A 72,089-nucleotide genomic window follows, 5' to 3' on the forward strand; every position below is an offset into this window, starting at 1 on the left:
TTAAGTCTGCAATATGCTCCACACCTGTCCTACGGTGTCCAAACTTCCAGAAACATTTTGTGTTACAGACAGATGCCTCAGGAGTCGGCCTAGGGGCGGTTCTTCAACAACCTGATCAGAATGGCGAACTGATACCTGTGTTATTCATTAGCAGGAAACTGTTTCCTAGAGAAGTACATTACTCCACAGTTGAAAAAGAGTGTCTGGCTATAAAGTGGGTGGTGGAGGCCCTGCAGTACTATCTTTTGGGTCGTTCATTCACTTTACTAACTGATCATGCACCCCAAACTTGGCTGGCTCGAAACAAAGACACCAACCAACGTATACTTCGGTGGTTCCTGTCATTGCAACCTTTTTCGTTTCAGACCCTGCATGTTCCTGGTTCCAAACAGGTCTGTGCAGACTACCTATCTCGTCATCCTTACCCCAAGTGGCCACCCCGTCCGTTCTTGAGTGGGAGGATGTGTGGGGAGGAGGAGCGGCTGGAGCACTCCGACGCTGACGAGGAGGACGAACTATACCCCACTTCCTGGTTGCCAAGAATCCAGAACCAGGAAGACTACAGCCGCGGTCTAGTGGTTGAGCGGCGGAAGGGGGAGGAGTCCCGTCAGCTAGCGGAAGCAGGAAGGATAAAAAGAGAAGGTATTGAACGGACGGTGTGCAAGGACGGAGAGGAGGTAGCTGAGCACCTGGCGGCAGCGGAGGAGAACCGAAGAGAGGAGAGCGTAAGAGCGGAGGCGGCTGCGGAGCACCTGGCAGCGGAGGAGAACCGAAGAGAGGAGAGCGTAAGAGCGGAGGCGGCTTCGGGGCACCTGGCAGCGGAGGAGAACTGAAGAGAGGAGAGCGTGACAGCAGAGGTGAACCGAAGAGCGGAGAGCGTACTGAGAGTAACAGAGACCGACGCTCCAGACACTGCTTCTATACCCGGTGGGCTGAGGGGAGAATAAGCCACGGGTCCTGCTGCTGTGGTCCGAGAGGCGGGCCACAGCCCAAGGCAAGTGTTGCTAAAAGGGGCATTCTGGTGGGGTGTGTGGGGAGGAGGGAGGTAGCACGATCGGGGAGGCGGGAGGTAGGCAAGTCCTGCGGTGACCCTTGCACCAAGACACCCCCCTTTCTTTTGGTGACGGTAGCACGAACAGTTAGAGCTGTGAACAAAACAGTAATACCCGGTTGTTTTCTTTTCCCTGAGGCCACAAGAACTGGGACAGCTGACCAAACCCTGAAGCTCCCTGAACTACTAACACCCCAGAGAAGGAAAAACGTACAGATTCATCCTTAACTATAGTGTGAACCCTTAATAAAAGTGAACAGTAGACTAACATTACTCTGGTCTCATACTCTGTACACCACTAGCCCCTGACAAGGTGGCAGAGTAGTCCCATAAAAGTTTTTTGTTTGTGCAGGCTGGAGAGCCTCCCCCTCCTCGTCTTACCGCCGATTTTCTTCTTTTCTGCGTGTTTATGTCCTTAGAACCACTACTTCCCTCTGGGTCTGAGCTAATGTCTGTAGTATCTTTGTCTTCCCCCTCGCTTGAAGGGGTGGAGTCCGAACCCTCATTGACCGAGAAAAATCTATCACCTTCTGGCGAGCCCCCTCTAGCCCATTTGTGTTCCTTCTGTGAGTCCAAGCTTGCCAAGCTCCCCCACTTCGCACCCTGATTCCGCCTGATATCATTGCTCAGCTCTGCCTCCACTTGTAGTAGCGCATCCATCATCTGGGCATTATTCAGGCTTTCTGCGCCCCCCCCCCCCCCCAGTAACACCCCTTGCGCCCTTCAGAGACCCCCTGCTCACCGGTTGCTTGCTACTCATGTCCTGTATCTTCCGATCAGTTTCGGCCGTTTCAGTGGGAAGTGTGCACTCCGTGGCTGTTCTCTCTGGTTGCACGGTAACTATGACGCTCGCGTCCTCAAGGACGGCATTCTCAGTTCCAGCGTCTATACCAGCGTCTTCCGAAGGAGGGGGACTCACCAGGGGCCTGGCTGCTGTTTCTGTCGGTAATTTCGTAATGAAGGAATTTGTCAAGGTAGGCTGCCCGAGATTGGAGTCTTTAGCGTCTTTAAAATCTTAATTTATCGTCCGGCTGATATTTCGCGCCGAAGGGGTGATGTCTTTAAATAATCCTCGTATTTCATGCAGCGTTTCATTGCAGACCGCCGCAGCATGAGACGGCTTTGAGTCCAGCTTCTTTTCTTTCTCTGCCTTCCTCTGCTGTGCTTTCAGGGCCACACTTACTGCAGGGGTCGACCGCATGTTTGATGGTGGCATCTTTGATACGGTCCCGGTGCCCAGCGCCTTGGTCGCGCTAGCTGTAGGGGTTTTTCCTTGTCCCTTTCTTGCCTCCCACATTGAGACATTTCTCTGGATGTCCTAAGGCCGTACAGACTCCTCCAATACTCCTTCAAGATCCTCAATGCTGTCAGTACTCGCTGCTGTATGCAGAGCTCTGTACTACTGCTCGGCCTTTGTTGATTCTTTGTAAACCGATAGATCAGCCACATATCTGCCTCAGAACTCCTTCTGCATTTTCCTGGTCAGGAGAGGGAGTAGAGTGCGACTGTCCTCTACAACCCAGTAGCGGCCATCTTGCCTCGCTCCCTATTCCATTTATCCAATAGCTCCCTGCTCAGTTATTTTGTGTTGGAACAAGTGCATACTGGTCCGAGAGGTGGAAACAGAACCTTACTCTTGCGAAAACGAGAATCAAGATGGATATTAGAACTCAAAACCAAATTCCCCAAAGGTCATAATTTGGACGAGGAATTAAGTACACATTTACATAATGAATGATATATGTGTGTTTATATGCTTGCACAGTGTCCACTTTAACTGTACGAATTTTCATACCTGATGTTTGATTTTACCAATGTGGTTAAATATTATGAAGTAATAGGATTACCACCTTAAATTTTAACATCACTGTTCTTTTATTTTCTTTCTTTGCACAGGAGGAAAGAAAGGGTACCTTTTTGCGGACTGTCTCATCTGTTCCGGTCACCCTACCCTTTTCTTCCCCGGTCCATCTTCAGATAAGATATTGTCTATCTTTATTCTTTTTACTCTGTTCTTTTCACTTTTGGCACTTTTCAATCAGGAGAACTTTGGATGCATTTGATTTTATCTGTAATCTAGTCAATCGCCTAATTATGCTCCATGTGTTATCGCTCACATCACTATGATGCTGGTATCATATGACGTATGTACAATGATTGCCTTTGCAGTATACAGAAGGATATATCATGTGGGTTGGAAGCCAATGATATTATGTTGGCCTGGGGGCTACTGGCACTATGCCGTGTACATTTTCTGTGATGTATTCTCCTATAGCACCATGTCAGTTCATTGCCCCGATCCAGTATAGGATAACTATCTGATCTGTACTGGTATTGCAACTCATTACTCATACGCGTGCGCGTGCGCTGAGTAACTCACTGTCCCACCATTAGCGCAAGTGGAAACATTAGTTGGAATTGCCTTTTTGATCGCAACAACGTACTGGGCACTATGCCGCCTGAAAATAGAGTAGGTGTCTACCACCCACCAGTAATCTCAGACCTTCTGGTCACTGTCGTGTCGACATTTTGTCACACAGGGCATGCGCTTCTTCCGTTTTGGCTTCAATATGGTTTAACTTTATTGTTCATACTTGAAATGCACATCCTATCTTTAATCTGTCCTCTAAAAATATTGACCCTCCAACTGAATCATTGTTATCTAAAGGTTTGTCTTACGTCCCTCATTCTCAATTAAACATCTTTGAATTACAAAAAGATATTATCTCATTCTTTCGTAAAATTAGGTTAAAAAAATATTTTTCTTTGCACGTAGATGGCAACGATATATCTCAAGAGACTAGACATCTCTCCTTGCCATCCACTTTCAATCCTTCTTTAGACCAGGTAGGTCCAGAAGTTGCGACTTTCGAATTGGTTGTTCTGCAACAGCTTGAGAGAGCGCTCCGATATATACCCAAACCAATTTACAACCTTAGCAGAGAAGAGTCAGAATCTCTTAAAAATCTAAGACAAGACAATACCTTAGTTGTCAAGAGCTGTGACAAAGGGGGTGGCATTGTCTTGATTGATACAGAAAAATATGAACAAAAAATGATGTCCATGCTCTCTGACACAGCTACTTACTGTCCTATAAAAACTAACCCTATGAAAACTATTTCCAACAAAATCTACAATTTGACTGCTTCAGCACTCACGAATGGTGATATCACTCAGAAGGAATTTGAGTTCCTTAATCACCACCATTCCAAAACAGCATGCATATATGGTATGCCAAAAGTCCATAAAAATTTAATTGATCCACCTTACAGACCTATTGTATCCACGATAGGTACTAACACGGAGCCCCTATCTAAATTCATTGATTCTTTTCTACGTCCCCATATACTGAAGATAACGTCTTATGTAAAAGATACAGGCTCCATGATATCCAAAGTAGAAAATTTACCTTTCGATCCAAACAACGATCTTCTAGTTACTATGGATATCGAAGCGTTGTACAGTAACATCCCCCAAAAAGAGGCAATGCTTGCAACAAATTGGTTTATTGATACTTTCAACATTGACTGCCCGAAAGAACTTATATTAGATCTCCTACATATTGTTCTCACTGAGAACATTGTAGAATTTGGGAACAACCTCTATCGCCAAACTAAGGGCGCTAGTATGGGGGCTTCTGTTGCCCCATCTATCGCAAACATTTATATGGCAGCATTTGAAACAAAAGCCATCTACAATGAAATAGCACCATTCTTCGAGTCAATTTCCCATTGGTCCAGATATATTGACGACATCTTTTTTATCTGGACCAATGGGGAACAAACACTCTGTGAATTTTTAGAATGGATCAACTTGGTAGATAGGAACCTTAAGTTCACAGCCCAATACAACAATAACCAGCTTGAATTTCTTGCTATCATAATAAAACACAGTAATAATAAATTAGTCGTCGATCTTTTTGTCAAACCCACAGCGAGGAACACTCTCCTCCATTTTAAAAGTTTCCACCTGCGGTGTCAAAGAGAGAGTATACCTTTCTCACAGTTCCTTCGTGTCAGAAGGAACTGCTCCAGTTTAGCTGACTTTGACACACAAGCAGATATCATGCGGCAAAAATTTCTGAATAGAGGCTACCCTCATAGGTTAGTTAGAGATTCATATAAGCGAGCAAGATTCTACGACAGAGATTCACTACTCAGATCTAAGCCATCTATGATGAACAAACAATTAGTGTGTATTACAAAACACTCTACCCTTGACAATACGGTTCGACATATTATAAACTCAAATTGGCATATTTTGAATGCCAATCCAACGAATTGTAAATTGGATAAACCTATGTTTGCTCACAAAAGAAACAAGAATCTTAAAGATCTGATTGTGCATTCTCGTTTCACTACTAACAAGAGTTGTTCAGAATTTGTTCAAACATCCCTTTCAGATAATTTTCTAGTCAGAGGCACTGTTAGATGCTCATCCTGTAAATCCTGCAAAAATATCATTACAGGTGAGTCCTTTGAACATAATGGTTGCCATGTCAGTGCCAACGACATGTGGAACTGTAAAACGGCTAATTGCGTTTATTTCATCATGTGCCCATGCCTGTTGGGCTATGTAGGTGAAACTTCTAGACCCATACAGACTAGACTCACAGAACATCGGTCGGCGATCCGTACAAACAAGACCCTAGCGCCCTTAGTGAAGCATTTTTCAGAAAAACAACATGGCCCAGATGATTTTAAATGGCGGATACTTGAAAAGATTAGACTCCCAGACAACAAAGGGGGAGACAAAGTCAGAAGGAAAAGGGAAGTCTTCTGGATTTTTGCCCTTGGAACCTTTAAGAAAGGACTTAATGCGGAAATCCCGTGGGAAAACGCTCTAATCTAAATATATGTTTCACTGCCACTAATCTGAGTGTTTTATACTCGTACATCTTCAGTCGTAGCGATTTATTCAAAGTTCTCTTCAGCCTATGCCTGCTCTTCTCCCCATGGATTTAGCCTTAGAAATATAGTCACCTCTGTCTGAGCTATCTGCGTATCCTTCCTACTAAGGGCTTTTACCTTAAGCTGACTATAATACTAATAATCCTGTTGAACTGCACGTATATACCGACTTGATCATACAATATATTCTTTATATCTATGATTTCATAGATGCATAATTATTCTGGTGTATACATGTATTGGTATATATATATTTTTTTATCACTTTATGTATCCATTTTAAATAAATATTTTTCATATTCATCATTCCATCATTCATCAGGTTAATAATATACATACTTCATCTTTCTGAGTGATATCTCGTCTTGGGTATATATTGAACAGCATGATGTACTTTGGGGCATAATTTAGATACACCAAGTACTTCTGCATTTTGTAATATCCGGAGAAGCCATCTTTGAATGGACATATCTCCCCTATATCGTATGGAAATATCTGCCTTGATGTCCTCACACCATCTGTAAATAGCCACCTTTTAAGAATCATGCGGTATTTACACGCAATCTATCTTGATTATTAAGATAGCCTGTGAACAACAACAATCCTCGTAATATTCGCGCTGTTTGCAATATGTAGCGCCATCTTGGAACAGGTAGTCTCTATAATACGTGGCCCGTAGTCCGTTATTTGTCTCCATCATCTCGTTCGCCTAATCAGACAGCATTCTGTTATTTGTTTCCTTCATCTTGTTTGCCTAATTAGACAACCTTTTTGGCGCCATTACCGGGGCTTTAAATACCAGCCGGCAACAGTGGAACCTGATGTTTCCGACCGCAGATATCCGCGAGGCGCGTCATCCCTGGATACTTGGAGCAGCACCATCCTGCTGTCCGTATTACCGGTTACACACATCGGTAAGTCTCGTTTAGAACAATTTGAGCCCCGAGATAATAGCAGACCCACGCGTTCCGCTTTTTACGCTCCGCATTCCCCCTTTTTTTGCAACTGTTTTGCATTTGAACGATTTGCGCATCCATACATCCATTGTTCTGTTACTTTATATTTCCACAGTTTTATCAGATTCGACACCACTGTGGATTTCTTTCTTTAACTAAACACGGATTAAGACAGATTATCTACGGATTTCTAATGAACAGATGAGGTATGTGTCCACGTTGTAACATATGTAAAACGTGATGCCAGGAACTATTTATAAATGCTTAGTTCACATATCTAATCACCCCCCTTCTTTCAAGCTAGGGTTATCTATTAACATTTTTGTGTCTCTAAATTATAGCCACGAATTGGTTGGCCTCCTGTGGACATTTACATATCCTGCTCAAGATCCTATACGCCTTTCTGAGAACCTTTTAGGTATTTCCCATTTTTTTATCTGCAACATTCTATTTAGTTGTAACAAGCGTATTTTACTTAAGCAAGGTTATATGCCTAACATTATCCCCTAATGTCCGTCTTCTGTTTTTTATTATTCCTTTATCTCCAGCCATACGGTGTTTAGAATCGCCCTTCAGCCTTGGTCTTATCTTTCCTGGTGCTGTTCGTGACTACCGGTTTTTGCATATAAAAACGATGTGTTGCTATTCCAGGTATTCTCGCCTACCTCATATGGTGACTCTATATATATTACTTACCTCTACTGTGCAGTTAGGCGTCTTTTAGACACGAGTAGTATCTACACAGTAAAACATTAGTAATGTATGATAAAAGTTTTCGGCTGACTTATAAGACCACCTACTGATTCTATTTGGTCTTTATCTGACTATAGTATTGACAATGTGTCATCTATAGGAGCAGATCTTCCCAACAGGGGATTATACGAAGAAGGGTAGCATACCTCCACGTTCTCCCTACAATCAAATGTTTTTCTCTCTCTTGTTAGATATCATCACCACCTAGATAGAGAGATAGTAAAAACGGGTCAGACGTTGTATCTATATGGCGCTGAGTGTTCAAAGTGACCCATTCATGTTCCCTTTAATTACCCTAGCCATTTATCCCTCTCTCTCCCCTAAAGCTATTTTTTATCTTTTATCAGGTATTAGCCTCTATCAAGTGGCTCTGACTACCCACATGTATGAAGATGTTTTTTTCAGCTTCCATGAACTGTATCAATGTAAGTGTTCATCGATATCAAAGGGGATCTCACGGTCCACGTAGAAACTAGACCATGTGTCTCTACTTTCAATGTTTTACAGGTTATGTTACCCATATCATTACCTCTATACAGAAAAGTTTTTTGTATGACCAAGTACTGTACAATGGATTTATAAATATCTGTCAATCATATGACAAGAAATGACCAAAATTAATGTCCTTTGTTGGTAGTTTGTAAAGAATGACACTGTTTTTAGATATAAGATGAATTTTTTGTTTACAATGATACATATGCCATTTGAGAACTCACTGGTGCTATTTGAGAATGATGTAAACCTGTATGCTTCCAGGCGCCTCCACACTTCTTCTTTCCAACTTATGCGACTGGCTTTGGCCAGCTGGATGCTCTCCTTGATGGTTTTGTTAAAGCGTTCGACCATGCCATTGGTTTCTGGGTGGTATAGTGCGCATCGCTTGTGTCTGATGCCTCTTTCTTCTAGGAAGTCCTCCATTTCTTTTGAGCATAGTTGCACTCCGTTGTCAGTGAGGATGTTGCTAGGGAGTCCCTCTCGGATAAATACCTCCTGCAAGAACCCGATGACGGTCTTTGTCGTGACTTCACTGACGAGTTTTATCTCCGGCCACCGAGAATACAGATCCACAAGCACCAAAATGTAAGGTGTCCGCAGTTCCCCAGACATCGGGCCCACGATGTCTAAAGCCAACTCGTCCCATGGTCCTGACGGGGGCGGCCTACACACCATGGGTGGTTTCTGTTGCTTCAGGACCTTGTCGCTGTTGCTGCACGGGACGCACTCCCTGATTCTCCTTTCAGTTACCAGGTCCATGTTCGGCCACCAATAGCTCTCCCTGAGTCTTTGCTTGGTTTTGGTGATGCCCAAATGCCCTTCGTGAGCTATCTCGACCAGGTTATCTCTCACAGTAGCTGGTGGCACGAGCCTTGTTCCCCTGAACAGGCACCCGTCAACAATGGTTAACTCATCCTTTACAGCTTGGAAAGGCCGTAGGTCTTCATCACGCTTGTCACCGTGTTTCCAACCATCCCTCACTCTTCTGCAAACTTCTTCCATAGTCTTGTCCTCTTCCTGTGCCTTTCTCCACGTTTCTTCACCCAACGCCTTCTGAATGGTGCAGACATTCTCAACCATGAATCCTTCTTCATCTTCATCTGTTTTGTCTCGCATTTCACTTGCTTCTACATCACTGACAAGCCTGGACAGGCAGTCAGCTGCAAGGTTTTGTGTTCCTGGGACATACTCGACATTGAACGTGTACTCCTGGAGACTGACCACCCAACGCCTTATCCTACTGGAGATGGCATCCAAACCCTTCTTGCTGAACACTTCTACCAGCGGCTTGTGGTCGGTTCGGAGGGTGAACAGCGTACCCCACAGGAAGTCTCTGTATTTCCCTACTGCCCAGGATACCGCCAATGCCTCTTTTTCGATGACTGAGTAGTTGTTCTCAGATTTTTGGAGTGACCTTGAGGCAAAGGCTATAGTCTCTTCTCCTTCCACGCCTTTCTGGGTGAGGACAGCTCCCAACCCTTTTGCGCTTGCATCAGTGGTGAGGATCGTTGTCCGGCCAGGCATGTAAGACTTCAAACTAGGGGCTTCTGCAAGAGCTCTCCTTACATCCTCGAACTCGCTCTGGCATTCTTGGCTCCATTTGAACTCGCTTTCTTTTTTCTGCAACAGCCTGATGGCGTATGTCCTGCCTGCTAAGTTTCTAATGAACTTTCCATAGAACTCCAACATCCCCATGAACGATTTGATCTCGTCTTTGGTTTTGGGGGGTGACAGATTCACAATGGTGCTTTGCAGTTCGGCCTTGGGACGTATGCCTTCTGTTGTTATCTTGTGACCCAGAAAATCCAACTCTGCACAGCTAAAAACACATTTGTTCTTCTTTACGGTAAGACCCTGGGACAAAAACCTCCTCAGCACACATCTCAGCCTCTCATCATGCTCAACTTGGTTCCTAGCGAAAACCAGTACGTCATCCTGGTAACACATGACGCCAGGGATGCCTTTCAGAATGTTGCCCATGACTCTTTGAAATACGGCAGCCGCCGAGACTAGGCCGAAAGGCATTCTTTTGAACTTGTAAGCGCCCATGGGCGTCACAAAAGCAGTGAGTTCTTGAGACTCCTCGTGAAGTTTTATCTGAAAATAGGCCAAGGTGAGATCGAGGGTGGAAAACACCTTGGCACCCTCTAGCATGCTCATCATTTGGGTGATGTTAGGCAAGGGGTATCGGTCAACGACGACCTCTTTGTTGAGTGCCCTCAAATCAATGCAGAGCCGGACTGACCCATCCTTCTTCTTCGCTGCCACGATGGGCGCCAACCATTCGGTCGCCTCCACAGGTTCGATAACTCCAGCCTTGCACAGTTTCTCCAGTTCAGTTCTGACCTCCTCCTGAATGGCTATGGGGAGTCTTCTGACTTTTGCCACAACGGGCTTGGCGTCCTTCTTCAATTTGATTTTGTGGCAGTAGTTCTTCAAACACCCAAGCTCTTCCCTAAACACCTCTTCAAATTCTCTTGTGATGTCAGCCTCACCTTCTTGTATCTCCTGTATCAAGATCTGGGGATTGCTGTTGGGATTGAGGTACACTCCTAACCCCTTTTGAGCACGCCACCCCAAAATGTTGTCCCCTACAGTGGACACATATACTTTGGACACAGTAGACCTGTTTCTGTACTCAATTTTACTCAGGAAGTACCCTTTCATGGAGATGGGGCGCCCTGCATACCCTCCTGGTCTCAGGTCTAACCTCCTCAAGGTTATCCTGCCTTTGGACACACGTGAGAACTCCTTGGCATTAATGATAGTTATTCGAGAACAAGAGTCAAACAATGCATCTAGGTCAACATTCCCAACTTTTATGGTGTCTTTAGGACTATCAACTTGTTCCTCTTCAACCTGTGCTGTAACTTCCTTACATAAGGGGTTTCTGGGACCTGGCGCCTTCAACTCTTGTACTTGCACAACAAACTCGTCGCTCACCACATTTGTTCTGTCTCTACTCTGTCTACTGGCCCCCTGCCCACTCTTGCAAAATTGCTTGAAATGGCCCTTCTTACCGCACCTGTTACATGTGAACCTGAGGGCGGGACACTCCTTGTCGTTGGCTAGGTGCCCTTGTTTCCCACACCTGTAGCAGGTACCTTTGTATGACCCTCCCGGTCTGCTTTCCTTCTGCTCCTTGCCCACTGCCTTCTGACCCTTAACTACAGACACAGTCTCACTTTCGGTCACCACCTCGCTGACATTGGTCTTGTCATCGTTCTTCTTCTCCCCTGCATCTTGCTTAATCTCCTTGACACACTGCAACATGTGCTCTACCTGCTTGGCTATGATGAGGACTTCTCTCAATGGCGGGTCATCTTTAAGCCAAAGCTCCTCACGCACTCGCTCCATCCTGCAGGTCAAAACAAACTGGTCCCTAATTCTCTCCTCGCTCGCTCCCCCAAACTTACACGTTGCAGCTAACTTCCTCAACTCAGACACAAAATCTTCTATAGATTCCCCATCCTTTTGTGCCCTCTTACCAAAATGGTACCTCTCCATAATTGTGCTGGTCTTGGGGAGGTAGTGCAAGTCTAACTACTTTAGACTAATTTCAAATTCATTAAGACTCCTTGCCTCCTGTGCCCCTAAATCCGGGAGATGGTCTAGGACTTCCTCCCCCTCTGCGCCCAAGTAATAAGCCAGTAAAGCAACCTTCCTTTCTAGACCTAAGTTGGGCCCACACACAGTAGCATAATTAAGGAACACTTTTTTCAATTTTTTCCACAGGATGGTGGGGTCCCCTGGGCTGGTCAGGAAGAAGGGTGGAGGGGTCACACTTTGCATGTTAAATACACAATAGACAGAAAGAAGCTCTAACCTTCAAGTAGGCACCTACCCTTCGAGTAGCAAACTGCGTTCAGTGAGAACCTGAAATCTGAGCTGACTAAATGTGACTAGAGGGAAAAGGAATTGAACCACCAGTGGAGACACTATAAGGGAACAGAAATCCAACCACCCTTGCACACCTTCCACTTGCCAAAATGTACACGAAGAAAGATAAAACCTGTCCCTCCAAAATTTCAATACATTGCTCTCAAGGTCACAAGATAGAGATGCTTCCTTGGTGCAGAATGTCAGGACAGTACTCCAAACAAAGTGGTCTCACTGCAGTGCTCCCAAAAGTGCGATCACAAGATGGTTTTCTACTTTCCACGCCGTCCTGACAGTAGGACCCACAGTCACTCAGGCACAAGGATGGGTTAGTCTGACAGAGAAACGCCACTCCGCTGCGCTCGTAGGCCCCTTTCTCCTTCCACGTCGCGCTCTCAGGGGCACCTGGGTATTCCACTCATGTTCCTTTTAACAGCCAATGCGCCTCAAGCTTCTCTGCAGCCCTGGCAAGTTCAGGTCTGACAACAGCCCAAAACCGCGTTGCTTCACCATCCAAAGCGGCAGGATTACACTTCTAATGTTCACTACTAGCGCTGCTCCGTGTGTGCTCTTCACACCTGCGTGCTGATAGCCACGCGCCACTAACGCAGGGGCTCTGGGCAGTGAAGCAGAGGGAATTCACCACCCGAGGCCAGGCTTCAAACGCCCCTTTGCCAACAACACTCAACGCTGCCCTGCTGCTGGCAAATAGAGCGCGTGTTGAAAATCTGAAGAGCAGGGCTGGGAACACTGCGCCGGACACCTGCTTAATGACACTGCTCCGGTGGCGCTACAATTGCTCGCAGGAAGGGGTACCTCACCTTGTCATGACACAACTTGATGGCTCGCCACGCACAACGGCGGAAGGTCTGGCTTCAGCGCACTGGGGCACAAACAGCTGTACCTCACCTCCGGCGCGCCTGTCAGGAGCAGACTTTCACGTTAGTTTCCAGGCACCTACGACTCCTCTGTCTTCATTCGAGTCGACGTCTCGTCCCCTTGTTGTGTGCCCGTTGTCTGATGCGGCGTGAACCTGTATGCTTCCAGGCGCCTCCACACTTCTTCTTTCCAACTTATGCCACTGGCTTTGGCCAGCTGGATGCTCTCCTTGATGGTTTTGTTAAAGCGTTCGACCATGCCATTGGTTTCTGGGTGATACAATGCGCATCGCTTGGGGTGGTGGATAGTAAAAGCCGTTTATTAGTAGTACGAACTTCCGTGACCTCAGCCACAGCCTATAGTACTGCTGTCGCCTCACAGTGTCCCCGGCGCTCGCCTTGGAATGCTGGTCGCGGTGACATTCTAAGTGATGTCACCGCGAGCAGCACCATCACACGCAGAGCCGCCGGGGGGGGGGGCAGAGGAGGGAGATACCACAGTATGTTATACTAAATTAACAAAACTCCATCTTTATATGTATTCTTTTTTATATATTTTCTTTTAGAATATCAGCAGAGACTCCTGAAGAAGGCGGTTTTCTGCCGAAACGCGCGTCGAGTGTTTTACGATTAACAATTTCAAACTCTTTATGTTATTAACTATTGTGATTGTGTTGTGCCTTGTGATATATTTGTATGATTTATAGGAACTACAGGAGTTAAGCACCTGAACGACATAATTAAGATGGCCCCCATTCTCTTATGGCACAAGGTTTGGACCACAAGGGAAGCCAGATTTAACAGGGACCTTTTGGAAGACTGTATGGCTCTAGACGGGGTTGCAAATCTCAGATGGCTGTCGTACGTAAGAACTCTATTTACCAAGATAGGCCACCCAGAATATTATGCAAACCCGAGAACCTTGGAGGGCGTATCAAGATCAGTTCTCAAAAAATCTTTAACTATCTATCTGGAAACTTTGAGATGGAACTCTGAAAAGCTCAAACAAACCATCTTACATTTCCAGGAAATTACCCCCAACGAAGGCCTGCAAATGTACCTAAATGTGGATCCTAGCCCGTACCACAGAATGCTTTTGTCCCGTCTACGTCTTGGGACTTTTTATCGCATGGTCACTTTACCAGATATGAACAACTGGGCACACATTAAGCTGTTCTGCCCATGCGACAACATCGCAGTGCAATCCAACCTGCATATATTGTTCTTTTGCTCTTATTATTCCTACCCCAGAAAACTTTATTTAAAACCTCTCTTAAATCGTTGGGGCTTAAGGAATTGTAGGCCAGCTTTTGTAAGACTGTTAAAACTCGAAGATGAGCACGTGATCTTTGCTGTATCCTGTTTTTTAAGAACCGTTATAAAGTTCCGGAAAACCATGTGTTAAAACATCTCCTGCTTTGGGTTTTACCCTGCCCATTGGTTTTGAACTCCAGATATTGCACTTTATAATGCATAGCAATTGAAATTCTTTTATCTGTATGTTTATTACATTTATTATTCTTAACTGTGAGTGTATATGCAAACATTTAATGATCGTGGTTATGTCTTTATGTATGTGTTGTGCTTTTATGATTTTATGAAAATCGAATAAAGCTATATTTACTTACTTACTTACTAGGAACTACATTAATCTGAAGTCTGTGTATTTGCATTTTTATGATCTATATTTTTATCTCAGCATATAGTCTGTGTTACTATATGATTTTTATTTATACTAATTAAATATATATATGTATACAGTTTATTTTTTGTCATTTCTTCACACTACTGATTTTGGTATAATTGGTCATTTACTCAGTTGACGTTCTAGGTTTGTTTCCCCATATAGGTGTTTACCCTGCCCTAGGAGTCTGCATTGATACCCAGGGGGTCCTTGTTTTTCTCATACTCATTTACCCACAGCCTGTCTGTGTAGGGCTTTTCCTTTTTGTATCATTACAACTTACATCAATCATTGTCAGTACTTATTTCCGTTTTCTGCCAACAACCTGGGTCAGAATACGCCTTTCTGAGAATATATATGGCTCAACTACAAACTTTTGGTTTCTCAGACGAACTTTTCGCCTCTCTTGTTGGAACCACTGTTACTCCCACTAATGGAGGTCAAACTAATATATCAAATAGTGAGGACTGCAGAAAACTCACTGAACTAAAAAAGAAACTGACCCGTATGGAAGCCCATGGGGAATTTATGCTGGCTTACCTGAAAAATGGCATTATTCCAATGGGTTTGAAAGTTCGCAACATTCCTGGCCTTTTTGTGAACCACAGGCCTTTCTTGGAAAAATGGAGCCTTATCGCAAATCGATGCTCTAGGGATCTTATGATCCTTATTATTGAGACAGCCAAAGAGCTAGCTGCCGACATCAAAAAGGAAATTGAGGCACTAGAAACTAAACTTAAGAGCTCTGGCACTATAGAGGACGCCATGAAGAAAATAGAAGAAGCCAATAAAGAATTGGAATCTTTCAGTGCATATCTAAATAAGCGTAAGAATGACAAATTAGTTAAAGACAAACGCTATTACACCTTGGAAGGAACATACCCATATCTGAGACAGGATTTTTACAAACAGAATCATTATGTCGACGATATCAGAACAACACCTCTATGAGTCAATAACTTCACTGACTCCTCTGATTCAGAGAACGAAGGTGCTAACAATTATTATGAGGCAGAAAATCACTCTAACCAATATAATGGCCCTCGCCCAAAACAGCCTTTTTTATCCAACAGGGGCCCGAGGAGAGGGAGACCGAGGGTGCATTTCCAAAACCAGACCAGAGGCAATTTTCAACAAGCCCACCATCAGCAACAACAACAACACCAATATCAGCAACACCCTCAACATCAACCCCAGGAACCCCAATTCATTCGCGAGACAAGCAATCGCCAATATTGGGGACAAGGGATGTAATCCCTATCTTTAATCTGTCCTCTAAAAATATTGACCCTCCAACTGAATCATTGTTATCTAAAGGTTTGTCGTACGTCCCTCATTCTCAATTAAACATCTTTGAATTACAAAAAGATATTATCTCATTCTTTCTTAAAATTAGGTTAAAAAAATATTTTTCTTTGCACGTAGATGGCAACGATATATCTCAAGAGACTAGACATCTCTCCTTGCCATCCACTTTCAATCCGTCTTTAGACCAGGTAGGTCCAGAAGTTGCGACTTTCGAATTGGTTGTTCTGCAACAGCTTGAGAGAGCGCTCTGATATATACCCAAACCAATTTACAACCTTAGCAGAGAAGAGTCAGAATCTCTTAAAAATCTAAGACAAGACAATACCTTAGTTGTCAAGAGCTGGGACAAAGGGGGTGGCATTGTCTTGATAGATACAGAAAAATATGAACAAAAAATGATGTCCATGCTCTCTGACACAGCTACTTACTGTCCTATAAAAACTAACCCTATGAAAACTATTTCCAACAAAATCTACAATTTGACTGCTTCAGCACTCACGAATGGTGATATCAATCAGAAGGAATTTGAGTTCCTTAATCACCACCATTCCAAAACAGCATGCATATATGGTATGCCAAAAGTCCATAAAAATTTAATTGATCCACCTTACAGACCTATTGTATCCACGATAGGTACTAACACGGAGCCCCTATCTAAATTCATTGATTCTTTTCTACGTCCCCATATACCGAAGATAACGTCTTATGTAAAAGATACAGGCTCCATGATATCCAAAGTAGAAAATTTACCTTTCGATCCAAACAACGATCTTCTAGTTACTATGGATATCGAAGCGTTGTACAGTAACATCCCCCAAAAAGAGGCAATGCTTGCAACAAATTGGTTTATCGATACTTTCAACATTGACTGCCCGAAAGAACTTATATTAGATCTCCTACATATTGTTCTCACTGAGAACATTGTAGAATTTGGGAACAACCTCTATCGCCAAACTAAGGGCGTTAGTATGGGGGCTTCTGTTGCCCCATCTATCGCAAACATTTATATGGCAGCATTTGAAACGAAAGCCATCTACAATGAAATAGCACCATTCTTCGAGTCAATTTCCCATTGGTCCAGATATATTGACGACATCTTTTTTATCTGGACCAATGGGGAACAAACACTCTGTGAATTTTTAGAATGGATCAACTTGGTAGATAGGAACCTTAAGTTCACAGCCCAATACAACAATAACCAGCTTGAATTTCTTGATATCATAATAAAACACAGTAATAATAAATTAGTCGTCGATCTTTTTGTCAAACCCACAGCGAGGAACACTCTCCTCCATTTTAAAAGTTTCCACCTGCGGTGTCAAAGAGAAAGTATACCTTTCTCACAGTTCCTTCGTGTCAGAAGGAACTGCTCCAGTTTAGCTGACTTTGACACACAAGCAGATATCATGCGGCAAAAATTTCTGAATAGAGGCTACCCTCATAGGTTAGTTAGAGATTCATATAAGCGAGCAAGATTCTACGACAGAGATTTACTACTCAGATCTAAGCCATCTATGATGAACAAACAATTAGTGTGTATTACAAAACACTCTACCCTTGACAATAGGGTTCGACATATTATAAACTCAAATTGGCATATTTTGAATGCCAATCCAAAGAATTGTAAATTGGATAAACCTATGTTTGCTCACAAAAGAAACAAGAATCTTAAAGATCTGATTGTGCATTCTCGTTTCACTACTAACAAGAGTTGTTCAGAATTTGTTCAAAGATCCCTTTCAGATAATTTTCCAGTCAGAGGCACTGTTAGATGCTCATCCTGTAAATCCTGCAAAAATATCATTACAGGTGAGTCCTTTGAACATAATGGTTGCCATGTCAGTGCCAACGACATGTGGAACTGTAAAACGGCTAATTGCGTTTATTTCATCATGTGCCCATGCCTGTTGGGCTATGTAGGTGAAACTTCTAGACCCATACAGACTAGTCTCACAGAACATCGGTCGGCGATCCGTACAAACAAGACCCTAGCGCCCTTAGTGAAGCATTTTTCAGAAAAACAACATGGCCCAGATGATTTTAAATGGCGGATACTTGAAAAGATTAGACTCCCAGACAACAAAGGGGGAGACAAAGTCAGAAGGAAAAGGGAAGTCTTCTGGATTTTTGCTCTTGGAACCTTTAAGAAAGGACTTAATGCGGAAATCCTGTGGGAAAACGCTCTAATCTAAATATATGTTTCACTGCCACTAATCTGAGTGTTTTATACTCGTACATCTTCAGTCGTAGCGATTTATTCAAAGTTCTCTTCAGCCTATGCCTGCTCTTCTCCCCATGGATTTAGCCTTAGAAATATAGTCACCTCTGTCTGAGCTATCTGCATATCCTTCCTACTAAGGGCTTTTACCTTAAGCTGACTATAATACTAATAGTCCTTCTATATGCATCCTGTTGAACTGCACGTATATACCGACTTGATCATACAATATATTCTTTATATCTATGATTTCATAGATGCATAATTATTCTGGTGTATACATGTATCGGTATATATATATTTTTTTATCACTTTATGTATCCATTTTAAATAAATATTTTTCATATTCATTATTCCATCATTCATCAGGTTAATAATATACATACTTCATCTTTCTGAGTGATATCTCGTCTTGGGTATATATTGAACAGCATGATGTACTTTGGGGCATAATTTAGATACACCAAGTACTTCTGCATTTTGTAATATCCGGAGAAGCCATCTTTGAATGGACATATCTCCCCTATATTGTATGGAAATATCTGCCTTGATGTCCTCACACCATCTGTAAATAGCCACCTTTTAAGAATCATGCGGTATTTACACGCAATCTATCTTGATTATTAAGATAACCTGTGAACAACAACAATCCTCGTAATATTCGCGCTGTTTGCAATATGTAGCGCCATCTTGGAACAGGTAGTCTCTATAATACGTGGCCCGTAGTCCGTTATTTGTCTCCATCATCTCGTTCGCCTAATCAGACAACATTCCGTTATTTGTTTCCTTCATCTTGTTTGCCTAATTAGACAACCTTTTTGGCGCCATTACCGGGGCTTTAAATACTAGCCGGCAACAGTGGAACCTGATGTTCCCGACCGCAGATATCCGCGAGGCGCGTCGTCCCTGGATACTTGGAGCAGCACCATCCTGCTGTCCGTATTACCGGTTACACACATCGGTAAGTCTCGTTTAGAACAATTTGAGCCCCGAGATAATAGCAGACCCACGCGTTCCGCTTTTTACGCTCCGCATTCCCCCTTTTTTTGCAACTGTTTTGCATTTGAACGATTTGCGCATCCATACATCCATTGTTCTGTTACTTTATATTTCCACAGTTTTATCAGATTCGACACCACTGTGGATTTCTTTCTTTAACTAAACACGGATTAAGACAGATTATCTACGGATTTCTAATGAACAGATGAGGTATGTGTCCACGTTGTAACATATGTAAAACGTGATGCCAGGAACTATTTATAAATGCTTAGTTCACATATCTAATCACCCCCCTTCTTTCAAGCTAGGGTTATCTATTTACATTTTTGTGTCTCTAAATTATAGCCACAAATTGGTTGGCCTCCTGTGGACATTTACATATCCTGCTCAAGATCCTATACGCCTTTATGAGAACCTTTTAGGTATTTCCCATTTTTTTATCTGCAACATTCTATTTAGTTGTAACAAGCGTATTTTACTAAAGCAAGGTTATATGCCTAACATTATCCCCTAATGTCCGTCTTCTGGTTTTTATTATTCCTTTATCTCCAGCCATACGGTGTTTAGAATCGCCCTTCAGCCTTGGTCTTATCTTTCCTGGTGCTGTTCGTGACTACCGGTTTTTGCATATAAAAACGATGTGTTGCTATTCCAGGTATTCTCGCCTACCTCATATGGTGTCTCTATATATATTACTTACCTCTACTGTGCAGTTAGGCGTCTTTTAGACATGAGTAGTATCTACACAGTAAAACATTAGTAATGTATGATAAAAGTTTTCGGCTGACTTATAAGACCACCTACTGATTCTATTTTGTCTTTATCTGACTATAGTATTGACAATGTGTCATCTATAGGAGCAGATCTTCCCAACAGGGGATTATACGAACAAGGGTAGCATACCTCCACGTTCTCCCTACAATCAAATGTTTTTCTCTCTCTTGTTAGATATCATCACCACCTAGATAGAGAGATAGTAAAAACGGGTCAGACGTTGTATCTATATGGCGCTGAGTGTTCAAAGTGACCCATTCATGTTCCCTTTAATTACCCTAGCCATTTATCCCTCTCTCTCCCCTAAAGCTATTTTTTATCTTTTATCAGGTATTAGCCTCTATCAAGTGGCTCTGACTACCCACATGTATGAAGATGTTTTTTTCAGCTTCCATGAACTGTATCAATGTAAGTGTTCATCGATATCAAAGGGGATCTCGCGGTCCACGTAGAAACTAGACCATGTGTCTCTACTTTCAATGTTTTACAGGTTATGTTACCCATATCATTACCTCTATACAGAAAAGTTTTTTGTATGACCAAGTACTGTACAATGGATTTATAAATATCTGTCAATCATATGACAAGAAATGACCAAAATTAATGTCCTTTGTTGGTAGTTTGTAAAGAATGACACTGTTTTTAGATATAAGATGGATTTTTTGTTTACAATGATACATATGCCATTTGAGAACTCACAGGTGCTATTTGAGAATGATGTATGTTATACTAAATTAACAAAACTCCATCTTTATATGTATTCTTTTTTATATATTTTCTTTTAGAATATCAGCAGAGACTCCTGAAGAAGGCGGTTTTCTGCCGAAACGCGCGTCGAGTGTTTTACGATTAACAATTTCAAACTCTTTATGTTATTAACTATTGTGATTGTGTTGTGCCTTGTGATATATTTGTATGATTTATAGGAACTACATTAATCTGAAGTCTGTGTATTTGCATTTTTATGATATATATTTTTATCTCATCATATAGTCTGTGTTACTATATGATTTTTATTTATACTAATTAAATATATATGTGTATACAGTTTATTTTTTGTCATTTCTTCACACTACTGATTTTGGTATAATTGGTCATTTACTCAGTTGACGTCCTAGGTTTGTTTCCCCATATACATGTTAAAATCACTGCCTTGTTGACTTGATGCTTAGAGCACTAAGTCGAGCCTATGACACATGTACTAATTTTTTCGTATCGTTATACTGTGATAAATTTGACTATTTGCTTTAATTCTGCAAAAAAAGTCACTTTGAAATGTATGGTCTCACAACACATGTTGATGAAATTAGAGTATAAGAAACTAGTGTTTGGAGAATTTACTAATGTTGTTTCAGGAATGGAGTAGTCTTCACTCTTATATTGCACATTTAGTAATGGCTGCCATAGCTGAGTGACTTTTGACCATAGTCCGTTTTTTGTTTCATTTGCTATGTATGCTCTCCTGTATCGTGTGATTATCATGTGATCAAGTCAGTTTTGCTGATGAAATGGGTAATGATTAAACTACACTGGTTTATACCTCTGAGTGCGAGCCCTTCTTCTAGAAGACTTTGTGTGCACACACATATATATATATATATATATATATATATATATATATATATATATATATATATATATTATATATATATATATATTTATATATATATATATTTATATATATATATATATATATATATATATATATATATATATATATATATATATATATATATATATTTCGTGAAGTCCAATGCAAACGTAGCAAAAGCGCAGCCACGCCACACAGAAAGATCGAGTAAAGCCACAGACTCCGTGCTCCTGTTGTTAGTGCATTTATTCGTGGACAATAAACAGCCCACCAGTCGCGTTTCGCCTCAGCCGAGGCTTGATCACATGTCATGAGAAGGAGGAAGAAGGTACTTTTAAATAGCAGTTTGGTCACATGATTGATAGTATATCCTGTTTTCATTAAAGGGGTATACATCACAAGTTAATATATATATATATATATCCAACGTAACAGGTAGCCCCAGAAGAAGAAGCCAACAGACAGGTACGTTCTCCCTTTTATTCGTGGTGACAAACTTGCACGCAGGCAGCAGCAAGAAAAAGACATCCGTTTTTTCAATCAGCCAAACGCGTTTCGGGAAACCAATCCCTTTGTCAATGGCATTGTGTTGACTTCAGGCAGCTTCTCTGGCACACTTTTAACTTCCAAGTTCGTGCCCCAGTGGGCGTGGCTTCTACAAAGCCTTGTGGTACTTGTAGTGCCAGAATCTTAAGTCCGTCTGAAACAACAGTGGTAATAGTCTGTAAAAACCCAAGTGGGTGGATGGAAAATCATTCTGAGACTGACTTTTCCGCTTCGTTGTTGTCAGCCTGGGAACACTGTCTCCCGTAGTTTAAATGACCCCATCTCGGCGCCATTTATCGGGCCCGCCTTCTCGCGGTGGGCTTCTTCAGCGGCTGAGCTTAGCCGCAAAACATCCAACGTAACAGGTAGCCCCAGAAGAAGAAGCCAACAGACAGGTATGTTCTCCCTTTTATTTGTGGTGACAAACTCGCACGCAGGCAGCAGCAAGAAAAAGACATCCGTTTTTTCAATCAGCCAAACGCGTTTCGGGAAACCAATCCCTTTGTCAATGGCATTGTGTTGACTTCAGGCAGCTTCTCGGGCACACTTTTAACTTCCAAGTTCGTGCCCCAGTGGGCGTGGCTTCTACAAAGCCTTGTGGTACTTGTAGTGCCAGAATCTTGAGTCCGTCTGAAACAACAGTGGTAATAGTCTGTAAAAACCCAAGTGGGTGGATGGAAAATCATGCTGAGACTGACTGTTCCGCTTCGTTGTTGTCAGCCTGGGAACGCTGTCTCCCGTAGTTTAAATGACCCGATCTCAGCGCCATTCATCGGGCCCGCCTTCTCGCGCTGGGCTTCTTCAGCAGCTGAGCTTAGCCGCAAAACATCCAACGTAACAGGTAGCCCCAGAAGAAGAAGCCAACAGACAGGTAGGTTCTCCCTTTTATTCGTGGTGACAAACTCGCACGCAGGCAGCAGCAAGAAAAAGACATCCGTTTTTTCAATCAGCCAAACGCGTTTCGGGAAACCAATCCCTTTGTCAATGGCATTGTGTTGACTTCAGGCAGCTTCTCGGGCACACTTTTAACTTCCAAGTTCGTGCCCCAGTGGGCGTGGCTTCTACAAAGCCTTGTGGTACTTGTAGTGCCAGAATCTTGAGTCCGTCTGAAACAACAGTGGTAATAGTCTGTAAAAACCCAAGTGGGTGGATGGAAAATCATGCTGAGACTGACTGTTCCGCTTCGTTGTTGTCAGCCTGGGAACGCTGTCACCCGTAGTTTAAATGACCCCATCTCAGCGCCATTCATCGGGCCCGCCTTCTCGCGCTGGGCTTCTTCAGCAGCTGAGCTTAGCCGCAAAACATCCAACGTAACAGGTAGCCCCAGAAGAAGAAGCCAACAGACAGGTAGGTTCTCCCTTTTATTCGTGGTGACAAACTCGCACGCAGGCAGCAGCAAGAAAAAGACATCCGTTTTTTCAATCAGCCAAACGCATTTCGGGAAACCAATCCCTTTGTCAATGGCATTGTGTTGACTTCAGGCAGCTTCTCGGGCACACTTTTAACTTCCAAGTTCGTGCCCCAGTGGGCGTGGCTATATATATATAGTAAGTCCTCACTCACCATCAGTGTGCCCATAATGTCAACTTGTGAAAGATATGTTCTGCCCTGGTACCTTATCCCATCCATATCTTACCTCAGAGCCACTGGAGCTTGACCCATCTAAACCACTTCAGTGGTCCCAAAGACAAAGGGCCTAAATACAAGTATGGCGTTCCCAAGATTGCTGTATCTCCAGCGGTGGTTCACTTGCTGCCTCCTTGGTGGTCCGACCTCCCGATTACAAGGTTGGTGCTCGAACAAACGCACCACCACCAACACGCCAGGATCCTGGATTCCAACAGCGGCAGTGGGAAAAGCAGCAGTCTCTGGCGACAGGGGTGATGCTGACCCGGTGGTGCAGATTACGACCTGCCTTACCACTAACCTTTTCATGGCTGTGATCCCGCCATGAAAAGGTAGGCAGAAAAGTCAGGGAAGGGTCCCCAGACAGGGCCCCAGGTCTTTGTAGCCCATGAGGGATGTGCATGGGGGCAGATGTTGTGCTGTAGTGTAATTGGAATAACATAAACAGTAGTATAGACGTAGAAGTGCGGTCTTCCAGGTCTCTACTGACTATGCTAAACTTAATTGGGTTTGTACCAACTAGCTCAGAGGTCACTGGAAACTTTCTTGACTGAATAGGAAGTGATCAGCTCCCCTGGCTCAGACAAGAAGGGATTCAGTTTTCCAACAACCGCATAAATATGACAACTTTGCTCCTTAGAATAAGAGTCAATCTCTAGAGTCGTGTGAAACAATAGACAGTTATTTTACTCACTCAGTTGTGCAGATTACTTTCACCAAGATGCAGAGAATAGAGAGATGGGCATTTTCAATAAAAGGTATTATTTATTGAACAGTCTTTCTTCTCATGCAAGAGAAATGAATTGCCACAATTGCAAGACTAGTTATTATAAAAAGTGCGTACAGTAAAATGAGGATTGCGAAATAATACTGTAAAAGCATTGACATGGTTTCTTAGCCATACAATGGTTAAAATGAATAAAATATATACATTCATATATACATTTGACTAACGTACTCAACTGGTGCTTCTAACTACGCCTACCCCAGTGTACCTAAGCCTAATACTTGGGAGGGAGTAAGTAAGTAGCAGTTTTAGTTAGGTTGGTTTTGCCAAGGTTTGCTTCAAGAATTCTCTCTAAGGGTTTAGTCAACACCATACCTCTGGAATAGAATGTTGGAGGTCTTGTATCTCCTTCCAGGACTCGATATCCCAATCACTCGCAAGAGTAGGCTGGAAACGCCGGAGCTGGATTTTCTCGGCAGGAGAAAAGACAGCGTCTCTCTCAGCGCGTCAAGGAGGAGGAGGGGCAGCGTCCGTGGGCTGCTTGCATCTGCTGGGTTCTGCAAGGGACAGCTGTTCTGCTCCTGTATTCACCACACCATCGCTATCATCGATGTCACGCTTGCTTAAGGCAACGCTGGTATTATTTATACCTGAAAGGTGCCTTGTTTGACGTAAATTTTTGGACATAAGACGTCAATAAAGATGTCACTAGGAAGTGATCGTCCTTTCAGTGCTCATTAGAGTTCTATTACTAATCAAAACATAGCAAGCAGGGCTTTCCAAGGTTGCTGAGTTTTATCTTGTTGAAGAACTCGGAGTGTAATCTAGGAATCTAAGATAGTGGCTTCTGCTGTGTCATCTACTGTAAGGAGCTGCAGAGGCGAGTTTCAGAAATGTGGCTGAAATATGGCTCTGATCGTGTATGCCATTATAGGGGTATGAATGGATTATAGCCGTATAGGGGCATAAGGTCACAGTATTGATCGGGGTCCTAGATTAGAACACGACACCCACTTCACGAATTTATATCCATCAAATTACTAAAAACTAAAGCAATAAGATGCATGTGTAACATTGCCCACCCCAAAATACATATTTGCATTTGAAATGGCGTATTTGAAATACATGGAAATATAGGTACTGTACGTCTTTAAGCATAGAAATCATTCAAAATTATAGCATATGTAATCAGTGAACGATTTTGCGAAAAAATTACACATGAAATATCTCTTTATACAGAAAAGAAGGGCGAGATAATTTCATCACATAGAAATGCAATTGCTGTAACATGTGCTAGAGGCTGAGGTAAAGTTATTATGTCTCTAGATCTACCTAAAAATAGAAGTTCTGTTCTTTATGAATAGGTCTACTTTAAGCAAAGAATTTTGTGCCAGAAAAAAGGTAAATATTTTGAAAAATAGTTCAATTAAAAAAAAAAAAAAATTCTTGGTGAACTGGGGAATAGAGTTCCAACGCTTTTCAGTAGTTTTCGTTGATCAAAACTGAAGGCCGAATTCAGAGTTCATGGGAACGCTGTGTGTCGGAAAGCTTTTCAAAATTATTGTTTCTGTTCAGGGGAGAACATCATATCAGACAGGCTCTCAAAGAATTGGTCTACAAAATCAGGTGACAGTTCGACCAAGTTCGATAATTCTGTAACTTGGCAGGTGTGAGAATGATTGCTATCATCAAAGTCTGGATCAGCAATGCTCACAGAATTGTACCTGGGTGATGTTGCTTTTATTTTTCGCTCCACTGTCACCACCTAGTCGTAGCACAGGAGTCTCAATGAATGCCGTCATCAGGATTGGTAGCCGCTGGGGACAACACAATGTGTGAGCCGTTACAGGACTTAGCAAAGTATCGATATCCATTGGTACTGCTGATGGAAGTGCAAGACAGGTGTCTAACACGCATTCTTCTCCGCATAGCATACATCGAAGCACATGTAAGATGCAGGTCTGCCATATAGGTCTGAATGAAAGAAACCAGGTCATGTTCAGATCTCTCAGCCTGGCCAATCCAAGGACTCTAGTTATTCGGTCCCGGTAGCGTATTGCTAGGATCGTTTCTTCCATCCCTGCCGGAGTCATGTCTGTATTTTGGCTTGCCATATCGGAGCAGGAGGGTCAAAAGTAAAATGCCTGCTACAAGTCCCAAAATCAGGGGTATGCCGCCAAAGACTGAATGGACAAAATTGGGAATGATTCCCAGAATTGCTTTGAATGGTGTTAACAGTCCCATAAAAATCGTCTTAAATACGTCTGGGATGCCTATGGCACGTGACATATTTAGAATTTGGCTAAGCATTTCTGTGAAATGCACGGGGCAATTTGTTGATAAAAGGTCATGAATCTCCGATGCTGTCCTTGCAACTTGGAGATCATACGTCTCTTTTGATGACGTGATGGGCACTGTTGTCTGCAAAAGCACAGACTTCATTCTGCTTAAAGTATCAATTCGTAAAGAAGAGACATTCAAACGAGGCCATATGGGAGTCTCGGAGTCTCCAGGGCCATTTGGAAACAATGCTTGCATACAGCATTTGACCATGGAAGTTACTTGTACGAGATATGCTTTCCCTGGCAAAAGGCCACAACAGCTGTGATCCGTTATTAGAATGTAACTCCCGTTAGAGAGTTGCTTAAAGAAAGGCTCTATCTGTGTTGCAGGTGTGACATGTTGGTGGCGTGAAAGGTTGTTTGAAGTTCCTTCACAGGCCCCGTGTAAATTAATACCCTGGCACAAAAGTATACCGCTTAGTGAATGTTTGCAGTTTTCACCACTAAGAAATACATTTTTGTTGCTGTCACTATAGCATGTGTGTGTGTATGGTAATTTCCATGCTGACTTAATGTACCCTTTAACCAAACGTTCATACTGGCCAGTCGGTATGTATTCAAGGCAATTTTTAAATCGGAAATTTGTTATCGGAATAGTGATAATCCCGTGTATTATCCATTCAATGACAGGACTTTCTGACATTGTCAATGGTAATCTCCCAAGTTTTTTGATGCTCAGGATTGTATAGTCTGCTCCTTTCTGCGCCAAACTGATTTGTTTATCAGTAAGGTTAAAGATGGAAAACAATGACGTTGTGTTGATTAAACGCGATGGCACATAGCCTGAACGAAGATTTTGCAGCGTCCTGCCTAACTGTACAATAGAACGCAATTGTGACTGGCCATGCTGTAACATTAGCAAGTCTTTATCTATTATATCTATGCCAGATGATACAATACTGTCCAGTGAATATATATTCTGGAGGACAGAGTCATTAACCCATTGTCCACAACAGAAAGTGATTTTCCAAATTAATACGATCAATTTCTCGTATTTTTTCAGCTGTTTCAATTTGTGTTACTTTCCAAGCCTCGTTGTAAGCCGCATATATACTGGTCGCTATGAAACGCTTTTGACGCTGTTTCCGTGGTCCCAGAATGAAATCGTGCAAATCAGCACCATCTTTAAGTAAAGATAAGTGTTTCTTAATTTCTGCCAGTGGGGATGATTCTAGCCATTCAAGGCACAGCTTCCCTACACTGTATGTTGTTACTATCCCTGGATGTTGTCTCTGGGAGTATCTAGGGTCTGGTCTGGTCATTGTTAACCCCTGTGTTTTGTTCAGGAATCTATCTTGACAGTTATTTGTGTCAGTAGGCCAGATTAACCACTTTTTCCAATCAGAATGTGTTCTGTTTAGATGTAAAATTTTAGATACGTCTATTTCAATATCTGTAGTTGCATTATCAGGTATTGGTTTCGGAATAGACGGTTTGTTAAGGTCTTTAATCTTAGCTAGGCCAAGACAGGATGTTTGGTGAATTGTGTCATTTAAGAACAATGTTTGTTCTGGGATCATGCAGGCTCGAAATAATGCTTCTAGGCCTTGTACCTGCCAATCTTTTGTACCCCAGATTGTTTTTGTTTCAATGTTATTTCTCCAAAAATCAAAACCAAATGTCATCATTTTTTCATAAAATGCTTCTGAATATATCAATTTAGTATTTGTCAGCATTGTTTTCAAACCTGTTTTATCTAACAGTTTATAATAAAACGTTTCTGCATCACTGGTGTTAAACCCTGAGAAGTACTGGAATTTCTCATAGAATGTTTTAGAACTGCTTTTAGGTGGAGTAGCACAATGTTCCCATTGGTTATATTTAAAAACATTTCTAGGTTGTGCAGATTTATGTAAGTAATGGTCTCCGTTATGTGAGAAGCAGTACATTTGTTCATAACTAGATGAACCTTGTAAATAATCATGTTCTGTAAATCTCGCTGACAACACTAAATCAGACATCATATTATTAATACTTTCAAAATCCCAATCATCAGAAAATGTACTTGGTTTTACAAAGTCACTTAAGGAAACCTTGAACTGGTGAGGATATTTCAGGATTTCGACCGGGCCATATACTTCATAGTCAGTTTTGTCCCATACTACCTCGCCGGGTATTGGAATGGCTGTGACATTTACTGTTGATAGTTCTCTTTTCTTCACGTGGGATGATCTGTGTGGTTTCAGGACTAAGTTGATGTTCTGACTTGCTGTGTCCATTGAACTGTATTTTCCTTCAATGAATTTTCCCAAACATAGTACCATGATGAGCCAAAGCAGGAGGAAATATACACCTAGTCCAAACCAGAACTCTAACCATGGAGAAATAAGGTACATTTCCTTGAGTTGATGAAAGAGTTCTGTTGCTTTTTCTTTAAAAGTCTTTGTTTCTGGCATCACTTCAGGGTCGTTTTGATCTTCAGAGAAGTTGTCGAAATTGATGAAGTAGCCAGAGGCAGTTCTGTCAATTGCTGGAATTATTTTCTCACTTTGTCTTTCGGTAGCACATTCTGATGCCACATCAATGTAGACTGGTGTTTCATGATGAACTGTTTCAATCTGTGTTCCAAGTGGCACGATCTCCATGGCATTATTGCATAGTCCCTCTCTGTGCACTGCAGTTTTATCAAATGTGATTAATCTTTCAGTTTGAACCTCTTGGATTGTTGCAAGTTTGGGTATTCTGTTGTTTCTCGGGAGTCCACTGGGCCTACTGTTGATTATAGGCCACATGCTTGTGGTTTTACCAGGTCGATTGATACAACTCTGTTCTCCTTTTTACCAGTAAGGGGCGGTAGTACTACTGATCTTGTTCCGTTGATTGTCAAGACAGGTACTGCTTTTCTGTAAGAAGGCCCAAATTCCTTCTTCACCGCTATTTTTTCTCTGACTAGATCCCCAATCTTTGGAATCCAGACAGGCCTTGCTGGGGCTGGTGGTGCCTCGTCAATGGTAGCTGGCTGTTGCTTTAACTTTATGTTGCTTAAGGATTTTCTTGTTTCATTCAAGTCCTGTAAAACAGCCAAACGATCTTTGATGTCAAAGTCTTTATTCTTATCTTCTACCACTGATATCTGACTATCTAAGTCCTGAATGTGCATTCTAGTTCCGAAAAATAGTTCGTATGGGCTGAAACCTTTTAGAGAATTTCTTGGCAAATTATTTAGACTAAGCTGGACACTTATTAAAAGTTTGACCCACCCATCACCCGAACCTAATACCTTCGCTGTTATAGATTGCTTTATGTCCCGGTTTTTTCTTTCCACTACACTGTTCCCTTCGGGGTGTGATGGACAAGAGTATTGCAACCTAACGCCCATGCTGGCCATGGTCTCCTTATAAGCTCGAGAGCTGAAAGCAGGACCCTGGTCAGAATGGAACATGGCAATTGCGTATGTGCCGATAAAGACTCGTAGATCTTTTATAACCGTTTTGGCGTCAGCCGAGCGCTGGGGCCACATTTTTTAAGTGAATGTAGTCTTAATAATTTATAGGACGCTGGATGTCATGTAGACAGCATTACCCTGTCTATAAACGGTAACTGGGCAACAGACTGGACTGGTTCATTTCTGCGATCTCTGTCACAGTCGGGACAGTTCTTCACATATATTTGATGTTGCACGCTCATACCCAGCCACCAGTATACTGATTGTAATTCAGTCAGAGATTCCTTGATCTTTTTGTGCCTCGGACCTTCACCCATGTGTGCGACTGCTATTAATAACTTTCTCCGGTTCATGTTTGGAATTACCCTATCCCCCACTCCAGGGATTTGAGCAAAAGGAACGGAGTTTGCATCAATTACGTATGCATAATTGAGTGGATAGTTCACGGGTAGTGCTGCACAGTCGCCTTTTAAGGACGTTTTTACTGCCAGCATGGTTTCCCCGTCTATGTATTTTTCTGAACGCTTTTTTGTGGCTACGGAAGCCGGTTTAGTTGCTTCCGCTGTGGCTGTAATAGCCAATGAATTCCCTGCAACGTGATTGCCATCACGTTGATGACTCAGAGTGTGTATCATGTGAGTCTTTTGTAATTCTTTTTGTAAAAGAACTACCTGTTTCCAAAGCATTTTATGCTTGATTGCGGCACCTGTATCATCTATGTAATCATTTTTAACCCAGCTCTGCAATTTATTGTTATAAGAGTTGACGCAGAAATGCGAATCGCAAACGATTAGTGTCAGGAATTCACGTTCCGCATTTTCAAGCGCCATCTTAAAAGATCTGATTTCAGCTCTCTGAGCCGAACAGTTTCTAACTGAATCAGTTTTTGTTATTTTCGGTCTGAATTTACCGCACAGCCAGCGACCTTTAACAATCGCGCAAGTCAAGTCAAGTCAAGTCAAAGAATTTATATAGCGCACTACATACCCGGAGGGTTTCAAGGCGCTTAGGAAGGGGAGGAGGATTACTTGTCAAATATCCACGTTTTAAGTTGCTTTCTGAATGCTCGGTGGTTCTGGGTAAGGCGAAGGTAAGCGGGGAGTGAGTTCCATGTTTTAGCAGCCAGGTATGAAAAGGATCTGCCTCCCATGGTGGTCTTGTTGATGCGAGGTACGGTGGCGAGGGCTTGGCTGGAAGAACGTAGTTGGCGGGAGGGGGTGTAGAAGGACAGTCGTGAGTTGAGGCATTCTGGACCGATGTCGTAGAGTGATTTGTGTGCGTGGGTAAGCAGTCGGAAGGTGATCCTCTTATTGACGGGTAGCCAGTGGAGGTCTTTAAGGTGACCAGAGATGTGATCGTTGCGTGGGATGTCTAATATGAGTCTGGCTGAGGCGTTTTGGATTCGTTGGAGTTTCTTCTGGAGTTTTGCGGTAGTACCTGCGTAGAGGGTGTTTCCGTAGTCCAGTCGGCTCGTGACCAGAGCGTGGGTGACTGTTTTCCTTGTTTCGGAGGGGATCCAGCGAAATGTTTTTCTGAGCATGCGAAGAATGTTGAAGCAGGAAGAGGATACGGCGCTGACTTGTCTGTTCATTGAGAGTGAGGAATCCAGGATGACGCCTAGGTTCCGTGCGTGGTCTGTCGGAATGGGTGCTTTTCCGATGGCTTCCGGCCACCAGGAGTCGTCCCATGCGGAGGGGGATGTACCTAAGATGAGGATTTCTGTTTTGTCTGAGTTCAGTTTCAGACGGCTTTGTTTCATCCATTCGGCAACTTCTTTCATTCCTTCGTGTAGGTTGGTTTTGGCGGTGCTGGGGTCATTGGTGAGGGAAAGGATCAGTTGAGTGTCATCCGCGTATGAGATGATGTTGAGGTTGTGTTGGCGTGCGATGGCCGCGAGGGGGCTCATGTATACGTTGAAGAGGGTGGGACTGAGTGAGGATCCTTGTGGTACGCCGCAGATGACTTCAGAGGCCTCGGACTTGAAAGGTGGAAGGCGGACTCTCTGGGTTCTTCCGGTGAGGAACGAGGTGATCCATTCAAGTGCTTTTTCTTGGATTCCGATGTTATTGAGGCGTTGTAAAAGGGTGTTGTGGCAAACTGTGTCGAATGCTGCAGAGAGGTCGAGGAGGATGAGGGCGACTGTGTCTCCGTTGTCCAGTAGAGTTCGAATGTCGTCTGTTGCTGCGATGAGGGCGGTCTCAGTGCTGTGTTTTGCTCGGAAGCCAGATTGTGAGGGGTCGAGGGATTTGTTGGCTTCGAGGAAGGCGGCGAGCTGGTTGTTGACAGCTTTCTCGATGACTTTGGCCGGGAATGGAAGAAGCGAGATGGGGCGGTAATTTTTGAGCTCGGTGGGGTCCGCTGTGGGTTTTTTCAGAAGGGCGGTGAGTTCAGCGTGTTTCCAATCTTCCGGGAAGGTGGCGGAGTTGAAGGAGCAGTTGATGACGTCTCGGAGGTGCGGTGCTATGACGGAGTCTGCTTTGTTGAATATGTGGTGAGGACATGGGTCTGAGGGGGATCCTGAGTGGATGGAATTCATCAGGCGAATGGTGTCTTCAGTGGAGATTGGGTTCCAGTCGTTAAGGGTGTTCACGAGGGGAGACTGTTCAGCAAATGGTTGGGTGGGTTGGTCTCCGGGTTGGTTGTCGAAGCTGTTGTGGATGTCTGCAATCTTGTTGTGGAAGAATGAGGCTAGGGAGTCGCAGAGGGCTTGAGAGGGGGTGATGTCGTTGGAGTTGGCCGAGGGATTGGAAAATTCCTTGACGATGTTGAAAAGTTCCTTGCTGTTGTGGGCGTTGTTGTCAAGTCGATCCTTGAATGCTGTTTTCTTGGCCTTTCGGATTAGTTGGTGGTGAGTGCGGGTGGCGTTTTTGAAGGCGTCCTTGGTGCTGGTGGTTGGGTCTTTTTTCCAGGCCTTTTCAAGGGAACGGCAGAGTTTCTTGGACTTCTTGAGATCATCGTTGAACCATGAGGCCTTCTTGCTGCCAGGTTTGTTTTGACGTTTTTTCAGTGGTGCTAGGGTGTCAGCGGTGTTGGATAACCATATGGTGAGGTTGGCGGCGGCTTCGTTGGCATTAGAAGAGAGGGCTGGGGTGTTTTGAAGGAGCGATACGGAGATTTGGTCTGTGGTGATTTTGTTCCAATTCCTTTGCAGGGTAGGTTGGAGGTGGATGCTGGGTTTTGGTTTGTTGTAGGTGAAGTGAACGCAGCTGTGGTCAGTCCAGAGGAATTCCGTAGTGTGGCTGAAGGAGACATGATTGCTGGAGGTGAAGATGGGGTCGAGTGTGTGACCTGCGATGTGGGTGGGGGAAGTGACTAGTTGTTTAAGTCCGAGGTTGGCGAGGTTGTCCACGAGGGTGGCGGTGTTGCGGTCGTTGATCTTTTCGAGGTGAAAGTTGAGGTCTCCCAGAAGGATGTAGTCTTTGGAGGGGAGTGCGTGTGGAGTGATGAAGTCTGTGATGTCTTCACTGAATTTTGCGCGGGGTCCTGGTGGTCTGTAGAGGAGGGTGCCTCTGAGTGTGGTTTTGGGGTCGATGTGGATCTGGAAGTGAAGGTGTTCAGAGTTGGCGAGGTTGACGTCAGAGCTGGTTGATATGCGGATTGATTTCTTATGGACGATAGCGATTCCTCCTCCTGTGTGGCTGGTACGGTCTTTGCGAGTGATCTTATAGTCTTCAGGGATGGCGATGGTGATGTCTGGGGCGGAGGAAGCGTTCATCCATGTTTCCGTTAGGAAGGCGATGTCTGGAGAGATGGTGTCTAGTAGATTCCATAGGTCAATGGCGTGTCTGTGGACCGAGCGGGTGTTGAGAAGGATGCATTGTAGGTGGTTGGGGTCGGGAATCTGTGGTGTGGTCATAGCGGAGATGTTGTCGGTGCCGCTGAATTTGCAGGAGAAGCAGGAGAAAGGACCATGGGTTTGTCCAGGGGCGGCTTGGACGCAGTTGGGGGCGCGACCGGGGTTAAGGGCTAGGAGGGTGGCGGCATCGTAGGTAATGCGGGAGGGCTGGGCAATGCGAGGGCCAGGGGGACTGGCGCTGGGCACGGTCCAGGCGCGGACGGGCGTAGACGGGCTTACCTTTGGCGCACCTTCGGCGTGGCCGAAGCGCGTGGACGCTGCGCGTGGAGGCATTGGCCATAAATGGATGGTGGAGGGGGGCGGAGGAAGGGAGGAGCAGCGGGGAGGCGGGTGCGGGGCGGAGAGGAGGGGCTTGCTCCAAAGCACAAACAAACAAAATGGCAGGGGAAGAAAATACGTTCTGGGGGAGCTTGGGGCCACAAAAGTATTAAACAAAGGGGAGAAGGCACAGATGAACCAGCAGCAGTAAAAACGGTACCAGTTTAACAAAGTGAGCGCAGTGCGAGCTGAGATATGCAAATAATACTACTTCGATGCGGCCGGTTACACGGAGCAAAAGCGCTGCGTTGCAGGTAATGAGTCAATAGCAGTGCTGTAAGTGCTAGAAGCGCTACGATACCAGCCAGCAGTAATCCGTCAGGGATGTGAGGATGGCGCTGAGGGAACTCGGCAGAGCGCGAGTGAGCGGCCGCCTCTTACAGCGTAAGGGAGGTCACAGCGCTTTGATCTACGGGGCAGTGGTGGTCAATCTTGGAAGGGAGGAGCAGCTGGGGAGGCGGGTGCGGGGCGGAGAGGAGGGGCTTGCTCCAAAGCACAAACAAACAAAATGGCAGGGGAAGAAAATACGATCTGGGCGAGCTTGGGGCCACAAAAGTATTAAACAAAGGGGAGAAGGCACAGATGAACCAGCAGCAGTAAAAACAGTACCAGTTTAACAAAGTGAGCGCAGTGCGAGCTGAGATATGCAAATAATACTACTTCGATGCGGCCGGTTACATGGAGCAAAAGCGCTGCGTTGCAAGTAATGAGTCAATAGCAGTGCTGTAAGTGCTAGAAGCGCTACGATACCAGCCAGCAGTAATCCGTCAGGGATGTGAGGATGGCGCTGAGGGAACTCGGCAGAGCGCGAGTGAGCGGCCGCCTCTTACAGCGTAAGGGAGGTCACAGCGCTTTGATCTACGGGGCAGTGGTGGTCAATCTTGGAAGGGAGGAGCAGCTGGGGAGGCGGGTGCGAGGCGGAGAGGAGGGGCTTGCTCCAAAGCACAAACAAACAAAATGGCAGGGGAAGAAAATACGATCTGGGCGAGCTTGGGGCCACAAAAGTATTAAACAAAGGGGAGAAGGCACAGATGAACCAGCAGCAGTAAAAACGGTACCAGTTTAACAAAGTGAGCGCAGTGCGAGCTGAGATATGCAAATAATACTACTTCGATGCGGCCGGTTACACGGAGCAAAAGCGCTGCGTTGCAGGTAATGAGTCAATAGCAGTGCTGTAAGTGCTAGAAGCGCTACGATACCAGCCAGCAGTAATCCGTCAGGGATGTGAGGATGGCGCTGAGGGAACTCGGCAGAGCGCGAGTGAGCGGCCGCCTCTTACAGCGTAAGGGAGGTCACAGCACTTTGATCTACGGGGCAGTGGTGGTCAATCTTGGAAGGGAGGAGCAGCTGCGGAGGCGGGTGCGGGGCGGAGAGGAGGGGCTTGCTCCAAAGCACAAACAAACAAAATGGCAGGGGAAGAAAATACGATCTGGGCGAGCTTGGGGCCACAAAAGTATTAAACAAAGGGGAGAAGGCACAGATGAACCAGCAGCAGTAAAAACGGTACCAGTTTAACAAAGTGAGCGCAGTGCGAGCTGAGATATGCAAATAATACTACTTCGATGCGGCCGGTTACACGGAGCAAAAGCGCTGCGTTGCAGGTAATGAGTCAATAGCAGTGCTGTAAGTGCTAGAAGCGCTACGATACCAGCCAGCAGTAATCCGTCAGGGATGTGAGGATGGCGCTGAGGGAACTCGGCAGAGCGCGAGTGAGCGGCCGCCTCTTACAGCGTAAGGGAGGTCACAGCGCTTTGATCTACGGGGCAGTGGTGGTCAATCTTGGAAGGGAGGAGCAGCTGGGGAGGCGGGTGCGGGGCGGAGAGGAGGGGCTTGCTCCAAAGCACAAACAAACAAAATGGCAGGGGATGAAAATACGATCTGGGCGAGCTTGGGGCCACAAAAGTATTAAACAAAGGGGAGAAGGCACAGATGAACCAGCAGCAGTAAAAACGGTACCAGTTTAACAAAGTGAGCGCAGTGCGAGCTGAGATATGCAAATAATACTACTTCGATGCGGCCGGTTACACGGAGCAAAAGCGCTGCGTTGCAGGTAATGAGTCAATAGCAGTGCTGTAAGTGCTAGAAGCGCTACGATACCAGCCAGCAGTAATCCGTCAGGGATGTGAGGATGGCGCTGAGGGAACTCGGCAGAGCGCGAGTGAGCGGCCGCCTCTTACAGCGTAAGGGAGGTCACAGCGCTTTGATCTACGGGGCAGTGGTGGTCAATCTTGGAAGGGAGGAGCAGCTGGGGAGGCGGGTGCGGGGCGGAGAGGAGGGACTTGCTCCAAAGCACAAACAAACAAAATGGCAGGGGAAGAAAATACGATCTGGGCGAGCTTGGGGCCACAAAAGTATTAAACAAAGGGGAGAAGGCACAGATGAACCAGCAGCAGTAAAAACGGTACCAGTTTAACAAAGTGAGCGCAGTGCGAGCTGAGATATGCAAATAATACTACTTCGATGCGGCCGGTTACACGGAGCAAAAGCGCTGCGTTGCAGGTAATGAGTCAATAGCAGTGCTGTAAGTGCTAGAAGCGCTACGATACCAGCCAGCAGTAATCCGTCAGGGATGTGAGGATGGCGCTGAGGGAACTCGGCAGAGCGCGAGTGAGCGGCCACCTCTTACAGCGTAAGGGAGGTCACAGCGCTTTGATCTACGGGGCAGTGGTGGTCAATCTTGGAAGGGAGGAGCAGCTGGGGAGGCGGGTGCGGGGCGGAGAGGAGGGGCTTGCTCCAAAGCACAAACAAACAAAATGGCAGGGGAAGAAAATACGATCTGGGCGAGCTTGGGGCCACAAAAGTATTAAACAAAGGGGAGAAGGCACAGATGAACCAGCAGCAGCAAAAACGGTACCAGTTTAACAAAGTGAGCGCAGTGCGAGCTGAGATATGCAAATAATACTACTTCGATGCGGCCGGTTACACGGAGCAAAAGCGCTGCGTTGCAGGTAATGAGTCAATAGCAGTGCTGTAAGTGCTAGAAGCGCTACGATACCAGCCAGCAGTAATCCGTCAGGGATGTGAGGATGGCGCTGAGGGAACTCGGCAGAGCGCGAGTGAGCGGCCGCCTCTTACAGCGTAAGGGAGGTCACAGCGCTTTGATCTACGGGGCAGTGGTGGTCAATCTTGGAAGGGAGGAGCAGCTGGGGAGGCGGGTGCGGGGCGGAGAGGAGGGGCTTGCTCCAAAGCACAAACAAAGAAAATGGCAGGGGAAGAAAATACGATCTGGGCGAGCTTGGGGCCACAAAAGTATTAAACAAAGGGGAGAAGGCACAGATGAACCAGCAGCAGTAAAAACGGTACCAGTTTAACAAAGTGAGCGCAGTGCGAGCTGAGATATGCAAATAATACTACTTCGATGCGGCCGGTTACACGGAGCAAAAGCGCTGCGTTGCATGTAATGAGTCAATAGCAGTGCTGTAAGTGCTAGAAGCGCTACGATACCAGCCAGCAGTAATCCGTCAGGGATGTGAGGATGGCGCTGAGGGAACTCGGCAGAGCGCGAGTGAGCGGCCGCCTCTTACAGCGTAAGGGAGGTCACAGCGCTTTGATCTACGGGGCAGTGGTGGTCAATCTTGGAAGGGAGGAGCAGCTGGGGAGGCGTGTGCGGGGCGGAGAGGAGGGGCTTGCTCCAAAGCACAAACAAACAAAATGGCAGGGGAAGAAAATACGATCTGGGCGAGCTTGGGGCCACAAAAGTATTAAACAAAGGGGAGAAGGCACAGATGAACCAGCAGCAGTAAAAACGGTACCAGTTTAACAAAGTGAGCGCAGTGCGAGCTGAGATATGCAAATAATACTACTTCGATGCGGCCGGTTACACGGAGCAAAAGCGCTGCGTTGCAGGTAATGAGTCAATAGCAGTGCTGTAAGTGCTAGAAGCGCTACGATACCAGCCAGCAGTAATCCGTCAGGGATGTGAGGATGGCGCTGAGGGAACTCGGCAGAGCGTGAGTGAGCGGCCGCCTCTTACAGCGTAAGGGAGGTCACAGCGCTTTGATCTACGGGGCAGTGGTGGTCAATCTTGGAAGGGAGGAACAGCTGGGGAGGCGGGTGCGGGGCGGAGAGGAGGGGCTTGCTCCAAAGCACAAACAAACAAAATGGCAGGGGAAGAAAATACGATCTGGGCGAGCTTGGGGCCACAAAAGTATTAAACAAAGGGGAGAAGGCACAGATGAACCAGCAGCAGTAAAAACGGTACCAGTTTAACAAAGTGAGCGCAGTGCGAGCTGAGATATGCAAATAATATTACTTCGATGCGGCCGGTTACACGGAGCAAAAGCGCTGCGTTGCAGGTAATGAGTCAATAGCAGTGCTGTAAGTGCTAGAAGCGCTACGATACCAGCCAGCAGTAATCCGTCAGGGATGTGAGGATGGCGCTGAGGGAACTCGGCAGAGCGCGAGTGAGCGGCCGCCTCTTACAGCGTAAGGGAGGTCACAGCGCTTTGATCTACGGGGCAGTGGTGGTCAATCTTGGAAGGGAGGAGCAGCTGGGGAGGCGGGTGCGGGGCGGAGAGGAGGGGCTTGCTCCAAAGCACAAACAAACAAAATGGCAGGGGAAGAAAATACGATCTGGGCGAGCTTGGGGCCACAAAAGTATTAAACAAAGGGGAGAAGGCACAGATGAACCAGCAGCAGTAAAAACGGTACCAGTTTAACAAAGTGAGCGCAGTGCGAGCTGAGATATGCAAATAATACTACTTCGATGCGGCCGGTTACACGGAGCAAAAGCGCTGCGTTGCAGGTAATGAGTCAATAGCAGTGCTGTAAGTGCTAGAAGCGCTACGATACCAGCCAGCAGTAATCCGTCAGGGATGTGAGGATGGCGCTGAGGGAACTCGGCAGAGCGCGAGTGAGCGGCCGCCTCTTACAGCGTAAGGGAGGCTGCATCGTAGGATTTGTTCTCTACGTTGTAATGCTGTATGAATCTGTCTGTGTAGATTATACAAGAGTATTGTTGGAGAGGCAGACTTTCGATTGGCAGAGGATATTCTTGTTCATAAGTCAAATCATTCAGTTTTTCGTATTGCGGAGTAAAATAGTATTTCACGTCATCTGCAGCAAGAGAATTTTCCCACTGTATCCATTTCGGATCCAGTGACACTGTAGGCAGGTTTACTGGGCTGAATAGCGCCTCGAAGGTGGATTCCGCTGTGAGGACATTGATCCTTTTGCCGTGTGCTAGTTCTCGTTCATTAGCTATTGCAGTTAGTACTGCTTTCACAGTATTTTCTGTGAGACTGAATGTTTTTTCTGCTTGTGTGTACAAGTGTGATTTGTAAACTATTGGTACCTTTTCTCCCTCATTAGAGGTCAGGTATGTGAATCCGCATCTTCCTGAGATGACTCGTATTACAAGGTTTCGTGTGTTGTCACGTGTTTCTAGTTTTGTTTTTGCTAACATGTCTGTTTGCAATGATCTCAAAATTTCAGTGTGTTTTTGAGTCCAGTTGATTGGTTTAAAATCAGGTTTAATTAGTTCATAGAGAGGTTTAACCCTCTCCGCATAATTTAGAATGTAAGTTCTTCAGAAATTCAGGAAGCCTAGAATTGATTGTAAGTTCTTCAGCGTTTTTGGTGCTTGGAGTACAGCGCACTTCTCTAAGAAGTTGTCCGCTAGGCTTTTTCCTTCACTTGATAATTCGTATCCTAAAAATAATACTGTCAGATTGGCAATTCGAGACTTTTTAAAGTTGAATTTGTAACCCTCTGCTGCGAACCCAAGTATAATGGTGTTCACTCTTTTCAAGTGAGTCTCCAAGTCGTCGTCTGTTAGATAGATGTCATTGACATAAGATAATGCCTCATCATCATATATTTGTAGTAACTCTGTTACTCTGGCTGAGAATAGTCCTGGGCTGTTCTTGAATCCCTGTGGGAGCCTACAGAAATTTTTCTGAGACCCCATTACTGAGAAAGCGGTCAAGTAACTGCTTTCTGGTGCAATATTTTGACAAAAGAAACCATTAGATATGTCTAATGTCGTTTTATATTTTTTCCGAACTATGTTATTCATTAGTGCAGCACTATGCGAATTTTGTACTGCAAATGTTTTGCAACATGAGTTAAGGTGTCTGTAGTCCAAAACTAGACGATACGAATCGTCCGGTTTGAAGACAGGAAACAAAGGATTGTTCACTTGAGAGGTGCATGTTTCAATCACCCCCAGGTATTCAAGTTGATCTAAAATCTCCCTGACTTGTTTTTTAGCTTCTTGCTTAATTGGATACTGCCTTTGTGCAGTCGGTTGACTTTTTAACTGGATTTTGTGAGGAGGAGAGTCCTCATCCCATCCTACATGATTTTTATATAGTGCTGGTGCCTGGGCTACTGCCCATTTCCTTGCATCTATATATTTAGTGTAAATCGGAATGTGATTCGAGAAGGCAGGCATAATCATTTCTTCGCCACAAGGGCACTCCCTGACAAACTCTGGGGGCCAGTCTTTTTCAGCTAACAGGATGTCATAGCCTTTTGAGAGTTTATCCTAAAATAGACCCCTTATTTTCCTAGTCTTGTCACCCTCTATACGCAGTGTTATTTCGTATATCTTATGAGGTTCGCTAACTCTGGTGTCGGCAGTTTCTACTTGAATGTATTCATTCGTGTCCATTGTCTCCAGATGACTCATCAGGATCTTGCGAGCTATGGTGATTTCTGCTGCACTGTCTAGCATTGTCTGTGACCACTCCCCGTTTTTCAACTGTGTCCTCAGTATTCTCGGCATGTTCGATTACTCTAATACTGGCTACCTTCTTTCTTGGAAATTGAGATTTTTTACTTTGAGCAGGTTCCTTGTCTTTGGACTTGGTGTGCTCTCCTAGGTCTGACCGTCCTCTTCTTTCCGATTTCTGCGAAAAAGATCGAGAGGGACGTGTATCAATACTCTGATATCTATCAAGGTATATAAGGTTATATCTTTTCTCAGAGGGCTCCCTCTGGGGAGACTGGTGTTCTCGAGTCGGAGTTCTTTCCCTCCGTCGAGGAGACCTTCCTCTGGACTGGAAAACTTTTTCCTTGGGAGTGGATTGTTTATTTCCATCCCAGCTCTTTTTAGGAGTGTTTGAATTATTTAAAAAAAATAATTTTTCAGGATTTTCGAGCAGTTGGGGCTTTACTGGTTTTCCACCCAAGCTGTCTCTACCTAGTTCTTCATAACATTTTTCTATAATTCTGGCAAGCTCAATTGGTTGATCTGTTATATCTGTTTCCTTCAACTTCTGGTGGATCGCTTTATCCTCCATTGCCAATTGAACCAACTTTCTATATGCCTTTGTTAATTCTCTTATTTTAACTAAGAGTTCTTCACTTGACATTTTATCAATGTCTGGATGTGGTGTGTAGCTGGCTAGAACCGGCCACGCTGCTCCTGGTCTACCTAGTGGACCGAGCCTGGTAATATGATCATTATGTTTTAGGGCACCTTTAAACCAGAACAGGTGCTCTTGGTATTTTAATGGGATTTCAATCTCCTCGTAAGGAGCGTACTCTTCCGGTGGATCCCCTATTTTGTAATAGTGGAACTCGTGTGTTGCAGCGTTTGCCGCTGGAAATTTTATCCAAGAATAGAATACCTCTGTCTGTCGATATTCGTGTGCCTCTATCACGAAGACGACTGTGCCACGTTGTGTGGTCAGTCCATTTTCTATAAGTTTTGACTTTATAGTTTTTCTTATGTTGACCGGGATGATTATTGCACCCGGTTCAGTAATTTCACCGGGACCCTGCTGAGTCGCATTTACTGCGGCATCAACGGTTCCGTTTTCAGTGTCTGACATTTTATTGTCAGAAAGGTTTTGCAGAGCAGGTCTCCAAGGAGACAAAGATTAGGTGCACAATATTTTGGAACACTGTATCCTTCAACGTTGAATAAACCAGAGCTTTACATAGGAATCTCTTCCTACTTAGTTCGGGCGGATTTTAACCTTTCACCCACTCCAGACGTCTATTGGAGTATTTACGGGAGAAAGGGTCTGTGTGAAAAATGCACGACTGAGTTACTCTAACGTCTTGCGTTAGTTTTATCGCCTTACCAAATGTTGGGCGCCATGTAGTGTAGTTCCTATTTTCCCTATAGGCCCTGCGTATTGGAATAACATAAACAGTAGTATAGACGTAGAAGTGCGGTCTTCCAGGTCTGACTATGCTAAACTTAATTGGGTTTGTACTTTGTACCAACTAGCTCAGAGGTCACTGGAAACTTTCTTGACTGAATAGGAAGTGATCAGCTCCCCTGGCTCAGACAAGAAGGGATTCAGTTTTCCAACAACCGCATAAACATGACAACTTTGCTCCTTAGAATAAGAGTCAATCTCTAGAGTCGTGTGAAACAATAGACAGTTATTTTACTCAGTCAGTTGTGCAGATTACTTTCACAAAGATGCCGAGAATAGAGAGACGGGCGTTTTCAATAAAAGGTATTATTTATTGAACAGTCTTTCTTCTCATGCAAGAGAAATGAATTGCCACAATTGCAAGACTAGTTATTATAAAAAGTGCGTACAGTAAAATGAGGATTGCAAAATAATACTGTAAAAGCATTGATATGGTTTCTTAGCCATACAATGGTTAAAATGAATAAAATATATACATTCATATATACATTTGACTAACGTACTCAACTGGTGCTTCTAACTACGCCTACCCCAGTGTACCTGACCTAAGCCTAATACTTGGGAGGGAGTAAGTAAGTAGCAGTTTTAGTTAAGTTGGTTTTGCCAAGGTTTGCTTCAAGAATTCTCTCTAAGGGTTTCGTCAACACCATACCTCTGGAATAGAATGTTGGAGGTCTTGTATCTCCTTCCCGGACTCGATATCCAAGTCACTCGCAAAAGTAGGCTGGAAACGCCGGAGCTGGATTTTCTAGGCAGGAGAAAAGACAGCGTCTCTCTCAGCGCGTCAAGGAGGAGGAGGGGCAGCGTCCGTGGGCTGCTTGCATCTGCTGGGTTCTGCAAGGGACAGCTGTTCTGCTCCTGTATTCACCACACCATCGCTATCATCGCTATCATCGATGTCGCGCTTGCTTAAGGCAACGCTGGTATTATTTATACCTGAAAGGTGCCTTGTTTGACGTAAGTTTTTGGACATAAGAAGTCAATAAAGATGTCACTAGGAAAAGATTGTCCTTTCAGTGCTCATTAGAGTTCTATTAATAATCAAAACATAGCAAGCGGGGCTTTCCCAGGTTGCTGAGTTTTATCTTGTTGAAGAACTCGGAGTCTAATCTAGGAATCTAAGATAGTGGCTTCTGCTGTGTCATCTACTGTAATGAGCTGCAGAGGCGAGTTTCAGAAATATGGCTGAAATATGGCTCTGATCGTGTATGCCATTATAGGGGTATGAATGGATTATAGCCGTATAGGGGCATAAGGTCACAGTATTGATCGGGGTCCTAGATTAGAACACGACAGTGCCCCCTTCTACTTGCACTGTCGGTGCATGGTACTGGTGCCACGGTGGTGGCATGTGCTGCAGACTCTCTATGAGCCGAGAATGCCGCCACCATGGCACCACCACCGCAACACTGCCAGCCCAGCAGTTAAATACAAAAAGAACTGGACATTGGAACAATCCTTCCTACGGCACCAAAACCCAGAAATATTTTCCATATCTTAACAAGAAATCGAAAGTAATTTTGTGTGCAAAACTTTAACAGTGCCCTCTGTCCAAAAAGCACCACCCTTACCATAGGGTCAAACAAATATTTTACAAAATGTATTAAAGTTGCACCACTACCTAATTTGAGATGCTCAATCTAATATATACAGTTTATTCGATGAATACAAATTCCTTCTCTTGTACTTTTTTCTTCTTTTTATTTATTCAATAGTAGCCAGCCAACGCGCTTCTTCTGAAACCAGAACTTCTTCAGGGCGTATAATGTTCTTTGTCGCAAATTGCGGCTATGCAGTAATATTATATCCTCCGTGAATGCACAAAAAGAAGATCCCCATACTTCATGTGGTCCCTTCCATATTCTTCTGGAAGAGTTAGATGCAATTCCATTTTGTTTTACTTTTTCCTTATTTCTTTAATTCTTTAAACAATTGGTCCATATAATTATAACAGGCAATAATCCTCCTTTTGTTTGTGGTTTTATTCCAAAAGAGTTTTAGAGAGATGAATTGTATACACATCCCAGACCCGGCATTTGTTAATAGCCTCTGATATCGGTCCCACCTCTCCCCAAGTTGCCAAGCGAAACCGCCAAATCCGCAGCCTAAAGAAATAAGGAAAAAGTAAAACAAAACGGAATTCAATCTAACTCTTCCAGAAGAATATAGAAGGGACCACATGAAGTATGGGGATCTTCTTTTTGTGCTTTTTCGGAGGATATAATATTACTGCATAGCCTGGCAGTTAACTCGTAATGCATCAGTGGGGATGCCCACAGCTTGGCGGTGTACTCCTGACTGCCAAACTTGTAATCGGGCCATTAGACAGGTGTAACCATGGGACCGATCTCTGATCAACTAGTAGTTGAAACGTGACGAAAATGGTGGTATGCTCGTAATTAGACGGTTCTTACCTAGCCAGCATAGCTCATAAGTACCAAATAAAGCAGCAGTTTCTTATAATTTCTGATGCGATATGCAAAATCTCCTTCATCAAAGAGTTCAAATATGTGAAGTGCTGGGTTTATCACAATCTCTTGCTCTAAAATGTCAAAGATAATTTTACCTGTTCCTTTGGAATAATTTTTCAGACATGGGTAACTCAGAAACATGTGCATATTGCCCACCTATATCTGATTTTTATTTTACTCCCTTCAGCTTATATATCCTTGAGATCTTCTTTATTGACCAGTAGGTTTTGTGAAGAGTGAAGAAATGTCTCCTTCTGAATGATGCAGACTTTATAGTGTTTTTTAGGGTCAATAAACATACTTGCCATAGGTTTTCGAGCTCCAGTGTTGGTATGTCTCTCTCCCAGATATTGTCAGATGCTATCAGATACCCTAATTTCTTACCTACAACTTACACCTACAACTTGCATGTGGCAGAATGATGACTGGTCCCAATGTCCTTCTCAAAACCCTTCCCACTCTCCAATATAAATAGTGGAAGGCTGGAATGCTCCAAGGGGGAAGGGGATGTGGAGAGAAAGAAGAGACTGCCTTGTCTTGTCTTCAGGGTTCTACTCTCGCTCTGGGTGGGTCTGCTCTTCCTTCTAATTGCATACATTGATTTGGTCTTGTGCAGAAAGTCTTTAAACTGTAAACACATACACAAGCTATTAACATCAACTCATAATCTGCTAATGGCTTTAATGCATATGTAAACTGAAGTTGTCTTTCCCTAAAAACATTTCATACCCCTTATGACTAGGGAACTAGCTTCTCTTCTATTGTATGCAAACATTATCATGTAAGTAGCATGTTTAACTATATTAGCATGTGTCATGGACATTACTATAAGACTGTAACAGTTGTCAGTGGTTATGCTGTCAACAGATGCACAGTATCATGATACATGTGTACTATGCAAGAACAAACAAGGGAGATACCCTATGTACCAATATGGGACAGGGTGAACTGATCTTAAAAAAAGGAAAAACAGTCCCTAAGTTTAAGGATATCCCTTCTGTCAAGGCGTCCCTTGCTTAGCTATTGGTCAGCTGAGCTTTATTGTTGTTTTTGGACCATAGGGTTGTCCTTTGAGTCAGGTTGTGTCTCATGTAATTAGTTAAGCTAATTACATGAGACACAACCTGACTCAAAGGACAACCCTATGGTCCAAAAACAACAATAAAGCTCAGCTGACCAATAGCTAAGCGACAGTTTTGTTGGGTACTCAATGTCATGTATAAGTGCTGTAGCATTACAAAAAAACAATCCTATGTGTATATATCATAAAAACAATGGTTTATTAAAAAAAAATTCATTACAGTACATAGCATTCAATATTGCACAAACATACAAACAATTACATTAAAAACCAGAAAGACAACGCGGCGTTTCGGTGTCTTGAAAGGATAGGTACACCTTCTTCAGGACGGTTTTTAAAATCACTCAAGTTATGAGCGAATCGGATAGTAGCGAGCTATCTGTAATATCAGCTATTTCTTATTCCTCTAGATACATATTATCAGCACAGTTGGTTATTATAAATTATTTCCACCTGGATCCAGATGTTGATATGTACTGGATAGGTCTGCTGTACCAGGGATGACCACCGTATGGATAATGTGATCGCATACACACTTGCTTAAAGTAGATGCTTAGGGCCCCCTCATGGGGTCTGGAGGAGCTATAAATCTTTTCTCCCGCTCTCGGCTGAAAGCGTCTAATTTCATGCTTCCTTATATCGGTTTATCTGATAACAAACCAGCGGCCTCCCTGTCATCTCTTCCTGGTACAGCGTATGGGATATCCCATATGCTGTACCAGGAAGAGATGACATTATCCATACGGTGGTCATCCCTGGTACAGCAGACCTATCCAGTACATATAAACATCTGGATCCAGGTGGAAATAATTTATAATAACCAACTGTGCTGATAATATGCATCTAGAGGAATAAGAAATAGTTGATATTACAGATAGCTCGCTACTATCCGATTCGCTCATAACTTGAGTGATTTTAAAAACCGTCCTGAAGAAGGTGTACCTATCCTTTCAAGACACCGAAACGCCGCTTCGACTTTCTGGTTTTTAATGTAATTGTTTATATGTTTGTGCAATATTGAATGCTATGTACTGTAATGACATTTTTTTTTAATAAACCATTGTTTTTATGATATATACACATAGGATTGTTTTTTTGTAATGCTACAGGACTTATACATGACATTGAGTACCCAACAAAACTGTTGCTTAGCTATTGGTCAGCTGAGCTTTATTGTTGTTTTTGGACCATAGGGTTGTCCTTTGAGTCAGGTTGTGTCTCATGTAATTAGTTAAGACAAGGGACGCCTTGATAGAAGGGATATCCTTAAACTTAGGGACTGTTTTTCCTTTTTTTAACATGTGTACTATGCACAGCAGTTCAATGGATACAACCTGTGACATGTTTTTGCTTAGGGTGTGAACATACAGTACACGTAGGCTAAGTAAGTGATATTTTTTCCTTTATCAGTGTCCTCCAAATGCAGCAATGAAGAAGTTGGCCAGGAACGTGGGGAAGCAGCTGAAACAGAAGCCCAGCAGCATGAAGGGTGATGCGGCTGGAGAGGAGGAGATCTTGTCATCTGAGGTAGGCACATTCCCTACTGTTACCCCCAATGATGGATAACATTCAATCCCTAAAATGGCTGGGTTCTCTGTAATATTCTGTATTTAGTTCTGACCACCTAGGCATCTGTAGTTGGAATGAATAGGTGTTAGTGTTCTGTATTCCTTTGTAGAATGTGGTGGTGCAGGTTTTGACAGTTATTCCTGAATTGACTGTTGTACTGACCGCTGCTGCTGTGCATCTCTTGAGAGCAATACATTAATATTTAAACTACCAAGTCTAAGGAACTTACTACATTCTCCTTTGCCCCAGGCACCTTTACTCCTGCCCCAGTCTATCCAGCAGTGATGACTTAGGAGGTTCTTAATGTGCTGTCCAATATTTCAGTTAGATAATTAGATTATATTTTGTTTTGCTTGCTTAATTAAAATCTTTGCAAATACATAACAAAAAGATTCCCATTGTACCCAGATAAATACAATGAAAAGCAATTAAAATCCGCATAATGAAAAAAAGGTCATCAATTGTGCATTCCTAATTTGTACAATTAACTGTCTCAAAAGAGATTCTCTTAAACTCTTACGTTTCATCTAGTACTATCTGACAATGACTATCACAACTTCTCAGGACGGACGGCACAGCTTAACCAAGTCTGTTGTCCAAGATAAAGGCTTGGTGATTAAAGTGCAAGAACAACTAAAACAAGAGACTGAATTAATATTACACTTAAGAATCATTTTAGCATGTTTCGGATAACAACAGGGTTTTAAGTCTCTTAGTTACCATCTCAAAAACATTTGTTAGCCGACAGTTAAGCTGAACGTCAATGGGGTTGAAGCAAAGCTTCACTGCCTGCCTACAGGACCGGATGTCGTAATACCTAAAAAAGGGACGTAGCAAGGTGCATCTTATGTCCTTTAAGTTGGGGCAGTTGCAGATGACGTGAGTGATGTCTTTCTTCCCACTTCCGCATAGAAGACAAGTCAGAGTGCCTCCCTTCTTTTCCCATGGTGGAAGATAGGGTTTGATCGCAATTACCCCCAAGTGCAACTTTAGAAAGTTTTCCTTCCTTCTTATCTTGATTCCGGCACTCAAGTAGGCTTGGGGTTTTAGCCTTACATAGTCACTGAGCACTATCCAGCCGTGTGCCTTTTTAGTTAGAATTGCTTTGTCTTCTAAAACAAATAGCATGGATGTTGTTTTTCTCACTGCTTTTTTGAAGGAAAGATGATCTGTTGGAACGGCCCAGAGTTCAGACAAGCCCAGTAACTTAATAAAGTCAAACAGATAATCCCTGGCTGGACATTTTTCTTGATTGTGCAAGGCTTTCCAGAGGTGGGAGTTTAAAAATCCTGCCTCAGCACTTCGAATTTTGTGCCAACTTTTAACGTAGGTACTCTTTTTTTCCACCGTTTGTCTTTGAGACTCAAATTCTAACCGAATATTTCAGTTAGCCAGACATCACTGTTGCTTGCCATCCACAGGGTCAATCAACAGTTAATCCAGTTACTGGTCTTCCAGGATGTCATCCACAGTGCAGTGTGTGCCATACAAAGGAGCTTGGCTATAAGGATTATCTCTTACTCTGGGGTCATAGTGGCTCTCGGGAATGGTAGAGAATCATGGAAACTGTACACGTCATTGTATGGGAAACCAACAGAAAGGAACACCCTATTAGCATATTTGAGTCACCATGCCAGGGCACTATGTGATTCTCTCCCATACTCCCAATTCCTTAGGATCAGAAGAAATTGCTTCTTCAAATAAGATTTTTTTAAAGAAGCAGAAACTTTCAATATCAAACTGCTCTCTAGAGTTTACACCCTGAGACTGGTTGCACGATCCATTAAAAGGGCATGGTACAGCTCACGAGAGGCACTTTTGACCCCTAGAGTAAGAGATGATACGGGAAAGATGGTGTGAGAAATTGGCCTGGCATATGCTGTTCACTTGTTATAGTAGGAGCCTTGTACCAGTCCAAACAGCCCCTTAAAGGTGATAGGTTAAGGACAACCTTTATTGAAAGCTATCCTAGTGGTAGCTATGGAGAGCAGCCTTCAGGCTAAGTCTTGGAGGAATGTAAAGCAGTTTGTTTTACCAGTCTATAATCTCTTAAATGACAAAATGAAAGGACAACCACACCAGGTATATATATAAAATATATGTATTTATTCTAAACACACCCGACTAGTCTCTTTATGAAGTTAGAGGTAAAAGCACATAAGTTCCATTTAATAGCGCACAGTAAATTAGCACAATATATGTTGAGCCCTAGGGGCGCACCAAACCATATATTAAGAAAGTGATATAAGAACCACGACTTTACTAGACACAAGGCCTAGAGCCTGTAGAATTGCTGGGTTCACAAGGAACCGCCCAAGATAGTGATAAAGGGAACCCACGGGGGACGCATGGAGTGTGAGAATACATCCGCGAATCACCGTTAGCTTCTATGGGAAAAGTCGCAGGTGGAAATTTAAAGATTAAAGACACGTAGGAGAGGACTTTGAGCAAACCCCTTTAGATTTAGGGGGTTCTAGGCTAGGGTCAACACCCATGGGAGCACCGGAGTACTCGAGTTCCCTCACCCAGGGAAGCCGGTTGCATAGGTGTCTTTTGGTGTCGGGAATCATCATTGATTTCAATGGCAATATGCTGCAAAGTGCTGTTGCCGTTGAACTGGAAAGCGTTCGGTGTGATCCAAGCCTGGATCGAAGATGAGAAGAACCTGAAAGCAGAGTGGACAGAGTCTGGGTCACTTGTCAGTGACCAGGAGCACGATAGTCAAATGTCCACCGATGTTGGGTGATTTCAGGATGAAGAGGTGAAGCTTGACTCTGCAGCCACGAGGAATAAGAGGCATCAATGTTGACCAGGAGCTGGATTTGAGCTGTCCTAAAAAGGATGTTGAGTGCTGCAGCATCGGTGACCGGATTGGACCCAACATGCCTTGCCAACAGCAACCCATGCAGAAAGTGAAGAAATGCTTCAGTGTGGAATGGCAAGGTCCGAGGAACTCACCACATGGTGGGGAGTCAGGGCACATCTGGATCCTCCCTCAGCCCAACGCTGTTCAATATCTACATGGCACCACTCGCCCACGTCGCACGACAACATAGCCTCAACATCATCTCCTACGCCGACGACACCCAGCTGATCATCTCCCTCACCGAAGACCCCCACACCGCCAAATCCAACCTCCACAGAGGAATGAAGGCCGTCGCCGACTGGATGAAGGACAGCAGACTGAAGCTGAATTCAGACAGAACGGAGGTCCTCATCCTCTGACCCACCCCATCAGCCTGGGACGACTCCTGGTGGCCCACATCGCTAGGCACTGCCCTAGAACCCACTGACCATGCACACAACCTGGGGGTTATCCTCGACTCCGTCCTCTCCATGACCAAGCAAGTCAACGCCGTCTCTGCGTCCTCCTGCAACACCCTCCGAATGCTCCACAGGATCTTCAAATGATCCTCGACGTCCCATGACACAGCCACATCACACCCCATCTGAGAGGCCTACACTGGCTCGCCATCAACAAGAGGATCACCTTCAAACTCCTCATCCACGCACACAAAGTGCTACACAACACCGGACCTACATACCTCAAATATCGACTCAGCTTCCACACCCCCACCCGCAGCCTCCACTCGGCCAGCCTCGCCCTTGCCTCAGTTCCTCGTATCCGGAAAACCACCGCCGGTGGCAGATCCTTCTCCTACCTCACCGCCAAGACCTGGAACGCACTCCCTACCAGCCTACGACAGACCCAGGACCTGCTGGTCTTCAGAAGACTTCTCAAGACCTGGCTCTTCGATCAGTAGCAGCCCCCCCCAAACGCCTTGAGACCCTCATGGGTATATAGCGTGCTTTAGAAATGCAGTTATTGATTGATTGATCGAGAGCAACCAGGGAAGCCCAAGAAAATTCAGAGTTGCCTTCACAAGGACCCACCAATCGATTGGCCAGGGATCGCGATGGGGCCTCAAATGGAAATGCAAGAAGCAAGCTCACGGGTAAGCATGGGCGAATTTTGCGAATCTGGCGTTCGCGAATTTGGGTATTTACGAACTCGCAATCCGCAAAATCTGCGAATTCTCGCGAATTTGCGGGGGGGTTTTTTGTGTTCGCAAGGGTTTCTGCCAGTTCGCGAGGATTTGGTACCAGTTCGCAATTGCGAACTTACTTGTCGGCTCGCAACGGTCGCGACTATGTTGTTTCTACGTCTGATTCATCATCACAGGTTCCCAGCACCCTCTGTTTCACCACTGCCACCCTCTGTTTCACCCATGCCACCCTCTGTTACATCAATGCCACCCTCTGGTTCATCATCACTGTAGATTTTATGGGGGGGAAAAGCAAGCACACCTGCCCTGCTTCAACTGACATGAATTAATTTGGTGTTAGTTTATTAATGTGTCACTGTTTTAAAATTCCAGGTCTGGCACCTGCTTCCTTATCAGTAATTTGCTTTCTGTTGCAGTGCAATTTTTTTTTCCAGGACCTTTGTGGCCTACTTGTAGCTATTCTATGAGCCTGCTGTGAGGGTCAGAGCAGGGTCATACAATTGTTGCAACTAGCAACTGAACTCTGGAGGGGCCCCTGTCAGGAAGCACTACAGGGAATGGTTACTAATGATGAGTTTGAACTCTTGCACCTGCTGAGTGCTTTCAGTTTTGCAAAACTCGTTTTTCTGCAATTTCGCAGGATTCGCGGGGCGCGAACTTGCGCGAGATCGGATTCGGAAGCCACGAATTCGTGCGAATATGCGATTTCTTTTTTTGCGGCGTGTTATTTCGCAAGGTTTTGTGCGTTTTAGTGAGCCGCTTGTAGCGCAAGGCGGGAAGTTACCCTTTCGGTTGTTCAAGGGCGCGGCCATCTTGTTTGCATGACGTATTTCCGTTTCCGGGTGCGAAGTGTAATCTCGCAAAGTGTGCGGCTCGCTAGTACAATTTCGCGGGTGTTCGCGAGGAAAATCTCGCGCGAACTTACCCGTGCGGTCGTGAACGGGCGCGGCCATCTTGTTTCTCATTCATTGCTATGGTTCTGGGCATGCTTTTGGTATCCTCTCAGTATCTCTGCCATCCTTTGCTTGTTTGAAGTTTTTTTTAATCTATTTTACTTATTATCTATCTCTCTATTTTTCTTGCTCTATATTTTTGTGTTTTCTGCTACTTTTGGTTAATTTTAAACTACTTTTTTCAACTGTTTACTTTTCTTCTCTTCCCTATTCTATTTTCTTTATTATTTAGCTTCCTTTCTGCCCAGACCATGGTGAAGGGAGCCGGGAAGCATCCCGAGAAGGGGAAGGGTCCCGCACCCCGTGCCCGGCTCTCGTGGGGCGTTTGAGGGGGGAGCAGGTCGTACCCCGGGAGATCGTCAGCCCGGAGGAGGTGGCCGCACTAATTTTTTATGTTCTGTGCCGCCTCCCCTGGACGGTCATGACAGGCGGCAGGATCGGTAGCGGGTACGGGATCCGGGAGCGCCGGAAGCGGTGGGAGAAGGTGTGCCGGGCCATGTACCACCACTCTCGGGTCCGGCGCACCTACAACCAGGCCACCCACCGCTGGACGGATGTCCTGGACCGAGAACGCGATCTGCTCGACCTGCTTGGCCTTGAGATCCCCGGGCTTGGTGAGTAGTAGTAGCTATTTCTTTACTACTCTGTTTTCTCCTGCTCTGTGTGTTATTATATTGCAAATTTTTGTTTTTTACCAAGAGCAATAATGCTGCTCATTACATTGTAGGTAAATTATATTTCAAAATCTTCTGTGCATTTCAGGTGCACTGCTCTCCTTCTCAGCAGTGTTGCTGCTATGCTTATTTGTTTTCGATTTTGTGTTCATTTCATTGGCCTGTGAAATTATGTATGAGTGTAGGTTCAGATTTTTAATTACCGGCGCATCCCTGCAAAGAATCAGGGATAAGCCAGTAATTGTGCGCCACGCCACCATCACCCATGGTGCGCCGTATTTACAATGCGGCGCACCATGGGCCCAAAACGTCACCAAAGCGTTACGCATCTGTGCCGTAAGGGCAGCGCATTGCTGGAGTTGCGTCTCAATGATGGCGCAGCTCCATCAATGCTCTGGGGTACCCTATCTCCCCAATGCTGCGTCAAGCCGTACGTCTGCTTCAAGCAGGCGCAGGGTTTGAGTCACGCATCATTGTCCTCAAAGTGACTGATTGAAATCTTGTAGATTTCCCTCAGCCACTTTTGTGGTGCGTTCCTGCGCAGGAACGCCCTCCCTTGCGCCGGAACGCCCCCTGATGGCGCAGGGCTTTACAACGTGATGCATCTCCCATATGCGTCACGTTATTAATATACGCCGCACCATTGCGCCTCTTTTGTTCTGCCGCTGCGTCATAAAAGTCACGCAACAATGGAGCAAAAAAGCCGCAAGGGGCTTCTAAATCAGCCCCTACAGACTCAAGTCCAGTCCTTCCTTTGTTCACATGGCGATAAGAAGAAATCGTGGTGGTGGATTGATAGTTTGAGTATTTTAATGACTGGTTAATGTAGTAGGAAACTTTAGTGTTGTCGCTGATCTGCAATCACAATGGACTTTGTCTGTCACTTCGCGTGCAGCGCACTGCTGCCTGCCAATCCTAGGCAAACCTTTTTAGTACTTTGTTTAGTGAGTTACATAAGAAGTTTCCAATTCGACGGTCCGCAAATCAAGCAATACTAATAACGTAGTAGACCACATGAGATCGGTCAATATATCCCGTGGAATAGTTGTCTATTTGCTATTTCGCCAAAATATTTTGTTATTGTTCTTTTGAAATGTTTTATTTGGTTGACAAATATCATCCATGTTTTCTGGTCTTTCTTTCTTTCATGTTGTACATCAGTTCCCCCCAGGGGCAAGAGGACACAGGAGGAGGAGGAGGAGGGTGCTGTTCAGGATGCAGGCCAGGATCGGGCAGGCGAGGGCTCCTTTGCTGGCCCCAGTAAGTTTTAATTTTAATATAGAGTACTTATTTTTTCCTAGCGTTCCTCATTCGATTTTTTCTAAATCGTCTTTGATCTTCTTGTAGACTGGATCTAAATTCTTATCCTGCCTCGACTATGACTCCCTGTGGTATTACTAGATTATTCTTATTAGTCTGTCTGTGTAGCTAACTAAGATTGCACATTCGGCAATTCCATTGGACTCCCATTCTTTTCTGCAATAGCTCTATGCACTGAGTGCAGTCCTCTGGGATTGTCCATAATGTCTTTTCAAGTCTTCTAAATGTTTATGCTTTGACAATTGCCAACAATAAAAAGGTGAATGACCACCAAGAAAGAATAAGATACTACTTTACTTTTGGTTTGGATAGTAGGACAATCCATTCTACTACTGTTGCAGGGACAAATCTGCACAAACAGAACTATGGACACTAAATAATGCATTGCTTAGCTTATCAATTATAGTAGGTGCTGTTAGACTTTTCACAGACCTCCGTGATAACAGACTTTGTAGTTGAACTCCCAATCTCCTTACTGACTAGATAGTGTGGCCGAGTCATTTAGCTCCCAAAGTCACCGATGATTGATCCCCAATGATGTCAGAGGCACGGACTCATGCTTGCAAAAATTCCAAAACCTTTAGCTCATCCACTCTAGTCTGGAGGACCAAAAACCACAGAGTCTATTTAAGTTTAAAAGCTTTATTAAAAGTAAACACATTTATTAAAATCAAGTTTGTCATAAAAGTAAACGTTTAACTGAAAATGGAAAAGTGCTTAGTGCTGACGATTAATTGGACACATTTCTTGTGGTCGAGCCGAGCTCTCACCTGGTTTGAACTTGATCCTGCTCGTGTTCTTAGAAGTCAAGCTTCTGTCTGTTAGGAGAAAAAGTGGTGCGTGTTAAAAATAAAAAGCAAGCATTCATCAGTTGTGCCAAAAAGTGCAGCAAGACAACAGCCTTCCCTGGAAAAAGGGACATTTTTACTTTAGAGTAGACAGTCACAAATTATTACATTGTATTCTGTTTTTTTCACATTTCTTTCTTCCTCCTAGACCAAATATTATATAGTAGTGAGTGGTGTATTCTAACATTCTTAAATGTACTTTGTAGGTGGAACATCTGGAGGCGGGGCCAGCGCGGAGGTGGTGGTATTGGACGAGGGGAACAACTCTGGGGAGGAGGCGGTGCAAGTGCCGGACATGCCTGTGAGGGATAACACGGTGGTGGCGGGCAGAGGTGAGCTATATATTCCTTACTTATTGAGATTGAAGACTGCAGAGTGTGCTTTCTGCACGGGTGTATTATAAATCAACCAGGTAGTAGCCTCCTCTAAATGTACTTCGACTTAGCTGTGAAGTTTTTGGCGAGAAGAATCCCAATCAGATCTGAGTTGAACTTGATGGATGGGATGAGCGAAAAGCGAAAGAAGGGTGTAAGTAAGTGTGGAAGGACGAGAAATGTAATGATGACTGGCAAAGAAGAATGATATGTGTTTGCTTGGTCCCCGAGGTGGCTGGGAAGGAAAGAATATGGTATGGTGCATGGCTGGGTGAATGATGAAGCAAGGATGGGTGGAAGGAGAACAGCCTGGGTGGGTGAAACAGAAACTGTATGTGTGCATATACTTTGAATGGATGGATGCCTGGATCATGGTACTATCTGACTCTTAGATAGCATATGTGTATCTAGAGAGAGTAGACGGTCACTGTATGAACTAAGTGTTACTTTGAAGAGCATGTAACACCGCACCCGCACATCCGTTCCAGTGTAGGAAAGGCAAGGAAAAGAAGTTGTAATTTTGTCCGAATACTACCATTATTAGTAGCAGTAGTTTGTATTGCAACTGCAAGCACAGCATATATCCGGTTATTACGGTGGACACTCCCTACCTCTCTTAATAACTTTAGTTTAGTAGTAGTACGTCATTCATGTGTGGGTGTATCAATGTTCACTCAATAATAAGCAAAACACCTAAAGTCATCCCATATGTCATCAAATACATCCCATGTGAAGTGATAGATAATCAGATTATTTAGCTTCTTCATTTTCCTTTTCTAGTACTCATTTGCACTGTAGGGTGAAAGCTAAATTAATTAAGCAGTAGCCCTTTTAACAGAGTATTCTCAGTGGCACCCGTAATAGAAAAGTAAGAGCTTCACCACCTGCATGTACTGGACCGGTACAGTAACGCAAGTCTGTCTCACTCATCATGGTGTGCGTCTGTTTTACTCGGGTGCAAGTTCACTGCGCTGGCATTACGCTGGCTTGCATAAGATAACGTACCAATTTTCCTAAACAAGAGAGAAGAAGAAGAATAAGACTGGTGTACTGTCATAGTCGACTGTAATGGAAGTCCATAGTGCTCGTAGAATTTGTTCCTTAAACTCCCACTAATGTTAGAGCAAGGATAAAGAAGTCGGAGGTTACATAGATACTGTCCTCAATAGTTATGTACTGTGCTTTCAATTTGCTACTTGTACTGTGACACAACTTTCTGCTCAATCATTTTGTGTTAATCTTAAGGAGCATTGGTTACAGACTATGTCTTTCTTTCTTCATATAGTTTCTCCTTCCAAATCAAACAGACCATCAAGGAGGGAGCTGGCTCGAATGGCCCGGCAATGGAGGCTGGATGCCATTGTCGCCGAATATCGGCGGCTGGTGGCCCTGGAGGAGGAGGACACACAGTCTACCGGTACAACAACAACATCCACTGGGACAGCTGCATCCTCCTCCGTGCCCCCACGGGCTGCCAGCCAGCGCAGTGCTCCAGCGGTACGGAGCCGGGCTACCAAAGCCAACCGCCACCGCCGAGCAGCAAAGACAGCAGCTGCCCCCCACAGGATTTGCAAGGCACGCCAGCGCCGCTTATGCCTCAGAGTGTCCTACCTGGTGCAGGAGGTCCTAACCTATAAGAACTTGGTGGAGGGCCTCCGCTTCGACCGTGCCACCCTCCGCAAGGAGCATGATGCCCTGGCCGCTAAAGTCAACAGCACCCTGCCGTAGTGTCCCTTGCCCCTTTTTTAGAGACTTTTCGGGGGTGGGAATTGGGAGTTGCGTTGTTTTTGGGACTTTTGAAGGACAATCGTTGGGGTTAGGGAGGGTCTTGCGGGAGATTATTTTGTTAGGGCTACAAAAATATACTTTTTGAAACTTTATCTGACCATACCTGTTTTTTACTGCTTTTGGGTCTGGTGGGTGGGGGTTTAACAGTAAGTTTGTTTTCCTGAATAGTCCTAGGACTTTAGTAGTACTACCGTCAATGTCTCGTCTCTCCTAATATTCCATTATACTACCTCCAACCAAACACTTATCTTACCTGTAATTTGTGTTTGAAAGTAGGGCTAGGCCCAGGGCTGGCTCCACGGGAAATGGCAATTAAGGTTGGCAATCCAGGGCGGATGAAATTTCCTCCTCATTGCGGTGGTACTAGTGGTGTGACACAGGGGCAGTTGCATGCCTATGGAAAAAAAGAAAATGAAACCTGGTTTGTCCTTACTGTAGCATTACAACGGTACGATAGAGAATATAGCAGGTGACAGTACACTAGAACAGTGCCACAATGTAGCCTAACAAATGGTAAAGTATTGAAAGTATAACTTGTACTTTTAAAGGATTTCTTTGACATTGGCTACTATTACAAGAAATAGTACTGAAGCTGAGTAAGTCTAGAATATATCCTCGGATTCCTTCACCAGTCTGTTGCTATGACCTTATCCTCCCCAGCAAGTGTGTGGAATTATTGATGTCATTTAGTCACACATCAAGCAAAACCACACAGCCCGGGGGAAGAGGGTTAGGGTTTGGAAAATGGATGGGAATGGGGGTTTCTTTTTGGGTAGGTTTTGTTGAGAGAAGAAAAAAAAAGCACAGCATGGACAAACAATAACTGAAGATAAAGAAATCTTTGGGTAAAAAGCTAACCATAAATCTTTTAAGTGACATAAAGGAAGTGCATGCACTACTGCATGCATTGTTACTGAAAAGTAAGTAGTACTAAAATGCGATAGTACAGGGCTGCAGCGTTTTCACTTGCCTATCTCTGCACTCAGAGAAACACTTCTTACATTAAATTAGGTTTAAAAAATAGCCGAAGTAAAACCTATAGAATGGCTGTAGGGATCAATTTAGAAGCAGAGAGAGATCCAAGAAATGCAGTCACACTCATAGGAGAAAACAATGGATACTGTATCTGTATGTTTTTGTAGTTGTCCTGTTGAATTTGGTAAGTAAGTTGCATGCAGCAAACAATTCCTCTTATTAGCGGCACTCCTCCATTCCAGCTGACGCTTCGTCCATCAATGTTGGTGACCAGAAGACACCCTGTCCACTGCCTGCCTGGGGGATGATGAATTGCGGCGCGCTAATGTGAAACCTGACTCCATCCTTTTTTCCCCATTGTACAGACTGAAACCCGGCCTGTAATTATTGAACGAAAAACAGGAAGTGATATATTACAACACCACTGATAAATAAATAAAAGGTATGTACCCTGTGTAGTAAAAAAAGTCACACTTTGATTTTCCTAATAGACAGTACAATATTTTTGAAAGTGCGTACTCTGTCTGAGTCACCTTTGAAGGATAAATAAGTATGGGCAAATTAATTTAGCGGATCTTTCCCCTCAAGCTAGGTGTACTGTCTGTAAACTGTGTTTTAGAACAAAATTAGACCTTCCCAGCAGTGCTCCCACCCAGACCCTTACTAAAGCCAGTCGCAAAAATGTAGAAACCCCCAATCAGATCTCAAAAAACGAGGCCTAGCAGAAAACTGGTGACAAAACGTACTTTGAAAGTAAATGTAGGCCCAAATACCCCCTTACCCACCGTGGATTGTATTCAAACCACTTGCAAGCAAGCAAAAGTATCCACATCGCTCCAAGACTCGAAAACCCCCCACCCAAACACATGCAATAGAAATACTGCTAACCCTAACGAGCCCTAAGTTAAGAATAGTGGCAAAGGCTTTCTTTAACTATGCCAAATCCCCCCTTTCCCACCATGGATTTTCTTCAAATGACTTGCAACCAAAATTACACATTCTCACGAGTGCTCTAAGACCCCAGAACCCAGTTGCAAAAATCTAGAACACCCCGAACCACATGCAATCCTGCTGCTAGGGCTAACCCTAACGAACCCTAAGTTACAAAAAGTGCCAAAAGGCTTTTCCTTATGGATTTTGTCCAAACCACTTCTATCCGGTATTAGACCTTCCCAGTAATGCCCCAAGACCCGCCAAAAAGCACAACACCCCCAAACAGCCAAAAAGGAAAATCTCATACTTACAATATTTCTCGGCCTTCGGTCCAAACGCGCTGTGTAGCTAGGTCATAACTCCCGTTTTCCACCACGGATTTCCTGAAAAGCAAATGCAATCAAGATTATACTGTCCCAGCAGTGCTCCCAGACCCCAAAACTCACCCACAAACACCCGGAACCCCCCAAAGAGCACCTGAAAGGCAAGCAAGTCAGCAAAAACACAAAAAAATGTCCGCCTCCGATTTTGTCCAAACCACTTTTATCCGGTATTAGAGCTTCCCAGCAATGGCCCCAGAGCCGTCAACCCAGGAGAAAACTAGTAGAAGACCCCCAAACAGCCAAAAAGCAAAAGTACAAAAATGGGGACTTAGTCATTTTCTTGCCAATTTCCAAAATCACTCCGCGCGCGCTCTGCAGCTAGGCCCTAACTCCCCTCTGCCTCCATGGATTTGCTTCAAACCTCTTGCAAACTAAAGTATCCATAGCCAGCAGTGCTCCCAGACCCCAAAACCCACCCACAAGCACCAGGAAGCCCCCCAAACAGGCCCCCGAAAATGCTACATTGAGCAAAATGTCGGAAATAGCAACAAAAAAAATTCTGCATGGATTTTGTCCCAACCACTTCTATCCGGTATTAGACCTTCCCAGGAATGCCCCAAGACCTGCCAACCCACCCGCCAAAAAGCACAACACCCCCAAACAGCCAAAAAGGAAAATCTCATACTTACAATATTTCTCGGCCTTCGGTCCAAACGCGCTGTGCAGCTAGGTCATAACTCCCGTTTTCCACCACGGATTTCCTGAAAAGCAAATGCAATCAAGATTAGACTGTCCCAGCAGTGCTCCCAGACCCCAAAACTCACCCACAAACACCCGGAACCCCCCCAAAGAGCACCTGAAAGGCAAGCAAGTCAGCAAAAACACAAATAAAATTCCGCCTCCGATTTGGTCCAAACCACTTTTATCCGGTATTAGAGCTTCCCGGCAATGGCCCCAGAGCTGTCAACTCACCCGCAAAGAAGTAGAACACCCCCACAAGTGCTGAGTCTTTCTTCATTGGGCGTAATCCAGCCCTCTGCTTTGAGGGAAATAGGAGTCTGGAGGAGGAGGCTAGAGGAGCATGTTCTTCTGAACTTGTGAACCTGAGGAATGCAGACTGTGGCACCTTCAAATCAATAAGCAAACAAGTGAAGACAGTTCTGCTGATGGGCTTGTTTTCGTGATTAGGTGATTAAAGTTTGAATTATATTAACTGTGCACAACAAAGAAAGACAGACACACAGGAAAAAAAGTGAATAAGGACGAAAAAGAAAGTTATTGATTCATTTTCTCATTTTCAGGCTCGGTGTCGGGGAATAGGAATAAGGCTTCATCCTCATACTCTGCGAATTCAGGCAGGGTGAGCTCAGTGTCACCTAACAGAGAAGAAATTCCCTCATCTACGTTTGGGAGTTACAATGCCACCAGCAGCACTGAAAACACATTCAGAAGACACGCTTGCGAGTGGGCAAGACAAGTAGTTTAAAGCCAGGTTGGAAAGCTGTGGCCACAATTCTTTTTTCCCATGCCAATACGCCAATGGGTCAGCATTAACATATACCTCTGTTGAGTCATTCAGATAGTCCTGCACCATCGACTCAAGGTCCTCCAAGGTTTCTCCACTTTGCTTAGCTGTTGCTGTGACCTTTTGAGAACCAAACCCAAGCAGAGTTAGCCAATCCTCTTCAGCATCCAATGTTACTGTTGTGTCTGGTGCAGATGATCCGGTTGCCGGTGTCTTTAACGGCTGAGAGGTCACTTGTGCCACAGCCACAGGTTCAGAAGTGGATTGTTTTGACTGGGGATGGCCTGCTGATGCTGATGCTGATGTACTGCCTTTTCCTTCAATGAGCTGCCGTTCTCTTTCAAACCTCTTGGCTGACAAGGCCAGCCAACGTTTGTACTTTGTAACATCTTCATCAGCAAAGGAAAGAATGCTCGGCCTGCCAGCGCCTTTTTGTAGCGTGGATCCAGAATAGTTGCACAAATGTAATGCTGTTCTGAGTGGATCATTTTAAGACGTTCATCACCTTGTAGGCGCTCTAATAATTTCTCCGCCAAAACAAAAGGGTCTTAGTTTTTTTCATCTTTTTGAAACACAGAAGACACCGCCTTCAGTTGGTGCTCCAGCATGTACAACAATGGTATAGCTTTTCCCAAATTACAGTCCTCCTTGCTGACTGCACGTATGAAGACCTCAAAAGGACGAAGCATGTCTGTCAGGCTTTTAACTATTTCCCATTGCGCCGCATCCATCCTCAGGTCCTTCTGAGCTGTACCCTGTTTTAAGAAATAGTGATTGAGTACCGTATACTGCTCATACAGACGCTCAAGCATGTAGAAGGTTGAGTTCCAACGTGTTGCCACCTCCTGGATGAGTGCTTTCACTGGCATTCGACGTTCATGTAGCAGGCTCCTCAGATGCTTCCGGGCCTTAAAAGAATGGCTGAAATGGTTGCACATTTTTCGGCAGGTGTCCACTACCACGCACGCTGGACTGTCTTTATCACTCAAGAATTTTTTAACAACCAGGTTTACACAGTGCGACAAACACGGCACTCTGAAATAGTCACCCAGCTGCATGGCCTTAACTACAGTGGCGCCATTATCCGTGGAAACATAACCAATCTGGCGTTTTTTGGGGGACAGCCAGTGAAGGACCTTTGTGTTAAACTCATCCAAAATGTTTTGTGCTGTGTGACGTTTCTCCAAGCCAAACATGGCTAGTGTTGCATGTTTCCGAGCAGCTTTAAAAACTTGGGCCGGGTCAACACCTGCGTTTAGCTTTGCTTTAACCCCTGAAAAAGAGACCCAGTGTGCAGTGATGCACATGTAATCAGCGCCTGCGCCACTGGTCCACATGTCTGTTGTCAGATTTATAGTGTGAACAGCACTCTTCTGCAAAGCTGCCCCAATCACCTCCAGCACATCTTCATGTAGTGCTGGAACCGCAACTCTGGCAAAATAGAACCGGCTAGGAACCTTCCATTTAGGGCAGAGCGCTGCCACTAATTCTAGAAAACCAACCCCTTCTACAAAAGAAAAAGGGAGAAGGTCCAGAGCTAGCATTTTAGCCAGCTTAGTGTTATACAGACGCATCAGTGGGTGGTTGCGTTCATATGGCGCTTCTGTAAACAACATGTTTCTAATGTTGCCCTGTACCAAGCATTTACGGGATGATGATGATTTCTTCGACCCAGTTACGCTCGCTGATGAACTTTTTCGCATTGGTGTCTCACTCTCTCCCACACTCTTAGTGTGGCTCACATGGGGTGTGCTGCTGACAGGGGTACTGGGTGTAAGTGAAGTGTTTGACACGTCTTCTTCCTCTCGTCATCATCAGATGAAACATCAACGTTTTCTTGACGTGCAATTCGGGCTTCCTTGATCGCCTCTAGGTGCGCAAACCATTGGACAGCGTGCTGTCTCTTAAGATGACCTCTCTGGCCTCTGGTACCATAGTTGGTACCAAACTTACCACAACTAACTGCAAGCTTACAAATGCTACAAATGGCGAAGTTTTCCCTTTTTGGGCAAACACTAAAGAAGTCCCAAGCTGGGGGCTTGAATTGTCTGTGAGGGCCGGAGGAGGCGGCGATACTGGTGGTGGTGGTCATGCTGCTAATGCCAGATGAAGTGGAGTATGTGGATTGCCGAACTTTAGTATGTTGTGTACTTTCACCACCACTAATTGAGGTCGAGGTGGATGGAGGTCCCTTCTGGCGAGGAAGAAATATGGAAGGAGTACGTTTTGGTGTACTAGTTAACTCCAATGATTGTTGTGTTTCCATTGCCTCCTCGTCGATATCATCATCACGCTCAGCAGCTTCTCGGGCTAGGGTCAAAATGTCTGTTTGCTGCATGCCCGCTGGGGCTGCAGTGACCTTTATGATGACTGGGTCGTCGTCGTGAGAGCCTTCATCAGCAGCAGTATCCGCCACTTCTTGTTGAGCCTCGTCACACTCCATTACTATGAGACTTTGGACGACCTTCCTTTTACGCTTAAGTACCTTTGTCAGATCATGGTGTGCCTCACTCTCAGACGGCAGAGGTGCTGGTTCCCAATTGGGATCCGTATCATCAGAAGGAGGTGGGCTTGAAGAAGATGTAGACACCAACCTTGATCTTTTCCTTGCTAGGGATGTGGAAGACAATGAATGATCATCAGGAGGAGTGGCTTCCTCAAATGATACCTCGGCTTGATTGTCGATTTCCTGATGTGCCCCTACTTCGGGAGGAACAACTATTGTGGGCACTTGTGACCCTCAATGCAACTCTGCTTGCGCATCTCCTTGCGCTGCCTCTCCTTCCACATGTACTTGGGCTTGTACTTGCACATGTGGTTGTTTTTGCGGCTGTGGTTGTTCAACACTCGTCAGATGAGTTACAACAACCTGTGTTGATTCAGGGACATTGCTGCTACTTTTTTGCTATGAGCCAACATCACTGGTCGATGGTAATTGAACAACTAGACTAAGTGCCTCTGCAGCACTCAAGGGCTTGGACTTAAGTTGGCGTGGTGGTGGTAGTGGCACTGAGCCCAATGGAGCGGGGGTGCTGCTCCCAGCTTGGTCCCCAGCAGATCCCGCTGCTGCTGCAGGCGTACTTTTTTTTTTACTCCCAAATAATGTGGCGGGCGGCACACCAGTCTCCTTGGTAACTTGCTTCTTCTGCTCCTTACTGGCAACTTTCTTGCTAGAGGAGCTACGGGGAACTTTTTTTGGGGCCATCTTCTTCAGAGCAGGTCAGAACAGCAGGCCGCAGTTGCACGAGTTGCAGAGTTGTCTGTGGCCAGACGTGACGTCGCGTGACGTTATGCTGCACACACACACCGCTGCAGGACTTCTTCCTGGCACTGGTGGTTCTCTTGAGTCTTGTGCACCTAAAAGCAATGGAAGACAGAGGAACATCAGTTCAGTTATACACCCCAAAAAATCGAAAAACACAGAAAAATCAGCACAATCCCATGCCATCCATGATGTTTAAATTCAAGACACCCCACAGAAAGACTAGGCACATGCACCACTCACTACCCCTTGTGAAAAGGCCACAACAACAGCCCAAAAAAACGAAAATCACAGAAAAATCAGCACAATCCTAAGCCCTCCATGATGTTTAAATTAAAGACACCCCACAGAAAGACTAGGCCTATGCACCACTCACTACCCCTGGGCATAAAAGTTGAAAGCTAGGCAAAATGGTTGCAGACCTAAGAACACTGCCTGCATTCAAAATGGCCCCCTGCCTCCCAGCACATGGCCAGGGCCTGCCGTTAGCAGCACTCAAAATGGCCCCCACCCACATGGCCTGTCCCCATGAACACCCCAAAAAATCAAAAAACACAGAAAAATCAGCACAATCCCATGCCATCCAGGCCCTCCATGATGTTTAAATTCAAGACACCCCACAGAAAGACTAGGCACATACACCACTCACTACCCCTGGTGAAAAGGCCACAACAACAGCCCAAAAAACGAAAATCACAGAAAAATCAGCACAATCACAAGCCCTCCATGATGTTTAAATTCAAGACACCCCACAGAAAGACTAGGCCTATGCACCACTCACTACCCCTGGGCATAAAGGTTGAAAGCTAGGCAAAATGGTTGCAGACCTAAGAACACTTCCTGTATTCAAAATGGCCCCCTCCCTCCCAGCACATGGCCAGGGCCTGTAGCAGCACTCAAAATGGCCCCCACCCACATGGCCTGTCCCCATGAACACCCCAAAAAATCGAAAAACACAGAAAAATCAGCACAATCCCATGCCATCCAGGCCCTCCATGATGTTTAAATTCAAAACACCCCACAGAAAGACAAGGCACATGCACCACTCACTACCCTTGGTGAAAAGGCCACAACAACAGCCCAAAAAAACAAAAATCACAGAAAAATCAGCACAATCCCAAGCCATCCAGGCCCTCCATGATGTTTTTATTAAAGAGACCCCACAGAAAGACTCAGTCCACCCACCACTGAGTACCCCTGGGCAAAAGGCCCCAACAACAGCCCAAAAATCGAAAATTACAAAATTGTAGTTGCAACAACTGTAATGCCCCAAACAAACTTACTTGTGAAATTTCTAATCCAAAAGTGATCCAAAGAAAGTCAAAAAGGCCTCAAATCCAAATATCCAGCAGCATCCACAAAAAGTAATCCTTCCAGGTGAAGAATCCGAATGAAAGTGACCAGCACATGAAGAAAGCACTGGGAGGAACCTGCTGGACAGGAACAGGAAGTTGGAGACTGTGGGGCACTTCCTTCCTCCCTCCCCCCCCCCAAAAATGGACTCCTTGCAAAAAAAAGTGCAGGCAAATGTCAACTTGAGGAGTTATTCTGATAAAAATCATAATTTTCAGAAGGTTTATGCTGCTTGCTGGTGGATTTTTTGTGCAGAATTGCAAATTTTGTATTGTCGCGAGTGCGAGATTGTTGCTGCCCGCGGCATGTACGGGTTCGCAATTGCAAACTCCCGCGATACGTGATCACGGCGTACTCGCGTTGACAAACTCTCGCTGTGCAAGGTGGCGGGCGCGATGACGTAATCGCGGTCGCCAAACTCCCGCGGGATCTCGCAGCAAGATCCAAAATGGCGCAGCACTCGCAAAATATCGAGAAAAACAACTCGGCAAACGCTGAATGACGGTAAGTGAACGCCGCGCGCCGCAAAATTGTATCACCAAGAAAAAAAAATCTGCTGCGTGCGAATATGCGGATTTTTGGTAAATTCGCGAGCGTTCGCGGATTGCGAATTTACCGAAAATCCGCAAAATCCGCGAGCAGAACGGATTTTCCGCCCATGCTTACTCACGGGACACTTGTGGAGTGTAGGCCCACAATCTTTGGTGCAAAAGGTGCTTAGGGCTTGGGCTACAAGTAACTCAAAGCACAGCCTCAAGAAACGTTGAGAAGCTGATGCACTTGCAAATGTGCACGGTGTCTAGGAGTTCTGGTTCCACATCACTCCCGAGGGCTGCAGGTCTCAACTTTGCTGAGGACTCGGGTCGGCCTCTAAGAAGTCTGGAAATCCACCTCCTGGGCTGCAAATACTTCAGAGTCCGGCGGGAGCTTCGGAGATGCAGACTGGCAAACGCTTCATTGGTGCCTGCCAAGCAGGGGAGTTACTCCTTTACTCCAAGGGAGATTCTTCAGTCATCTATTTGTGTAGATCATTGAAGTTCCAGGATATCTGTAGCAGAGTTTTATCCAGGTGTAATCTAAAGTCCTATAGTCAAGGGTTCCTTTCTTATACCCAAGGAAGGGGTAGGACATACTCTGGGGACCCACCTATGGCAGGGTTTAGAAGAGGGGTGGCTACACCCATTTCCTTTGTCCAGTTTCGCGCCAGAGCAGAGGCTGGTAGCCCGTGCAACTGGTTTGAACTGGGCTATGCACAGAGACACCAAATGTGCTCCCCGTGCAGACTTCAAAGCACTGTCAGAGTGTTCCCACCCAGCCCCAATACACTAAAGCCTGTCTGGGAGGTGGTTACACCTCTCTGTGACAGGAAATCTTTTGTCCAGGCCTCCCCAGCCGGGGTTTTTCAAACTGGATTGGCATGGTGAGCAATAAAACAATGGATTTAGGCCCAGATCTCTGTACTGGGGTGAATGTATGACATTGTTCTGCATTCTGTCCATCAACTGTTGTTTTTGCATTTGTCACAACGAGTGGGACGGGTAGCTCAGACATGAGTACTGTGCTCTCTATGCCACTGGAATCAAGCTATCCTGGCTCTGATATGGGCTGAAAGTCCGAAACTGGTCCTATGATTCTTGTTTCCAGTCCAGGGAGGACTGGCTTGGCAGTTCGGGCTGGACTGTTCCCATGGGGCACAGGGTCAAGACTGATTTGCATATGGCTGGGTTCAAACTGGAATGGCATGGTGAGCAAAAAAACGATGGACTTTGGCCCAGATCGCTCTGCTGGGGGGAATGTATGATATTGCTCGGCATTCTGTCCATCAACTGTTGTTTTTGCAGGAGTTTCGTCCAGCAGCAGGAGGCCAGACTTGTGTCTGTGACTGCAGCATCCATTTTGTGATGCCAGGGCTCTTTTAAACTGTTACCGGGTCTACCCGTGTGGACATGTCTCTCTCTCCAGAAGGGTGGAATTCTACCCTGGCCACCAGGACTGGTGGGGGGGGGGGGTAGGATTCCAAAGTGTTTGACAACAAACACAACATGTTTCAGTGCAGCCATTCCAAAGTTAGCATTAACCGCGAGGTTATAATGCACTTAAGAGTATATGGTCTGGCTGCATTACAGAACACCTTCAGAGAATAGGTTCCGAAGGCTGCAGAGGGGTCCAGCTCATGCATGGGCACCCTCTCACACAAAAACCCAGCACCCTGCCTTCAGGATTGATAAGGCCTGCCATAGGGGTGACTGATAGTTGTATGTGTATAGTGGTTTAAGGTGCACCACCTTACCCAGGCTGCAGTACAAGTCCTGTGGTGTCATTTTGGAAGGCTTCCCAGGAGTGGCATAATACATGCTTCAGCCCCTGGTAGGCCTCTGGGGTACCTATGCCCTTAGTACCTAGTGTACCATATACTAGGGACTCACAGGGGTACCCCAGTAACCAAACTGGAGTGTACCTATAGTACATAGAATCAATTTAGAGAGAAGGCAGCTAGGCTGGGGTCCTGGATAGCAGGTCCTCAGCCAGACTAAAGTCAATAAACAGTGAAACATCAGCAAAAAGTGGACGTAACCATAAGAGCAGATCCTACTCTCCTATAGATGGTCTTTGTCACCACAATTTCACTGTTCTCCAATCAATTAAAGAAAACTATTGTATGCCCTGGCATATTCTAAATGCAGGAGAATTGTCCATAGAACACCCAATTTTTACATTTCACAAAAATAAGAACATTAAACACCACTTAGTGAGAGCATACCTACCATCCTCTAGAGCGACCTGAATGGTATTTGGGGTTTTACCCTCTTGTTGGGCCCTGCAGTGTGTGAGAATATACGTTTGAGACAAAGGAATTTGTACACAAAAATGTAAAAACGGCACTATTACATTTCTCTAACTGCAACACCTCAAGTGTAATTTATGTGATTTTCTGTCCTTGTAACCTGGTTAATTTGGGGCAGACTACGCAAAAGTGAGGATTAGAATATGCCAACACAGAAGGAGAATGAGATGCAAAGTAGCAAACACAATTCTGGTAGAACATTTTGAAACACTGGGCCATAGCAAAAATTACTAACAATGGCAAGTTATTGGTTTTGTAAAAGTACCAGAATGCGGAGGTGACCTCACAGCAATTCTCAATAAAGAATTACTGAAATGAATCCTGAGAATGGAAAGTTTCTACAACAGACTTAACAGACTAGGGGAGTGAATGTCTCTGATATGAAACTCACTGCTGAACTACGAACATACAACGGCTACCTTTTTGCATGTCATGAGTAGACAATTATAATAAAGACATTTGTAAAGCGCATGGTTACGCCATCTCGGCGTGTCCCCGCGCTGAGTGAGAGAGAGGAGCAGTGAAACCTAAAACAACCGGAGATTATATTACAGGCTGCTGGTAAATAGTTTTAAGCAGCTTTCTGAACTTGATCTCGGAGCTTTCCAGCCTGAGGTTTAAAGGGAGTTTATTCCAATTCTGAGCGGCCCAGACCCTAAAAGACCGACCCCCCCTCCTGGCCTTCTTTACCTTAGGGATCTCCAGTAGCCCGGTGCCAGTAGATCTCAGAACCCTCCTAGGCGTATATCTGGTGATCAAGTCACTCAGATAGGATGGACCAGCATTGTTCAGAATACGGTGACAAGTGCATTGGGTTTAAACATGATTCTTTCTTTTACTGGTAGCCAGTGCAATGAATTAAGGGCTTTTTTTGATGCCGCCCTATTAGGAGCTTATTTCTCTCCCTGATGTACTTTATGTAGACAAGATGTGTCAGGTTCTTGTTGCTGAATTGTGTGATTGACAGTTACCTTATTATATGACATAAACAGACAATTAAGATTATGTCTTATGGATATACCAAAAATTTGCAATTGCTGAACACTTCCCTACTTAAGGTATGTGCCGCCTATATACTGAATAATGTCCAGATAACATGTCTATACGTATAGTTCATGTAGGCTATGCACCTTGTTCTGTACTTTATATATATATTTGAAACCGTATTTTGCAATTTCCCTCTTAGCAATTGAGGTTTTTTATGAACATTGACTAATTCCGATTTTGACATAACTGACATTTCTTATGAACATTTCCTAATGCTAATTTTGCCATTATTAAATCACTTCATATGACTTTTTCTATTTCTTGTTCTTTACTGTTTTTTAGGTCTCGCCTAGCATCGCAGCGCGCATGCTCTGAACACTTGGCAAGACAATTTGTGAGAGAGGAGATTTCAGAAGGGGACATGAAGCTCGCCCATCATTTTCATTGGGTCGCGTCAGCGTTTATGCTAAACGCTGGCTTCCCATTGAAAAGGATGCTTTTTGGTCACTGCCCTTTCTACCTTTTGGACGGCCCATCCGGACTAGGTTGGCTGCTTCACGGCTGTCGTGAAGCACTTTCTAATCTTTAGAGGGGCCATCTGCTTCTAATTAGCATGAACTTAGCGCAGCCATGCTAATTAGAAACAGATGCTCCCCCTAAAGATAAGAAAGTCTGCAGGTACTACCCTGCACACTGAGGCCCGTGCGAGCGAGCGAGCCCGCGTGGCTCTGCACAGCCGAGCGTGCCTCCACTGGAGACTAAGGCCTCCCCAGCGTGATGAGTTCCAAAGGAAGCAATCTCTCCGATCTACGACACCATTCAATGTGCAGGCAGGAGGAATAAATCATGACACAGCTTATCTACTTCATGCTATAAACTCTCTCTGGAGATATTGGCAGCCTGCCTCGGGTGCCTGATTCATTTGTTTGCAAGAATGTTCCGAATCAAAGCTCCTTACGCTGGCGCACTTACTTTCAGTTTTGCTGTTCCAAATAGTCCATGCCACGCGCATCTCTTACTATAAGCATCATCTTTCCGATTTCTCGTGGCTGTAGTGTGTGTTTTTCTTCTTGTCACTCAGAGATGAGCACCGACTCCACGCAGCCACAAATAGCAAAGTGTTGAGACAGAGAGCGCTTTGTGTGTCTCTCAACCCTGCTCAACCCTCGTTGTTTATCCAAAGAACAATGGTTCCTGTGGCATAATTATTTTTACACAATATTCAATATGACAGCTTAAATTAGCACTATTGACTTATAACAGAAAAGGGTTTGGCAAGGAAAGAAGCACACATATACCAATTTTTAAGAAATTACTTCTTGTATTTCAACTTAAGACAATGAGTCTTATATTTATGACAGCGACATATATACAAAAAAAGGTGCAATGTGTCCCCAGTGATTTTGTGAACAAAAGAACAGAACATAAAATGCCGTTGACGCCCTCGACGTCATAGGGAATGAACCCCTCAAGCACAGTGTTCTATGATTGCAGATAGTCACTGATAATAATTGCTTTATTATTGTGCTTGGTCATTTTCCCTTTGTAAATATCCACAACAAAAAACTGTACAGATCACTTATTGTTTTAAGTTTTGGTCTTTTGTTCACAAAATCCCTGGGGACACATTGCACCTTTTTTTGTATATATGTCGCTGTCATAAATATAAGACTCATTGTCTTAAGTTGAAATACAAGAAGTAATTTCTTAAAAATTGGTATATGTGTGCTTCTTTCCTTGCCAAACCCTTTTCTGTTATAAGTCAATAGTGCTAATTTAAGCTGTCATATTGAATATTGTGTAAAAATTATGCCACAGGAACCATTGTTCTTTGGATAAACATATTGCCCTGGTTCCGCTATGAGTAGGGTCCCCTTGGTTCCCCTTTTCGCAACCCTCGTTGTTTGGCAGTTCGAGCGCACAAAGGTCTCCACGGCTGTGCCCCGATCAATGAGCCGACTGTGAGACTGCTTTTTAAGAATCGATCAACGTACTTTACGGGGAAGCAGAGCTCTCTATGGGTGCACACAGGCTGGTCCTTCCCGAATGGGTTTTTAAATCCGCGAGGGACAGCGGAGAGCAGGCTCTTTACAGCGTGGCCCTGTACAACACGGCACAATGTGCTGTCCAGGGCGCTGGCGCAAAGGGGTCATTAGAGGACACTGCTGGCTGCGTGCCGTTCCCAGAGATAAGGCCAAACTGGTATGTGTGATAGGTATTAGGGGTGTGGAAGGGGCAGCATCTCTCTAGCTATCAATTCAATTAAAAACCATTGATTTCCACAGATTTAAATATTTGTTTCAGAGAGAAGCAAAGAATTTTAAAAATCACCCCTTTACGATTGTGCCTAATCTTGCCAGTTAGTCAGTGCCTAAGAGTTCCCAGCTTTGA

The sequence above is a fragment of the Lissotriton vulgaris genome, chromosome 5, assembly GCF_964263255.1.
Source record: "Lissotriton vulgaris chromosome 5, aLisVul1.2, whole genome shotgun sequence".
NCBI classification, from domain to species: domain Eukaryota; kingdom Metazoa; phylum Chordata; class Amphibia; order Caudata; family Salamandridae; genus Lissotriton; species Lissotriton vulgaris.